Source organism: Trichosurus vulpecula, chromosome 2 (genome assembly GCF_011100635.1).
Source record: "Trichosurus vulpecula isolate mTriVul1 chromosome 2, mTriVul1.pri, whole genome shotgun sequence".
NCBI classification, from domain to species: Eukaryota; Metazoa; Chordata; class Mammalia; order Diprotodontia; family Phalangeridae; genus Trichosurus; species Trichosurus vulpecula.
In genome coordinates, this window is record NC_050574.1 from 416,988,553 (window position 1) to 417,039,765 (window position 51,213).

At 38.7% G+C, this 51,213-nt stretch overlaps 1 protein-coding gene across 1 annotated transcript; it reads left to right on the forward strand.

Moving 5' to 3' along the window:
• The first annotated feature begins 10,982 nt into the window (after positions 1 to 10,982).
• On the forward strand, positions 10,983 to 31,728 carry TLR7 (toll like receptor 7). The gene is made up of 2 exons (XM_036742764.1): positions 10,983 to 11,077; positions 28,355 to 31,728. The coding sequence occupies exons 1-2, from the start codon at positions 11,075 to 11,077 to the stop codon at positions 31,499 to 31,501; spliced, it is 3,150 nt and encodes a 1,049-aa protein (XP_036598659.1). The 5' UTR covers positions 10,983 to 11,074; the 3' UTR covers positions 31,502 to 31,728.
• Positions 31,729 to 51,213: the final 19,485 nt, after the last annotated feature.

Consider the following 51,213-nt stretch of genomic DNA (forward strand, 5'->3'; position numbering starts at 1 on the left):
ATACAATTTAGTGCTACAAAAGAGATCATTCTAGACTCATTTTGCAAAGGAAAATTGAAATCTAAAGAAGTGCAATTTGCCCAGTTCCTCTTGGTGCTAAGATCAGAATGAAAGTCTTTTGATTCTCAGGTTATTATCCTTTCCACTGTCTCACACTGCAGAATGACTGAGGGCAGAACCACATAGGGGATAAAATGATTGATGGATGTGGAGTCAGGAAACTGATTTGAATCTCACCTTAGACACTTCTTAGCTCAGTGACCTTGGTCACTCAGCCTCTGAGTTTTTCCTCATCTGTAAATGGGATAATAGGGGCACCCATACCTCCAAAGGTTTTGTTGTTGTTTATCTATGAAAGGAGCTTTGCAAACTTAAAATGTTCCACAAATGTCATCTGTTCCTGGAAATACCATGAAAATAAGCTAGTTCCATAGTTTGATTGTCGAAGCTTATCTTCAAGGAACTTCATTTCGAAGTGGAACTAAAAGGAGATAACACTCACGCCATTTATAAGTTCCATATAGAATTATCAGGTTCCATTGTTGTTGAATCCCTTGAAATTACCAAATGAAGCAATCAATGAACCAATGATCAATCAATCAACATTTATTAAGTACCTACTATGTGCCGGACACTGTGTGCTAAGCATTAGATTTCAAGGACAACCACTTCTAGGGCTGTATCCCAAAGAGATCACACAAGTGGGAAATGGACCCGTGTGTACAAAAATATTTATAGCCACTCTTTTTGTGGTGGCAAGAAGTGGAATTCGAGGGGATGCCCATCAGTTGGGGAATGGCTAAACAAACTGTGGTATATGAATGTAATGAATACTATTGTGCTATAAGAAATGAGGAGCAGATGGACTTCATTACTACTGGAAAGACACATATGAACTGATGCTGAGTGAGGGGAGGCAGAGACCAGGAGATCATTATACAGGATTACAGACACATGGGTATCTGTAAAGACTAACTTTGACAGCGTTGGCTCCTCTCATCAATGCAAGGTTCAAAGACAGCTCCAAAAGACTCATGATGGAAAGAGCTATGCACATCCAGAGAAAGAATTACAGAGTCTGAATGCAGATTGAGGCAAATGATTTGCTCTCTTTTTTTTCCTTCTTTTTTGGTTCTGTTTCTTCTTTCCCATGATTCATTCCATTGGTTTTAATTCTTCTTTAAAACTGGACTGTTATGTAAATAAGTTCAATGTGATGGTAAGTATATGTAGACCTACATTGGATTACATGCTGTCTTGGGCGGAGGGGGGAGGAAAGGGGAGAGAGAGAAATTTGGAACCCCAAAACTTGTGGAATTGAGTGTTGTAAACTAAAAATAAAAAATAAGTTTATAAGTAAAACAAAGATTTCAAGTACAACTAGGTCCTAATCAGGACAGATAATGCAGTGTAGTGCAGTCACACACATTCTAATCCACACTACTTGAAGTTATAACTATGTAAAAATATGGTCATTAGTTCCAGCCCAATGGAAATGTGCAGTACAATCTGAATGATGCAATCACTTCACATTCATTATTTGTACTAATAGGGACCTAGTTATAATAATAGTAATTGGTTATTATTAGCAATTTAAGGTTTGCAAAGTATAGATTTGAGCCTTCCTACAGTCCCATGAGGTGGGTGCTATGGGATATCGTCAAGCGCATTTACAAACGAAGAAATTAGGGACACAGCTTGCTGAGCATTTAACAGATGTTCTGTGATCATACCTGCAGTGCTCTGAGACATCCTGCTAGGAAGATTAGCACTATATTGGTCAGGGCAGTCATCTCTTTTGTCAAGCATCATGGGATCACGCTGGAAGGAAACTTGGAGACCGCCTCGTCCACTTCCTCATTTTTGCAGCTGAAGAACTTGGGGCTCAGAGTGGTCACGTGACTCACCTAGGGCCCACAAGCTGTCAGCGTCAGAGGGAGGATTTAAACCCTGACTCTAAATCTAGGTGGTACAGTGATAGAGCACTGGGCCTGGAGGCAGAAAGACTCATCTTGTGAGTTCAAATCTGGCGTCAAACACTTAACTGGTTGTGTGACCCTGGGCAAGTCACTTAATCCCTTTTTTCCTCAGTTTTCTGATCTGCAAAATAAACTGGAGAAGGAAATGGCAAACCACTCCAGTATCTTTGCCAAGAAAACCCCAGAAGGGGTCACACAGAGTCCAGACATGATGAAAAAATGACTACATAACAACTTAATCTGGGGTTAGTCATTACTCCAAGTATAGAGATATGAATGTCCCACAGTCAACATACCTACGTAGGACCTGGGAAGTCTTTCATAACAACTATCTGATTAAAGCATAATAGGGAAACTGGAAAAGTTCTATCCTGCTGTCTTTAGTCCATTCTCTTCTTAAGCAGTCACATGCTTGATGCTTCATATCAGTGCCCTTCTTCAAAGCCAATGATCCCTATGGAATCTTCTAATCAATTCTACCCTGTGCTTTGGACCAGCGCTTGACAAAAATAGGCTTTCTTTTTTTTAAATGAGTTTGCATTTCCTGTCAAGGACATCTTAAGAGCTTTCATTTTACAGAGAAGCGAAACTTACAGTGTTAAATAGAGTGTGACTTTTCCCTTGAGTTTCAGAAAGCAGTGAGAAGGGCAGGGGGAAGATGATAAATTTTAATACCAGTGTTTCAAAATATGAACATAATACATAAGGGTGTTTTTTAAATCACATTGAAATGCTGCCTTCACAATCCACATTGTGAAGGCCAGGCCCATTTTTTAAAGAAAATATTTGGCTAGTTCTAAATTTGGTGAGAAAGATGGTTTTTCAGACTTTTTAGGATCAAAGATTTAGGGCTGGAAGGAACATCTATCTAACCCAGTGATTTCAAACTCAAATAGAAATTGCAGGGATGGGCTACTAAATCAGACACAAGTATTTCTGTAGGATTTACTTTATTTACTTAGTTTAAAAATGTAATATTACCTATATTTTATCATATTTTATTTATTTTGTTAAATATTTCCCAATTACATTTTAACCTAGTTCGGTTCTGTGTTTGAAACTTCTGGTCTACAGTATATTCCAATGAAAAAAAAAATTTGTTTTTCCTTTTTGACTTTTACCCAGATTATAATCATGAGCTGCCTCACTTAGCCTATATAGCAATTCTTCACAATACTATGAGTACAGAAAATTCTCTTAACGATGACAATATTGGGATTCAAATAACTGAAGGTCTCACAGCTGACCCTGGATTCAATGATTTATATGACTTTCCAAGGGACTTCTAGAGAATCGTAAGCAGTTGTCTACAACTGCTCGGTTTTATATGAATTATAGTTGCCATTCATAAATAGTGTTTCCTCTATCAAAAAGGGAAAACAAGTCAAAGACTCAGTTGTCATATTAAATAACGAAGAATAAGTAACAAATACCTTCAAGGACTCCAGGATGAAATAAAACTGCCCTAAATTATAGGGATCCGAAGATAGTTAGTGGACGAGTTATTTCAGCTATTCTATCATCTTAATTTTAAAATTTTATGGTTAAATAGTCTTTTAATTCTATTTTACCTATAAATTTGAGACTTAATACTCTGCTTTTTCATATCTTAACTTCAGTTTACGTGTTCATAAATTGAGTTTTATTGTCCTTTCTGAAATCTAGCTTACACTAGATAGTGCATGTAAATTTCTTTGCAAATCATAAAAGGTAATATCAGTGTAAGAACCTATTATTATTATTGTGGAAAGGGCATCAAAAATCCCAAAGAAATCTGATGTACAGCAAAACAAATAAAACCAGAGGAACCTATTTTACATGACCACAGTAATGTAAAGGAAAACAACACCAAAGGCCTTCAGACCTCTAATCAGTGAAGCCACTAAGTGGCAACTAAGTGGCAAAATGGATAAAGAAGTGGACTTGGAATCAGGAGGACTCCTCTTCATGAGTTCAAATCCTGCCTTAGACATTTACTAGCTGTGTAGCTCTGGGCAAGTCACTTAACCCTGTTTGACTCAGTTTTTTCAATCTGTAAAAGGAGCCCGAGAAGGAAATGGCAAAGCACTCCAATACCTTTGTGAAGAAACCCCCCCAAAAGGGTCACTAAGAGTCAGACACAACTGTACAACAATAACAAACCTGACTTCAGAAAACTTGAGGGTGAGGCAGGCCTCCCTCTGACTCGGACATAATCATATTAATTAACAATTCATCAGAAACTGAAAAGGAATCAGCATTGTGGTCAGATTTGAAATACTAATGTGGAAGCCATTTTATGTAGAAAGTCATTTTAGATTAAGAGAAAAAACAATGGCATGTTACCCAAAAGGCATTGCCCCAACATATGCCCTGTTGTCTCCTTATAAGGAAAATGAAGTTAATCTGCCAATCCACTCACTGTTCCATGTTCTGCCACTCTAATTATGTATCTGATTGAGTGATTGATGAGCCTCCTGACATAGGGAAAACTCACCACATCAACAATAAACAAGTTTATTTTATAAATTTCCTCCTTGCAGTGTGATTTTGATACTACTATGCTTGTATATGGCCATCAGATTCCCAAAGTAATGCTCACCTTTACGTCCAGTGGCACCAGAGAATCAACCAACCATACCTGCTACTGTTCCTTTGTGATGCATGGAAAATGGCTAAGAATTCACAGGATCATAGAAAGAACCTTAGAGATTAAGACTATGTTATTTGAAAGAAACTAAAGAGCTCCCAGATGGCTATAGACTAACTCCCCCCCACCTACTCCTTTAGTAACACATACACCTTAGAAGCCACTTATGAAACTCCACTCTGCCCATGTACAGGGTATGAGAGGTAGGGGATTTTCTTGGCTACCCTTCCCCTATATAACTTTTGGAAAGTAACCTTGGGAGTCTCTGTCCACAGATAGATGCCATGGAAAGAGTAGTGGGGTCCAGCCATTTTGGAAAATAATTTGGAACTGTACCCCCAAATTACTAAACTGTGACTCATCTAACCGCCACTAGGTCTATGACCCCAAAGAGATTAAAGAAGGAAGAAAATGACTTATACATAGAAAAATGTTTATAGCATCTCTTTTGTGTTAGCCAAAAATGAGGATGTCTTCTTATTAACGGCTAAACAAAATATGGTGTATGAATATATTGGAATATTATTGTACTGTAAGCAATGATGAAGAGGATGGTTTCAGAAAACCTGGGAAGACTTATATAAAGTCATGCAGAATTAAATGTGCAGGACCAGGAAAACAATTTATATAGTAACAATAAAATTATAAAGAAACACATCTTTGAAAGACTTAAGAACTCTAACTACTACAATCCCAACAATGATTACAGAGGACCCATGATTAGAAATAGACTACTCAATTTCTGACAGAGAGGGGATGAATCAGGGGTCTTCATTGAGAGGTGTGTGTATTAATATATATATGTATATATATATACATATATATGTATACACACATATATATGTGTACATATACCTATACTATGTATTTATCTCTCTGTATGTGTATGCATGTATGCATGGCCCTATGTGGGAATTTGTTTATTTGACTACATATATTTTGTTACAAGGATTTTGTTTTCTTTTTTTCCCCCCAAGGCAGGGCAGAGATAAGGAAATAAAGTAGATTTTTGTTCATTAAAAAACTTAAATTAAATTCATTTTTTAAAAAAAGCTGAGAGTTTGGAGCCATAAGACCTGAATTCAAGTTCCATTTCCCACTAGTTATGTGACTGTATGGAAACAAGTTCCTCTCACCCTTGGTTTCCATATCTGTAAAATGAGGATAACAATCACTGAAATATTTGTCTCACAAGACAATAGTAAAGAAAGTGATATGGAAACATTAGTCATGAATGAATACAGAGAAGTATGGAAAGACTTACATGAACTGATGCAAAGCGAAGTAAGCAGAGCCAGGAAAATAATATACACAGTGATTATAACAACACAGATGGAAATAACAACCACAAAACAAACAAAAAAGAATATTGTTTTAAGAACAACATTGAGCCAAAAAAAATCGTTTTGACTATATAAATACCTGAATTAACCACAAAGGACATATGAAGGAGGGTGCTATCTGCATCCAGAGAAAGAACTGATAAAAAGAAATATGTATAAAATGATTCAACACATACATACATATTTGTGTTGAATGATAGCTATCTTGGGGGCAGGAGGAAGAAGGGAAGAAAAAAAGAAAAAAATTTACATGATAACTTTATTATGTATTTAAAAGGAACAGCAAGTTGTCCATAATAGATTTGCAGTTTCATGTGCAGTCTTTTTTATTATATTGTTATAGAAATGCTTGTTTTCCCATAAATTAAAATAAAATAAATAACAATTTTTAAAATGAATATTTCAAAATTACTAAGACCAAGACCAAGTTTGACTCCAAGGAAGAGTATATATGAAAAGACATCTCCTTTACCCTCCTTTGCTATCCTCCCCTCAGTGGCTGGAGGAGTGGAGATGGGGATCATCCATGGTTATACATCAGATATGTTTCAATGCATTGATTGGTTTTGCTGATTTTTTCCTCTCTTCTTCCTCTTTTTCTTTTGTTAATGGGATGATTCTCTGGGACAGGATGAGATATATGGGGAATCTAGATGATTTAATAAAAGATATCAATAAAATCTTTTTTTTCAAGAAAATGTTATTTATTGTGATTGTTGTTATCATTATCCCTATCAGAAACTCTCTCATCTAGGAGCTGGGCACAGGGAAGTATGTTTTGACCATAAGGGTGAGAAAAGAATGGAACAGACCACCTTCAAACACAGTTCTGCCCTCCACTGTTTAAGCCTTAACCTGAATACCAAGGGCCTGAACCAGATGTGTGCTCTGACTTTTTGTCGGTTGGCTGTTTCTTTTGGTTTTGAGGAGATGATGTTACTTCTTTGTTTTTTAAATTATGCATTTAACAAACACCAAATAAAAAATCATCGGCTCCATGTAGATTATAGAACAGAAGGGGATTATACACAAAACTGTAAATTTCTGTGAGGAATAGTTGCTTTTCTAAGTACAAATTCAACACGTAGCTTTTAAACCTGTCCTTGTCTATGATTCTTTCTGGCCCTCCTGCATTCTCTTCTCATTTTAAAAAATCCTATCCTTAATGCCTCTCTCCCATTTCCCTGACTCCACTCCACTGAAAAGAAAATAAATGTTTATGTGCCAAATATGTATAGTCAGATAAAACAAATGCCCACGATGGCCACGTCCACAAATGTATGTCTAATTCTGTGTCCTGAGTCCTTCACCACTCTGTTAGCAGCATACTCCCTCACAGGTACTTGGGAATCGTGGTTGAATCACTGCATTGATTAAGTCTTTTAAAGTTGTTTTTCTTTACAATGCTGCTGTCATTTCACAAATTATTCTCTGAGCAGATGACCTTGTAAGATCTCTCCCAGTTTTATGATCGTATGATTCCATAAAGGGATGGGAAAGAAGGTGATAAGATAATTTTCAGGAGATTACATTCTTATGTCTTTCATTGCAGGCTAGATATACAAGAGAAGAAAGAATTGAGATTTATTGTCATTGTAAATTATACTGTAAGTGTTCTCTCAGACTGAGTTGACACAGCAAAAGGAGTGGTGAGAACAGATGAGCTCACATGAGCAGAGGATCATTGACTTAGAGCCAGAAGGAACTCAAAGGCCATCGAGTTCAAACTCAACATTTTACAGATGAGGAAACAGTTCCCGAGTTTAGTCACTGCCCAGAGACACACAAGTAATACGTGAAAGAGCCAAGGTTCTGATTTTCAGACCAGAATTGCCTAGATAATCTCTTTGATTGTAGAGACTTGCTTCAGAAGGCTTTGGTTTTTTTGTTTGTTTGCTTTAAATGACCAATTTAAAAAAAATTAGTGTGATGGACCCTCTCCCTGGGCATGCAAACCAAGAACTGCTATTCTTTCTGCTCCTTGGGAGTATAGGGGTCAGAGGTGGGGTCTGGGGAGTGTGGGGAGACATGATGTCAACTGATGCCCCGGTCCCTCAAGATAAATATGGAAATCACATTGTCTGCCCAGCTAGCTTCACTCATTTCAAAGATGCTTTGAGGAACCAAAAAGTTCCTTTATTCCTTAAAGGTTACCAGAAGGAAGTCCATTTGGACAATGTCATGAAATGGGAAACAACAGCAACATATGACTAGAATAGCAGCATTAAATAGTAATTAACATTAAAAAGGAATATTAATATAGGTTCCTTAGCTGCCTAAATATTTGTTGGCACCATGAAAAGTTGGAATACGGAGTTTTAAAATAGAATAGATTTAACCATACTCCTTTTTTCTTTGCACTTTCTAAATAACTTGGCTTTTATGTTAAAAACAGGCCTCTTAATGTCACAATCAGATTTTCAAAAATTGGTATTTTTCTTGACCTGCATTATTGAGGGAAGAAATCGTTGTGAAGAGATAGGAGGGCTGGGAGGGGCTATCTTCCCCATACCGCTAGCTACAACTGCTGACCTGCTACAACCAACAGGCAGATAGTCACAGGAGCCCAGAGGGTAGCAGCACTCCCTAGTCCACCCATCCTGCTTCCCACCTAGCCCTCACGCCCATCATCTGGGAAAGCAATTTCTGTGAAGGAGGGGCTGCTCATCCTCCTCATTGACTGCCACCCACGAGGTAAGAAAGCCAGTCTAAGAATCAAAGTGTGGGGGTAGGGGAGGACGTAGGGTGGGGACGGGGTGTGGTGGAAGGTGAGAGACAAGCCAGGCAAGTGAAACCGCCACCACAGCTTCGACCGCTATCTCCCCTCAATCTCTGACAGGACCTAAGAGCCTTGGGAATAGACATGCTTCTATCCCAGTCCCCAAAGCCATCAGGCTGGGAAGGGGCAGCACCTTGTGTAGTCAGTCATAGACCGGCAGCTGATCCTGTAGATGATACAGCTGCATCTTTTGAAGACTTAAAAGAAAGTTATTACACCAAGGTCCTTGGCACTACCAATGATTCAACATCAGAAGCCAATAGGATTTTATCAGATGTTCTTGTCTGCTTCACTGCTACTCCTAAAGGACCATGGGACTTTTCCATCTGACTTGGAGACGAAATCTTCCATATGTATTGTCTCTCTCATTATAATGTGAGCTTCTTAAAAACTGGAATTGTAAAACAGTCTATTTGCATCACCAGAGCTCAGCAGAGTGCTTCGTATATAGTAAGTGCTTAATAATGGTTTATTCATTCATTCACCTGTAATTAAAGTGAATAATATACACCTCACACATAGGAGAGTGATATGTTACTTCACGATGCTAATGAGTTTGCTGAATTCATCTAAGAAAGAGGAATAATTCTTTTTGAGTCAAAAAAATTTAGAATGATATTTCTCTATCCAATTAAAATCACTTGAGATCAAACAATACGTCAGCTCAATTGACTTGTTTTTTTAAAAAATATCTTCCCCTGCCACCAGTACCTGGATTGATCATATATCTGACTGAATTATCACCACGTAGTATCAGAGCTAGGGATTCTCATTAGTCTGGGGATTCTTAACCTTTTTCTGTCACAGACAGCTTTGGCAGTTTGGTGAAGCCTATGGACTCCTTCTCAGAATAATGGTTTGTTTTGTTTTAAGCATCAAATAAAATGCATTATATTGAAATAGTTACCAAATTATGAAAAAAAAAGTTCAAGACTCCAGGTTTAGATCCTCTGGTCCTGTAGTTGTTTATTGACAGTTGAAGCGACTGAGGCCCCCAGACAAATAAAGTGACTTACCCATAGTCACATAGTCACTGGTGTGACTGGGACTGGAATCCTGTTCTCCTGATAGTGCTTCTCCAGTACTAGTTACTAGTTATAGTACTTATCCATTACTAGTACTGATAACCATCACCACCATTTACTGAGCACCTTTTCTCCTCTGGTGTCTCAAAATATGTCAGCATAGTCAGAATTTAATTTTTTTTTTCAAATGGATAAGGGATTGGGATGCTGGGCTATAGCCTGAGATACAAAGAAGTAGAAAACTTGGAAGGATTTGCAATCTCTAGAGGGAGTCAGGATGGAGACTTGAAATCATAACCAACACTACAGTGCTAAGTGACAAGTGAAAGGTATTGACCATTCGACATGACCTCCTTTTTCAAAAAGTTCTAAGGGACTGTGATTCTTCACTGAATTGACTGAACTAACTGGTTCTTTCTTTTGGGGCTTGGTGTGTTTTTTTGTTGTTGGTCCAGACCAGCAGTACCTACATTATCTATTAGAAAGCAAGACAACAGAAGGAGACAGAGTAGGAACGTATAAATAAATAATCTCAGGAAAGACGAACCACATTTCAATGGACATTCTTTAGAATGGTATTTGTCAGTTAAGCGGTGGGTTGCTTTTTTTTTTTCTGAACCACAATTAAATTAGCAGAAAACAAAGGAAACTTGGACTTCTGCAAAACTTTATATCAGACGTCTGCTCTTTGTTAAGTGTACACTTCCTCCTATTTGATCTTTCTTTCACTTCCTTCCCACGTAGTACTGATTTTCTTTTATTTCATGGAGACTCATCGTTTTTGGATCCTGCAGAAGCAGAGAGAGAACCCAAAAGGTATTTTCAGCATTGATATGGATGAATATTACCTCTCACTTGAATTAAGTCAGTCTGTAAACTAGAAATATGTATGTATATATATATATATATGTATATATATATATATATGTATATACACACGAAAAATGATACTAAGAGTAGAATGAAAACTAATGAGGAAAAAATATCTCCAATGAAAATCTCTGGAAAGAACAGCAGAGGAGAAGTGAGAATTTCAATAATTTCTTTGAATGATGTTCTGAAAGAAAATAAGTTTCTAGTCTTTAATGATTGTGAGGAAGTTCATACTATTAATAGCTACTCTCAGTAGCACTTTTTGAAAAATTTAGTGAAGACAGCAAAGTTTTTCCCCCCCAGGGACAGTGCAACCTAATGCTTTTCATTTTCTTTACCTTAACCTAAAGCTACTGGACTGACGTCAGGCTGATCTCTGTTTCTTTGATGTCCAGCTTTCCTCCAGTAAGAACGTTACATCCCACTTCGAAAAAAAAGATCAAAAAATGGTAGGATAAAACTCTTGGCTTCCTAAGAAAAAAGAAAATGTTTTGGTAAATGTCTTGTTGAATACTTTGTAATTTAGTGGAATGTTATGTTAAAGGCTTGTCTGTGATTTGCTCTTTTTTTATCTAAGATCAATCAAGAGGCAGAAAATAGTGCTTATTCTAAATTTTGCTAGAATGCATGTGAATTCAGCTTAAGAATAGTTTGAAGTAGGAGAAATAACCTTTATATTGAATGACCATGTTACCTCCCTCTTGTGTTTAACCCTCCAGCTCTTAAAATAATGTTGTGCTTGGTGCATCTGAGAATTTAGTCTGATACCTGGTAAAAACGTTTGTGGCATCTCTAAATGTTTTCTGTATGTGTGTGTATGTGGGACAAGGGATGTCCCAAAAGTCTCAGTGCAGTTGCTAGCTTAATTTATATACATATATTCAGTTTTAATATACTTACATATAGTTTTAGTATCTCAAAATGGCACACTTTTGCAATATCATGTGTGTGACAAACCAAACACACACACAAACATACATACATATATATATATACACATATTTCTGTGAATATTTATAGATAGGTGTATCTACATGTGTGGGTGGATATCTATGTGAGTGTATATACATATATCATATGTGCATGTGTGTGTGGAAGTATGGATACTATTAGCAAGCATTTGAGACACAGGTGGATGGAATCAGCATTTTACTCTTTGTGTGCTTAGTACCTAACACAGTACTCATGCCCTAGGAAATATTGATAAAAGTTTACAGCTAATGATGATCTTAAAGGTAGCTTGAAATTAAGTAAACATCACTTATTTTAAATAAAGTAATTTAATTTTTAAAAATTTTATAAAGCTTAGAAACATTTATTACAAAGGCTATTCAGTTTTAGTCTGGATGCCCCCCCCATGTGTATGTTATTATTAGCACATGCTCTTACTATTTTAAATCAGAATACTAAGTTTGGACTTTGACTTATTAAATCGCCTTCTTCAAAAACCCTTTTGTGTGTCTCTACCTGAAGACCAGACTAGCCAGAGGGTGCTGTTCAATATTTAACCACCAGCTCTCCGGAAGAAAAAAAAGTATAGGCATGGTACACTTTTAAGTTTAATCCACAAGTTAAGTGACTTACCCAGAGACATACAGATAATAGGCATTTTGAGACAAGATTTGAACTAGTCTTCCTGATTCCAAATCTGGATCTCTATCCATGGCATTAGCTAGTGGCCTTTCTGAGGGAAGAGAGGCTATTTAGTTTAGGGAAAAATTATTTTAAAAAATGTGATACTAATTTTCAAATGCTTTAAGGGTTGTCGTGTTGAAGTAAATTTATGTTATGTGGCTCCAAAGTGAAAAAATTCAACAGCTAGAAGCTACAGAAAGGCAGATTCCAACCAAAAATGAGTAAGAATAAGACTTTTTTAACCAATTGTCACTGTGCAAAAATTAAACACATTTACTTATGAGATGGTAAGATACCTGTCACTGAAGTGTTCAAGCAGACACTAGAAAACTTTGTTAATGTTAGAGGTTGGGACAAATGACCTCTAAGGTCTTAATCCATTCTGAGATTTAGTGATTCTATAAATATCACACAAATTTATGCCGCAAGACTTAGAGTTTTGTGGTTTTTCTTGTCATAGAACTTAACATGCAATTAGATATATTTCAACATTTATGAAAAGGGAAAAGGTTTGGGTTCTGTTTTCTTTTTTCCCTCCATCAGAGAAAGAACAGCAGCTGCTTTTCTCCTTTAGGGAAATCTGAACAGTTAGAGAAGTATAAAAATATTGCAAAATAGCCTCTTCTTATTCAAAGTGCTTACTTAGCAATGAAATGAATGTACATTTATGTAATCCAGGGGTGGGGAACCTGGGGCCTAAAGGCCACATGTGGCCTTCTAAATCCTTAAGTGCAGCCGAATCAGTCAAAAGGCCGCACTTGAAGATTTAGAAGGCCACATGTAGGCTTCAGGTCTCAGCTTCCCCACCCCTGAATCCTAACCATTCTGCATAAAATGTTTAAATGGCAGAACATTCACAGTTTTCTATCCATCGTCCACCTGGTACTTTTACTACCTCATCTTTTATTTTCTACTTCATATCTTCTAAGAATATCATATTTTAGAAGACTTTAAGGTTTACAAACGTTTTCCTCAGCACAGCTGTATGAGGTAGGTATCATTATCTTCATTATAGATGAAGAAACAGAGGATCCAAGCAGAGAAAAATGACTTATCGACAGTCATACAACTAGCGAGTGGAGCCAGAATTCAACTACAGTGCTTTTGATTTTCAAATCCATCCCTTCTATTTCTCACATAGTCACTAATCCTATGACTGTCCTCTACCATCAGTCCAACCTGGAATACTTTCCATTCTCCAGTAATAAGAATTGCTCAGATTTATTCAGTGTTTTATGGTTTCCAGGTGCTTTCTGTAATATTTCACTTAATTCTTATGGTAGCACTGTGAGGAAGATAATGCAAGTATAATATTCTGAGGTGCTCAGAAGTTAGGTGACTTCTCTAAAGCCACATAGCAAAAGAATGAGACTTGAACCCCCTTCTGTATATAAACCAGTGCTCTTTCCACTTCAGCAACCTTCCTCCTGAAAGCCCTATCATCTTTTCAAAATTCTGGACCCTTAAATGGCCTGAGAAATAAAGGGTACATGTGTCAAGGAGCAGTACTACCGTATACTGGGCTCTTGTGCCCATGAGTGGGAAGGGAGATTCTTACTTTAACCCTCCAGCATAAATAGATGCTCCCTATACTGGGATGCTATCCTTTTTGTTTGACTCTTCCTTCCTTCCTTGCTTCCTTCCTTCTTTCCTTCCTTCCTTTCTATCCTTCCTTTCCTTCCTTCTTTCTATCCCTTTCCTTCCTTCCTTCCTTCCTTCCTTCTTCCTTCCCCTCCTCCCTCCCTCTGCCTTCTTTCCTCCCTCCCTTCCTTCCTCTCTCCCTCTCTCTCTCCCTCCCTTCCTCCCTTCCTCCCTCCCTCTTCCCTCTTCCCCCCTCCTTTCCCCCTCCCTTCCTTCTTCCTCCTTTCCCTCCTCCTTCCTTCCTTCTAGGTCAGGAAGACCTAAGTTCACATCTGGCCCCTAGACACTAACTGTGTGACCCTGGTCAAGTCATTCTGCCTCAGTTTCCTTAACTTTAAAATAGGACTAATAATATTTCTATTCTATTTCTTAGAGTTGTTGTGAGGCCCAAAAAAATAATATTGCAAAGTGTTTTGCACGATACTGGCACAAGTATTAGTAAATACTTGCTTCTACCCTCCCTTCTCCTTTACTTTCTTCCTTCCTTGCCATCCCCTCCTTTCCTCCCTCCTTTCCTCTCATCCTTTCCTTAATTTTACTGATAATTTTTCCAACACATCGAAAGACCCCAGTATACTTCCGATGACTCCCAAAATAGTTAAGCAAAACAGGATAAAAGGAAGATTGTGACAGTTAATTTTGCATCCTTATCCTTTGCACATCTTCATTTGTTAAAATTAAGGACATGTGGATGACTGAGTTAATACTAGTGTCATTTAATATTTTAATCCAAGTCTTATTGCCATTAAAAGTTACGAAATTGTAATCGATCACCAACCACGTTAACACCTAGTTATAATAATGTATGTTAATCACGAGATTCTACTTTGTTCACTCTGTATTACTTCATACAAATCTCCCAACGTCACTCTGAAGTCTTTGTTTTCCTTGTTCCGTATGTAATATCCCACTGCATTCATGAGTTGACTGCAATTTTTTCAGCCGTTAGCCAGTATTGCGCCTGTGTAGCTTCTTGGCACAGGAAGTCATCCACGTTCTTGAACCATTTGGTTTCTTTATTAAAGAGCCTGCTTTGTGCCAGGCTAAAAGCAGGAAGATAACAACAGAAGAGTCCTGGCCCTTGAGGAGATTATGTTCACTAATACAAAACTGATAAATAAATTCAAAAATATCTAATAATACAAAATAATTTCAAAAGGGAGAGAGCATTTTGGTTTTCAAGAGAATATATTATAGAGAAGATAGCTATATACTGAGTTCATTTTGCTTATTAAATGGAACCCTTAGCAACCTCCTTCTGAACCATGCTTGGCAAACCAGATGCTTAAGGGATCATCAGTGTGCAGACCTTGGGCCAGATAGCAGGTGGCCTTGGGGCGGGTCCAAGTCAGGGTCAAGGATTTCAGCTTACAGGCAAGTACTTAATGATGGGCTTTCTAGGTCCTGATCTGGGCCAGACATGGATGTTTATCAGTCATAACCTGACTTTCGTCAGTTATCGATAGAAGTTGAACTTTTTACATAGTTTTATATATCACACTGCATGTGATTTGGGAGCTGGTGTTTCGAAATTACTGGTGAACAAACTTCATGCATGTGAATGGCACATTTTAAAATATAAAAACTAATTTGTTATATGAGGAGAATTACAGCTAAATAGAATTCATTTTGAAGAATCAAAGAAATGCGCTAACCTTTGCTAACTAAGGAAGCCAAGAAATTGGATTCAAATACTACTTTTGATGCTTACCTGGGAAAATTATTTAACTATGCTGGGCCTCAACTTCTTCATCTAAAAAACAAGAAGGTTGGACCAGATGACCACTGAGGCCCCTTCCAGCTCTAGAGCTATGAGCCCATAAATACAAGGAACAAATAAGACAAATCAGACTAACCCTTGTTCTGCCTCTAACTTAGTTCATGATCCAGACCACTTAACCTCATTGCACTTTTGCCATCTGTTGACTAGGTTATAGCTCAGAACATTCTTCAAATTACATGCCCTGCCTCTATAGACCTGAGGGGACCTACACTTGGGAAACTTTGTTGATAAACAATATAACAATTATTGAGGTCAAGAGCTTGATGATGTCCCTGTGAATTGGCAAACAAAATTAATTAGTGGGGCATATAGATGACAGCATTAATTTCCTTCCTTCCTTCCTCCCCCTTTCTTTCCTTTCTTCTTTTCCTTCTTTCTTTCTTCCCTTCTGTCCTTTTTCTCTTCCTTCCTTCTTTCTTTCCTTCCTTCCTTTCCTTCTTTTTTCTTTCTTTCTCCATTTCTTTCCTTCTTTTTTCCTTCCTTCCTTCCTTCTTCCTTCCTTTTCTTCTTCTTTCCTTCTTCTCTTTTTCCTTCCTTTCTTTTTTCTTTCTTCTTCCTTTCCTTCTTTTTTCTTCTCTCCTTCTTTTCCTTTTTTCTTCCCTTCCTTCTTTCCTTCCTTCATCCCTCCCTCCTTTTCCCTTCCTTCCTTCTTCCTTCTTCTTTCCTTTCTTCTTTCTTTCTTTCTTTCTTTCTTTCTCTCTTTCTCTTTCCTTCTTCTCTTCTTTCTTTCTTTCTTCTTTCTTCTTTCTTTCTTTCTTTCTTCTTTCTCTTTCTTCTTTCTTTCTTCTTTCTTTCTATCTATCTTTTTTCTTTCTCTTTCTCTTTCCTTCATCTTCCTATCACCTGGGCTAGAAATGCAGCACTCGTGGGCCCAATCCCAGTAATGATCAGCACAAAAGCTTTAATTTGCTCCATTTTTTTGGAACTGGGCTGGTTCACTCATCCTTAGGCATTGACAGCTCTCTGCTCCTGGGGAGCTCATATATTGGTGCCACACCTAGTGCAGACACCTAATTGGTTTTAGCCTTACTGCTGCTCAGAACTCTTGAACTCAAGGGATCCAACCAGCCTCAGCCTCCCCAGCAGTCAGGATTCTAGACATGCACTTTCATGTCCAACAAAAGCATTAATTTCTAAGAACAAAACAACCTAGTGAAAAGCACCAGAGTTGGAGTCAGAAGATGTGGGTTTCAATCTTGGCTCTGTACTAAATCTGTGATACGGGGCAAATCACTTACCCCTCTCTAGGTTTCTCCATCCTAATGTTTGTATTGCTGCTGTTTGGAAACAGAATAATAAAGCCACTCCGTGCAGAAATTTCCTGCTTGCCCGCCTAGTTCCCTTCCTTTCATGATGGGAGGCGTAGAGCCACTTTAGCTCCCACGGTTTAGTTTCAAAGTCCTTTCCTGCTGGGCATAAGACAGCTGGCCTCAAAAATAAATGATGACAGTAATAATGGGGAAAAAGGCACTTAATTAAGGAGAGCGGATGATTAGTGCTTGAAAGAAAGATTTGCTTAGAAAAGCCAGCGTAGAAAAATCCCCTAATACTGATCTTCAGTTAATGCTGGAAATATATTAATCTATGTTTAGAGAATAGTCTAAAAATCTCTCAGAAAAATAAGCAATTAATAAATTGAAATATCACAATATTAATGAAATTCAATAAATATTTATTAAGCGCTTCCTATGTGTCAGTGCTAGGGACACAGACAAAAACCAAATAGCCCTTGCCCTTAAGGGGCTTATATTCTATTGGAGGAAAAACATGTACATAGAATATTGAGGGTAAAATACAAATTGCCAGAGAAAAGGTATCAAAAACTAGGGGTATTAGGATGGGATTCCTGTAGGATGTGGCACTTGGGCTGAGCTTTGAAGGAAATTAGGGTTTATGAATATGATAAGAGCTAGCATTTATATAGCCCTACTATGTTCTGGATACTGTGCTAAATACCTTAACAAATGTCACCTCATTTAATCTTCACACAAGCCCTAGGAGGTAAACTGACCTCATTTTTGAAATAATTTCATTTTATCATTGGGGTAAACAAAGGTTAAGTGAATTGCCCAAGGTCACACAGTGCACATTTGAGGCTAGATTCAAATTCAGGTCTTTCCTGAGCACTACTAGGTCAGATGCTCTAACCACTCTACCACCAGGGTGCTATGAGATAAAAAGGTAAAAAAGGAAGAATATTCCTTTGCCAGCGCAAAGAGATGGAGAAAGGAGTTGGGTTGTAGTATCTAGGGTACAGCAAACAGGTCATTTTGGCTAGAATGTAGACAGTGTGAAGGAGAGCAATATGTAATAAATATGGAAAGGGAGCCAGAACTAGATTGTGAAGGACTTTAAAAGAGATATAGGACTTGCATCAAATAAGTAATTTCATATTAATATCAGAATTTGTGGGAAGATGCGCACCATCTTCACAAGTACGTATTCTGGACACTCAGGAGCACTGAATGCCAGAGATAGGAGGGACGTCAGTGGTCTTCTAATCCAACCCATACCCAGATAAGAATAACAGTCAGGGTAGGGAAAGGACAGTATGGTGCAGAGAGCAGGAAGTTGGAGAGTAACCAGAGAGACCTGGGTTTGAATCCCAGATTCGCCAGCTGCTATTTGTATGACCTTGGTCAGGTCATTTCACTTTGAGGAACGGAATTTTTTGTTCTGTAAAATGAGGAGGTTAGAAAAATATAGCCTATGGAGGTACTTTCCAACACCAGATCTATGATCCTATGACCAAGCCTTTGCTTAAAAACCTCTAACAGGAGGGAATCCACCTTCCACTGCTTCCCCAAGTAGTCCATCATTTTTTCAGTTTGGTTTCCTTTTCTGTTTTTTGGGAGACAATTGGGTTAAGTGACTTGCCCAGGGTCACATAGCTAGAAAATGTCTGAAGCCAGATTTGAACTCAGGTCCTCCTGACTCCACTCTATCCACTGTACCACCTAGGTGACCCTTAGTTGGTTTCTTTTTGCTTTGCAACAATCCCAAGTCTGCTTCTGAATTCTCCCCTGAATGCTCCTTATTCTACCCCTGTAAACCAATGCCTTATCGACAGAGCAGCCTTTTTAAAAACCTGAAGACATTATCATCCTCCTCCACCTCCAACCTTCCACACACAGCCTTATCTTTCTGAGGCTAAATGCCCCCCCACTTCTTCCACTGATCCTCTTGGCACAGTCTCAGTGCCCCACCATGTCCTCATTACCTTCTTCTGCATATATCCCAGTTTCTCAATATCTTTCCTGAGACAGTATGACCAATAACCATATGAAAAATGGCTCCACATCACTAATAAAACATACGCCAATTAAAATAGCTTGAAGTGTTTACCTCCGAAACACCAAATTGGCAAAGAGGATTAAAAAAATGGAAAATAGTCAATGAAGGGGTTGTGGGAAGACAGACATATTAATATACTGTTTGAGAAGCTTCAAAGTGGTACAATCATCCTGGAAAAACAACTTGGAATTATATAAATGATGTCACTAAATTATTCATTACCCTTTGACCTATTGATCCTGCTTCTGGGCATATGCCCTAAGGAGGTGGGTGACAGAAAGTTCTCCTGTGTTGCCAAATAAACATAGAAGTACTTTTCATGCTAGTTAAACACACACACACACACACACACACACACACACACACACACAAATTGATTCACTCATCAAATAAAGAATGGCTAAACAAATTGTGGTATAAAAAGGTAAGAGAATAATATTATACCAAAAGAGATATTAGTATAAAGAATTCAAAGAAACATGAAAAGCGGAGAGTTAAGAGCAAAGGAAAGCAAAACCTAGGCAGTAATATACAACAATGACTATAATTACAATGAAAACAACATTGAATGGCAGCTGATCTCTGATTAAATACAAAGAACAATCTTCGTTTCAGAGAACAGAGAATGAAACACATTTCCTTCCTCTCAGAAGAGAGGTAGGTGGCAACGGGTATTGAACATCCACACTTATTACACTGTCAAACACACTTGCTTTATCAGTCAGTTGTGCATAATTGGTTTTGTGTGGTGTTATGTGTGTATGTGTGTGTGTGTGTGTGTGTGTGTGTGTGTGTGTGTGTGAAGGGAGGGTTTAATGTGTGTGCCTAGCGGGGAAGGATGCCAGGAAATGACTGTGATGTACAGAAAAGGGTTTGGGGGGAGCCATATGTGTGTCTATCAATTAGTCAGAAAGCATCCAATAAAGCCCTTAGCAACTCCTCAAAATGGGTCAAGTAGAATTGAATACATTACCCTAGATGTGATCTGATCACTTCACAGTGCTTTAGACACTGTGCCTATATTGATGCAGCCTGAGACAGCAAGCGTTCATTAATGCCTACTATATGCCGAGCACTGCTTGAGGTATTAGGACACAAAGCGTGAGCTGCCAGCCACATCAGTGTTGACACACTGAGCTTACCCACCCGCATCTTTGTCACAAGAATCGTTTGATAAACACACTCACTTCCTCCATCCTGTTCACAGTTGATTTATTTAACTGAAACATAGGGACTTTATATTTATCTCTATTCATTTTCTTCTTATTGTGTTTAGCTCCAAGTTCTAGGCCATTGAGACCCCTTTGAGTCCTGAGCAGAGACACTCTGGGACAGATTCTGCTCTCTTCCTGCCTTCTCACATTCAGAAAGTCTGTCCATGGAGTAGCCACTGATGTCAGTGAGAGATCTGCACTCAAATCTGGCCAATGAGATAGAAATGAAAATCAGACTCCGAGTATTTTTAAGGGAAGATAACAATTAATAAAATTTTAATTTCATAGGCTGTTCTTGGAAATTATTTAAAGAATCATAGATTTTGACCTAGAAGTGTCCTTTAGAAACTCCTCTCAAATATCTTAGTCTCAAGCAGGACAGCTCGGAAAGGAAGATGTTGAATTTATTATATAATTTTTGGCGAGGTAATTGGGGTTAAGTGACTTGTTCAGGGTCACACAGCTAGAAAGTGTCTGAGACTGGATTTGAACTGAGGCCTCCTGACTCCAGGGCTGAGTGTTCTATCTACTCTGCCAGATAGCCACCCCTCTTGCTCCTTTTTTTTTTTTTAAAGCAAGCTGTACTTACAGACATTTACAGTTTTGCATATAATCATCTTTTTCCATTGTTTCATATGTGGAAATATTCATTTTTTCTGTGTTTAAGTATTAAATTAAAAATGCATAAAATATCTCAGTCTTTCAAATTACCTTTGTACCAAGCATACTTCTCCTACTCTTTTTAATATTTGTGAGTCTATTGATATAAACAATAGCAAAAAAACCCAGAAAAAACCCCTAAACATTAAAATAAGAGAGTTCCAGGAAAACATCACCTTGCAAGGAGAAGCAGGCCTTTCTCTGCTATAAATGCTTATCTTGTAGATAGACATATAAGACAACATAGAAATGACTGGGCTAAATGGCTTTACAACAGGCACTTTCATTTTCTGCCTTCCCAGAATGAAAGGATCCAGGGCTCAAGTGTGAGGACAGAAACACCTGTGCATTCAAAGGGAGCAATCCCATTTTCAACATAATTAACTCCCTAATTGAGCATCCAAATTTAGTCAGTGTATTTGCATGTGGAATTAGCTATGATTCATTACCAAAGCCTTCCCCTACATAATGCTGTGTTCTTTTCTTACGAATCAAATTACTACAAGATAAATGTCATTTGGCAATTATTGAGAAAACAGGCATCATTTGTATTAAAGGAAAAAGAAGACATAAAGAAAAGAAAAAAAAGAAATGTCTCAAAGTTGATTTACCCCCCAAAAGTGAATTAAAGCTAAGAGTTTGGGTCTAATCTGAAATAGGTGAACAACCAGATAGTTGAAATGGAAAAGGAAAAGGACAGAATATCTGGAGATAGAAATTCCCAGTGGAACAAAGGAAAAAATTTACATTCTTAAGCTTATTCCAAAAACATCTCCTTAGAGACAAAAGCTAAATCCTCAGATATGTTCTTCTTTAAAGTAAACAGATTTGAGAAGGGATCTTTAAATCTAAAGAATCTTTTTTTAATTTTGTTTTTCTCATCTTATTGTTGGTCGTCAATTGAATTGAGTTCCTCGTGTGCCTCTTTCCTCCTTTTTAGAGAGACTTCTTTCTGATCTTAGCCCTGTGTAACAACAATGTTGCTTGCAGCTACTGTGGCTGGGTAAGGCCAATGACACCAGCACACAGAAGGGCTGCCAGCACACATTCTTTGATCTGCTTTTCTAAGGAAAGCAACTTTAAGGGGTTTACAATTTCACTTTAATCAAACATATATGTCATTCGCTTAGTTCAGGGGGAAAAGTCAGCACCCTGAACTTCAGACAAAACACAAGCAGAAATTATATAAACAGAGCAAAATAACACAAACCAGCAGAAAGGCTTCTAGCTGTCTGTCCTAGACATTATATACATAGTTACCAGAGAGAGAAACACAAATAGTGCTTTTCAAAGCAGTGGGTTAGGGTTAGAGTTAGGGCCCTCCAATGACTACCCAAAGTCATGTCTGGCCAAATCACATGACATTCTTCCAGTGAATGAGCCCCCAAAGCAAAACCTCTTCTCCCGCAGTTCTGAGAGTCCTCAGTCCTCAATTCTCGATTCTGGGTGTATATAACCTCCTCAGGGCCCGAGGGCTTCATACCTCTCCTTACCTAATTAACAAAAGGGTGTGGGCCTTCCTACAAACAAAGGCAAGACTCAATCAAAGGCACTTGGTTGCCTTAGTTGTGAGAAACACTCCAAAAGAAAAAACAGTAAAAAAGTCCCACTTTGCTTGCCCTTAAACCTTGGAACACTAATTTTGTCAGTGTGGCTTCTGATACAGTACCATCCATCAAGCTACTGTTTGGCTTATCCTATTCCTAAGGCCATTTTGGTTTGGGCTAAGACATTTGGGCACAGGCCAGGACCAGTGAATTCAATTAAATCAACAAAAATTTGTTATACCTCAGCAAGGAAATTCCATTAAAACCAATAAAAATTTATTAAACACCAACCACATATAAGGCACTGTGCAGGACGCTGGGGATTCAAAGATAGATATGATGCTGTTACCTTCTTCTGAGTTTACATCTTCCCTGCCACCAGAGTAGCTTTTTATGGTCAAGTTCTTTTTTGTAATTGTTGTTTGCGCATTGTTCCAGCCTATTTCTAGACTTTAAACTTTATGTCAGAGTTGGGCTCTGCTCAACTAGGAATGGGGAAGCACCATCCTAAGAGTCAGGCTTTTTCCTTCTGCTTTTTCAGAGCTAGTTCTGGGGGGTTTGCAATGTTTTGGTGTTTCCATGGTAGTGTGTCATGGAGAGGTATGGTCTTTTCCCAGGAAGGGTCCCTGGTCCCTTGCAGTCACAAGCTCTAGCACTTCTTTTGGCCCAGGAAGTACAACACAGAATATGGACAATAGAGTTGCCAATAAGCTCCAGCTGTATCCAGTGCCAGCAAAGGGTGCCCTGTAACTCCTTTTTGAGCAGTTGTCCAACCCCCTTACCACTTCTGAGCTGAGAGCTCCCAGAGCTATTACTACTGCCACTGGCACATACACTCTGGAAAGGCCTCCATCCTGGTGTCAAAGACCTCTCCTACCAGCTCCCTAAATTTTCTTATGCTGGAAAAATGCCTCACCCTCACCTTTTGTTGTTTCTGCCACTTCAAAATTTTATTTGAGGCATTAAAGTTGTTTGGAAGGGAATGTTGGTAGAGTTCATCTGGGTGGCTGCCCCCAATCCACCATCTTGGTTCTGCCTCCCAGATTGGATGATTTTTAAGATCCATTCTAGTTCTCACATTTTGGATCATAAAGCTAGAAACAAGATTGGAAAACATCTTACTTCTTTCCTCATTATTTTAAACCTCTTCTGCTAATCTCTGATCTCCCTTATGGCATAGAGGTGAAGCAGCACAGAGGTGAATGCTGGGTTCCTTGAGGAATATAGTTCCTCCCAGGCCTATCAAACTGTACAGGATTCCAATGCAGAGCCAGAGAAAAATTGCTACTAACTAATCCTACAATACCTTCCTTGTTGTTGTCATTGTTCACTCCTGTCTGACTCTTTGGGACCTCATTCAGGCTTTTCTTAGCAAAGATGCTGGAGTGGTTTTCCATTTCTTCCTCCAGCTCATTTTACAGATGAGGAAACTGAGGCAAACACGGTTAAGTGACTTGCCCAGGGTCACACAGCTAGTAAGTGTTTGAGGCCACATTTGAACTCATGAAGATGAGTCTTCCTGACTTCAGGTCTGGAACTCTATCCACTGTACTACCCAGCTACCCTGGAATCTTTCTAGAAACTCTTTAACAAGTTTCCTTTCTGAACCTTTATGTTTACTTGCCTGGGAAAATGTCCCTTTCTCCCAGGGATTAAAATCTTCTTTTTGAGTGACTTCCCCAGACCAGTGATGTCATCCCTGTTTCTCACAGTATCACACCCAGCCTGGATTAAATCATCCTTTCTAATTCTTGTTTTCGTAATTCAATTTTGTTGTAGTTTACTTACCACCTCCTACTTCTACCAGTCTGAATTATCACATTCAGTCGGTTGTCAATGAATACTCAGTCATTACAAAAAATTGCAACCCTAAAGCACATTTCTAAATTCATATTTGTAAGATACCTTTTTGTCTGTGGCAAAATAAGGGTAACAGAATAGACATATAATTGGGGTAGGAAACACCATCATAATTACTAATCTCATCAGGGAAGAAGAAGGGTGTTGGCGGTGACTGGTTTATCTAAATCTTAATCCTGTTAAGTAGGTAGATTTGGAAGGTAATGGTGAGTTTTCTTTGGATACTCAAACAAGCAAAAGACTTCAGTGGTTCCTTCTTACTTTCAGAACAAAATTCAGATACCTCAACATGACATTCAAAGCCCTCCACAAAATGGCTCTCACTACCTTGCCTGTCGGGGGCAGCTAGGTGTCACAACAGAGGGAGAGCACTTGGGCCTGGAGTCATGAAGATCTGAGTTCAAACCAAGGCTGATACTTACTTGCTGTGTGACCCTAGGCAAGTAATTTACCCCTATTTGCCTCAGTTCCTCATCTGTAAGATGGGGACACACTGGAGAAGGAAATGGCGAACCACTCCAGTATCTTTGCCCAGAAAACCCCATGGACATAGTTCATGGAATCATGAAGAGTCAGTTGACCAAACAACAACCACCTTGCCAGTCACATTTCATATTACTCCCATTTCCATACTCTCCATTCCATCTCCTACTTCTGACTTTCCCCTAATTTTAGAACACACTCCCTCTCCACTCTGCCCCATAGAATCCCTAGCTTTGTCTAACTTGCTAATTTCAGTCATTTAGATTGAGCAAGGGAAATCAATCAAACCAACTTTTCCCTTTCCAGGTACTATTTGGAAGGATTTCATATCCATGAAGTCACGAAATTAAATGACAAAATAGAACTTTGAACCAATCTCAAGTCAGGGAGAGCCCTGGGAAAAGTCATGAAGGAGGCAGTTTTGTTTTCATCATGTTTCCCTTCTTAGCTTCTTCTTGCCTGATCTCTATTCCTTCCCCAGACGGTACACAACACTCTTGGACTGTCTTTGTCTACTTAGACGTTCCCTCCTCCTTAGGCACTTCCTTGGCCCCCCCTCCTATCTCATTCCTTATCAATAATGATCTACTATTGCCTCTCTCATTTTCTGCTCTATATACTTACTTCTTGGAAAAGATCTGCTAAACTAATACAAGCCACTTGTTAACCACTGAAAATTGTTTAATGTGCCCTGGCCCTTTCAAAGGTAACATTAAGCTTACTTGACTCAAAGATATCAAGGCATCAGACTTGGCACTCACATAGAATAAATAGTAGAAAGACCATTGGTTTTATATGTCAGAAGTCTGGAACAGCGAGTGTACATCATAGATTTCAGTGTCATGTGCAGTCACCTTTTTTATTATACTATGTCATGGAAATTCTAGTTTTATTTCATAAAGTAAAAAAATAAAAATTAAATTACAAAAGAAGTCTGGGTTTCAATCCCATCTTTGCTCATTAGAGGCAATTGTGTTACAGTGAAAGGGGACTCGCTCTGAAGTGACAAGACCTTGGTTCAAGTCCTCCCTCTGAAATTTCCTACTTGTATGACCTAATTGAAAGGCTTTTGCCTCCCAAGGTCTTGATTTCCTGATCTGTAAAATGGAGGATTTTGCTAAGACAGCCTCTGAGGTCCCCTTCTGCCCTGGACCAATGATCATATTATTGCCAAAAATAGTAATAACTGATATGTATATAGAGGTTACTATGTGCCAGGCACTATGCTAACACATTTTACCATTATCATCTCATTTGGTCCTCACAACCCTGGGAGGGAAGTGCTATTTTCATCCTCATTTACAGATGAGGAAATGAAGGTAGGTAGAAGTGAAGTGGCTTGCCCAGGGTTACACAGCTAGTAAACATCTGAGGTTGGATTTGAACTCAGGTCTTCCTGACTCCAGGCCAGGTGCTCTATCCACTGCACCACCTAGATGCCCATTTTACTGCCCTTTACATCTATTGGGAATAAAGGCATAAGGACATATGGTAAAGACTGTTTCATTTTTCTCTAGATTTATGATCCTACAGTGAGAAGCGATAGAGCACAGTAGAGGGAAGGCCACCTTTGGGTAAAGTAGACCAGAGTTGACACACTGCCTCTAAGACATACTAAATATACGATCTTTGGCAATCATTTTAACCTCTCAGTGCTCCAGGCAACTAAGACTAAATTCCAAAAGAATTGTCAATTTACATTGATGAAAGGCATTTCCACACTGGAAGAACTCTATATATCTTAGGATCATAGAATTGGTAAAGGACATTTCCACACCAGGAGATTCTTGCACTAATATGTCCCTCTTCCCCTCCTCTCCATCCAAAATAAAACAAAGAAATTAAATGCTAATGATAGAATTATAGGTATAGCTGGGTTCCAATTAATTAGAGTAATCAATGCCATGAAGAGGTTGTGTTATTTGAATTTACACTTTTTGCACATATACATACATACATATAGATATAGATAAATAATATGATAATTGGTTCCAGCCCAATGGAAATATGAAGCGAAAATTCGAATCTTTCTATCACTTCACCCCATTCATTAACTACACTAATAGGGACCTAGCTATATAGATAACAGACCAGTGATGTACCTAAAATCACACCATGGAATTATCTGATACTATCCACTTCTAATGCCTGACACAAGCAACAATATACATTTATTAAGTGCCTACTATATGCCAGACACTGTGCCTTAGCACACTCTGAAGATACAAAAAGAGACAAAAAATAGTACCTGCCCTCAAGGAGCTTACAATCTAATGGAGGAGGCAACATGCAAAAATACTCGTATACAAAGGAAGCCATATACAGTATAAATAGGAGAAATGAACAGAGCGAAGGCACTGGAATTAAGAGGAGTTGGGAAAGGCTTCTTGCATAAAGTGGGATTTTAGTTCATATTTAGGAAATCAGGAAAGCCAGAAAGCCAAGATGAGGAGGGAAAGCAGAGGGAGAGTGTTCCAAGGATGGGGGACAGTCAGAGAAAATGCCTGGAACTGAGAGATGGAGTGTCTTGATCATGGAACAGCTAAAAAGCCAGTGTCACTGGATTGAAGAGTACATAGTAGGGAGAAAGGTGTGAGAAGGCTGGAAAGGTAGGAGGGGCTAAGTCATGAAGGGCTTTTGATGACAAACAGAAGATTTTGTATTTGATCCTGGAAATGAAAGGGGGCCGTTGGGGGGAGGTGACATGGTCAGATCTGTGTTTTAGGAAAATCCCTTTAGTGGCTAAATGAAAGATGAATTAGGATGGGGGGTGGGGTGGAACTTGGGGCAAGTAGACCTGCCAGTTATTGCAATAGTCCAGGTATGAGGTGATGAAGGACTGCACTGGAGTGGTGGTAGAGTCAGAAGAGAGAAGGGGGCATATACGAGAGATGCTGGAAAGGTGAAATCAACAGATCTTGGTAAAAGATTAGAAATGGGTGGGGTGAGACATGGTGAGGAACCCAGGATGACTCCTAGTTTGAGAGTCTAAGGGACTAGGCAGATGGTGTTGCCCTTTACAGTAATGTGGAAGGTAGAAGGTGAGGATAGCTTAGGGGGAAAGATAATGAGTTCCATTTTGTACATGTGGAGTTTAAATGTTAACGGACATCCATTTCAAGAGGTCTGAAAGGCAGTTGGAGTTGTGAGACTGTAGGTCAGCAGAGCATCTAGACTAGGGTAGGTAGATTTGAGAGTCAACAGCACAGAGATGGTAATTAAATCCATTAAAGATGAGATCTCCAAGTGAAGTAGTATAGAAGGAGAAGAGAAGAGGGCCCAGAACAGAACCCTGAGGAACATGACCTGGAAGAGAATCCAGCAAAGGAGACAGAGAAGGAACGGTCAGATAGGTAAGAGGACACCAGGAGAGGGTGGTGTCCCAAAAACCTAGGGAGAAGTAAGTATCAAGGATGACAGAATGATCAAGAATCTTTAAATCTGAATGTGCTATCACCATGAAGGCTTAGAGGGTTTGAAGATGGAAACTGTTTGGTTAAAATCTTTATTGTTAAAATGAATGTAATAAATAGAAATTAATTTCACATCTATCTAGGATCTGCACAGAATCCATTCTTTGTTAGCACTCTCCTGTTGTTATTCTTTCAGATATTCCTCATGCGAAAATTATACAGACCATTCCTTCTTCTCTTCCACCTGTCCCTATGGTACAAACTTCCTGGCGCTAGATGGTTTCCTAAAACATTGCCTTGTAACGTCACTCAGAATACTATGGAAGCCAGTGTGATGGTCAACTGCACTAATAAACATCTCACAGAAATCCCAAAAGGAATTCCTTACAATACAACTAACTTGACCCTCACCATCAATCACATACCAAAAATTTTCCCAAACTCCTTTGATGGCCTGAAAAATCTGGTGGAAATAGATTTCCGATGCAACTGTGTTCCTGTCCGACTAGGACCAAAAGACCACGTATGCACCAAGCGTCCAAATATCCATGTTGGCAGCTTTAGAAATCTCACTAATTTGAAGTCATTGTACTTGGATGCAAATCAACTCTCTGAAATACCTTTGGGCCTTCCTTCCAGCTTACGGCTGCTGAGTCTGGAAGCAAACAACATCTTTTCCATCACCAAAGAGAACCTGACCGAGTTGGACAATCTAGAAATGCTCTATCTTGGTCAAAATTGTTATTTCCGTAATCCTTGCAATGTTTCTTTTTTCATAGAAAAAGATGCCTTCCAGAATCTGAGGAATTTAACAGTATTATCCCTAAAGGCCGACAATTTAACTACCGTCCCCACTATTTTACCATCCACTTTAAAGGAGCTCTATCTTTATAACAATATTATCGAAAGCATTGAAAAGGATGATTTTCAAAACCTCAACCAATTACAAATTCTTGACTTGAGTGGAAATTGCCCTCGCTGTTTCAATGTCCCATTTCCTTGTAAGCCTTGTCCAAATAACGGCCATTTAAGGATCCATCTACATGCTTTTGATGCCTTAACTGAATTAAGATTTTTGCGTCTCCATAGTAATTCACTCCGAAGCATACCTGAGAGGTGGTTTAAGAACACTAACAAACTTGAAGAACTTGACCTTTCCCAAAACTTCCTGGCCAAAGAAATTGGAGATGCCAAGTTTTTGTATTCTCTCAATAGTCTCATACAGCTGGATTTGTCTTTTAATTACGAGCCACAGATGTACCTTGCTTATTTGAACTTGTCAGAAGCATTTGCTTCACTGAAAAACCTGAAAATCTTGAGGCTCAAAGGGTATGTCTTTAGGGAATTGAAAAGTATCAACCTCTTGTCCTTACAGAGTCTCTCACAGCTTGAAGTGTTAGATCTTGGCACTAACTTTATCAAAATTGCTGACCTGGGTGTGTTCAAAGAATTCCACTCTTTGAAAAGTATTGATCTTTCTGTTAATAAAATATCTCCTGGAGAGTCAAGTCAAAATGGATTTTGTTCAATGGCCAGGACTTCTACAGAGTTCCACGTTTCCCAGGTATTTGACTCCATGCATTATTTCAGATATGATGAGTTTGCCCGAAGTTGCATGTTTAAAAGCAAAGAGAAGCCTTCCCTTTCACTGACCAACAATGACTGTGAGTCATATGGAAAAACCCTGGATTTAAGCAGAAATAATATCTTTTTTGTCAAGTCCAGTGACTTCCAGGATCTTTCTTTCCTGAAATGCCTGAATTTATCAGGAAACAGCATTAGCCAGGCTCTCAATGGCAGTGAATTCCAACCTTTAGCGAAATTGAAATACCTGGATTTCTCTAACAACAGACTTGATTTGCTTAACCCAACGGCCTTTCAGGAGCTTCAGGAACTAGAAGTTCTAGATATTAGTGGCAATAACCACTACTTTCAAGCAGAAGGGATTACTCACATGCTTAATTTCACCAAGAACCTACCCGTGTTGAAAAAATTGATGATGAATGGGAATGATATCTCCACCTCGACCAGCATGGAAATGGAAAGTGAATCTTTAAGGATTCTGGAATTCCGAGGAAACCACTTAGATGTTTTATGGAGAGACGGTGATAACCGATATTTGCGGTTCTTCAGAAATCTGATCAAGCTGGAGGAGTTGGATATTTCTGAAAATTCTCTCAGTTTTCTGCCTCCTGGAGTTTTTGAGGGCATGCCTCCGAACCTCAAGACTCTCTTCTTGTCCAAAAATAATCTTAAGTCTTTCAACTGGGGCAAGCTCATCTGTCTGAAGAATCTAGAAACACTGGATCTCAGTTATAACCATCTGACCACTGTTCCTGAAGTATTATCCAATTGTTCCAAAAGTCTCAAGAAACTGATACTAAGTCATAACTACATCCATCGCCTGTCAAAGAACTTTCTCCAGGATGCTTTTCAGTTGAGATATCTGGACCTTAGTTCAAATAATCTTCGTGTCATTCAGAAGTCGAGCTTCCCAGAAAATGTCCTTAACCAGCTTGATATGCTGCTTTTACACGGCAATCACTTTTTGTGTAATTGTGATGCTGTGTGGTTGGTGTGGTGGATTAACCAAACAGAGGTCACTATTCCTTATTTGGCCACTGAAGTGATCTGTGCAGGACCGGGAGCACACAAAGGCCAGAGCTTGATTTCACTCAATTTATATACGTGTGAGTTAGATTTGACTAATTTGATTCTGTACTCTACCTCAGTATTCATTATTCTTTGTCTGATGGTTGTCCCGGTCACAAACCACCTGTATTTCTGGGATGTGTGGTATAGCTATCATTTCTGTAAAGCCAAACTAAAGGGATATCGACGCCTGGTTTCACAAGATTTTTGCTATGATGCTTTTATTATTTATGACACCAGCGATACAAAGGTGGAGGAATGGGTTATCAAAGAGCTGGTGGTAAACATTGAAAGCCAAGGAGATAAGCAATTCAATTTGTGTCTTGAAGAGCGAGATTGGTTGCCAGGAAAACCAGTTTTGGAAAATCTTTCCCAGAGCATACAACTAAGCAAAAAAACAGTATTTGTGATGACAAATGCCTATATCAAGTCAGGGAATTTTAAGACAGCTTTTTACTTGTCACATCAAAGGCTCATGGATGAAAAACTAGATGTGATTATTTTGATATTTCTTGAAAAAGCTCTTCAGAGATCTAAGTACCTCCAACTCAGAAAAAGGTTGTGCAAGAGCTCTGTCCTCGAATGGCCCACCAACCCACAGGCTCATCCTTATTTCTGGCAGTGTCTGAAAAATGCCATAGCCACAGACAATGACACAGTCTACAGTAAGGTATTTAAAGAGACTCTCTAGCTTCCCTCTTCACAAACCTCTCTGTGGGAAAATTTTCAGAGTTTCGTATGGGACACGAAGAGGCCCCACTGCCAAATTCTTATGAAGAAAGTTGTACCCAGACAGTGTTGAGGAATCTCCTAAGAACATATGCACTTAAGATTATATGAACATATTATCTCAGCTACTGGGGAGCTACCAGGAAGGCACATGGGATTAAGTGGATAAATACTATTCCCTGTCACTTTCAAATCTTCCACCTCCAATTTCTTTTGTTTTCTTTTACTTCTTGATCTTTTGTCACAATTTTTGTCCTGAACTTTTGGCTCTTCCATTATACTTCATCTCAAAATAGTCTCCATTCCTGAAGGCCAATGAGGAAGAGATTTTGGTCAAAGATTGGGAGTTTAAAATCCCACCTCTGATGGTTATCTATGTGACTTTGGGCAAATCTCTTAACATTCCTGGTCCTTGGTTTCCTCATCTGTAAATTGAAGGGGTTGGACTAGATCAGGGGTGGGGAACCTGCGGCCTCGAGGTCACATGTAGCCCTCTAGGTCCTCAAGTGTGGCCCTTTGATTGAATCCAAACTTCACAGAACAAATCCCCTTAATAAAAATAATGAAAAGTCATTAGGTGGTTCCTCAGTCTCTTTCCAGCTCTGCTTCTATGACCCTAGGATCCAGTGACCGTGTGCAAAATATTATAAGGAAAGAAGACTCAGAAATCCAGAGTTCTATTCCTTCCACAACTATGTTAATTCTCATTGTGAATTAAATTGCATTGCCAAATCCGGAAGACTCTTACTCTCTACTCATTAATTACTCGAGTCCACAGAATTTAGATTATAGCTAGCACTAATATTGCAAAGAGCTTTATAAATCATAGCTCATTTTATCCTTACAACAACTCTGTGAGGTGGATGTTACTATTATCCCCATCGTACAGATGGGAAACTATGACAAATAAAGGTTAAGTGACTTGCCCAGGGTCATAAAGGCAATGAATCAATCAGTAAACATTTAATAAATGTCTACTACATGTCAGGCACTATGCAATACACTGAAAGTGTCTGAAGCTGGATTTGAACTCTGGTCTTTCTGACTTTAGGTCCAGTGCTCTAACTACTATGGCTGTGTCTACATGATACCAAAATCATGAAACTCCAGAAATTCATTTTTAAAAGAGAAGTCGACCAAATAGCCATTTAGCCCTGGGTAGCCACTTGGTTCAATGGTTTCTTGACCAGTTAATTCTGCATTCTATATACACCCAGTCCATTTCCTGTAGACATGGCCTCTGGTCCCAAGGGCCTGAGTGGCTGCTATTTTTCTGTTTTCTTTTCCCTCATGACCTGATACAGAATTTTATAGGAATATAATGAGCAAAACTCCTATGCTTAATGGAGGCAGCCTGAGCTAAAATGGAAAATTTTCTGACACTGTTCAGCTGTTTCTCAAAGTAATGTACTTCATCTTTGATTAATCTGCCTGTCAATTATTTTTATCTGGGCTGCCACATACTGTACACATAGTAAAAATCGCTCTCTCCAAAGGCCTATTATCAATACTGTTTAGATAACTAATGTGGTGCATCTGTGAGTACCAAGGATTCTGGCAAATAGAAACAGACTCTTTTAGTCTGCCAACCCTGAGTGGGAGGCCAAGGACATGGTTATAGGTAGAATACCAAGATGGCCAAGCACCTGGATTTTTTAAAATTCAGTTCAAAACAGGAGAAATATAGTAACCTTGTTAATGAGAAAATAAAATAGTATTTTAAACTCTGGTTTTAGTTCTTTCTATAACAACAAAATTCTTCATTGTACACTCCTAGATAGGTCCAATGCTTTGGATACAGAAGTTAAGTAAAAATGGAAAAACTCAATCTTGATCAGGCTCTGAAGACGAAAGAATGTTAAAGACCCAGGTTCTAGTCTCAAGCCAATCATGTATAATTTAAAAAATTTTTCTAAGAAATTATAAAAATAAACAAAATTAGCTTGCAAGGGTGTTCCACACCAAACTAACCAACACTTATTTAAGCGCTACTATGTACAAGGCACTAAGCTAGACACTGGGATGACAAAGACAAAATGAAAAATAGTCCCTGTCCTCCAGAAGCTTATATTCTATGGCCGATTAATCAAACACTCATGATCTGATGCAGACTGATTATTAAGGAAGAAAACTGAAAAATGTCATCTGAGAAGTGTGGGAAGGCAGTATGGTAGAGCAGAATGAATCTTTGGACCTGGGTTCCTAGGAATTCTGGGTTAAAATTTTGCCTATTGTACCAGCAAGTTTTGTAACCATGGGCACATGACTTAATCATTTGGAATCTATTTCTTTATCTGTAAAATAGGGATTGCAACAAGGAGCTTACTGTTCTGTATGATTCTTATCTAATTTTCCTATGTTGTACTTTTCCCACAGGGTAATTGTAAATATGAAATAAAAATAAATGTATGCAACAAAATAATATATATAAAGTGCTTCATAAACTTTAGAACACCATTTAAATTCCAGTCATTATCAAGTTAATACAAAGGGAAAAATTTGGATGTATCTGATACATTGATCCAATAAAATTGACAGGATACTTTAATATAGTCAGACAAATTCAAATAATCTGAAGAGTATAAATTTTATGTCAGAAGCCAGAACCTTTAAAACAAAAATCTTCACTTCTTTGGAAGAATTAGCATGGTAACCAAAATAGGAAGGGCATATTCAAGTAGCATCAAATCCATTTCTCAGAGCAACACCAAGTATATGAGACAGATGGAGAAACAAATTAATTTCAAAAGCAAATTGACATCTATACACCTTGCTTTTAACATTCTGGGGAGAAAAATACTTCCAAACACATACAAATCAATAAGATTTCAGTTTTTGGAAGCCTAATTCACTTTATTGCCACTGTCAAATGGCTGTAAATTGCATAATATTTATGAACTAATAGAAAGAGAAAAAAAAGAATACTGTTTGAAATTTTACAAAGTGGACCCTTGGTTGAACCATTAGAATTCTTGCTATGCCAACAAAAGCTCTTTTGACAGTTGAGAAATTGAACATCATTGGGACTAAACACCCCAAATAAGTCCTAAGTTCAATAAATACCTATAGATGGTGGCATTCAAGAAAATGTATATGTGGGTATACATACATACACATATGTGTCTATGTGTGTTTGTGTGTCCATATATATGTGCATATATATATATATACACACATATACATATGTAATAACCAAATGAGAGTTATTGGTAAAACACTAGATGTCAACATTTGATCCACTATCTTATTTCTTCTTTGAACATTAAAGAGTAATCCTGATGGCACAAAATACCAGCAAGGGAAAGACCACATAAAATCCTCCCTCGGAAATTGCTAGAGAGGCTGTAGACAAGAAAGTTCATTTTATTATAAATTATTGTCATTCAATTGTTCAGATACGCCTGACATTTCATGACCTCATGGACCCCAGCACACCAATGCTGTCCATGGAGTTTTCTTGGCAAAGATACTGGAGTGGTTTACCATTTCCTTTTCCATTGGATTAAGACAAACAGAGGTTAAGTGACTTGCCCAGAGTTGCACAGCGAGTGAGTGTCTAAGGCCACATTTGAACTCAGGTCTTCCTGACTAAAGCCTAGAGCTCTGTCCTCTGAGTCACCTAGTTACCTCCTTCTATAAATGGCAGTGATACTTACATTTGGAAGCAGAACTTATAAAGATGAAAATACTTTATCTTGACACCAGTTAGAAATATATTGAGCCAACCACAATATGAGAAAATCTTCAGCTTTGGAGACAGACTTAGGTCCATGCACTTATTTGAAGCAATGTCCTGTGATAGTTAAATGAAGGAATCAAAAGTATATATATACAGTCAAAAGCTGGTTCATTAAGATAATGGGATATTTTGAGATAATGTAGATTATTAGCATGGATTAACATATCTTTGTACCTCATATACAATAGTCATTTTAGTGATGATGGATGCCCTTTTAAAATTTTGCTCACACACACACGTACGCACGCGCACGCCACAAAAGACTTGAATTTCTAAAGACACAAGGAGGGTGATGTTTTGGCTAATTTGTGGCTTCGTCTGTGTGGGTACAACCTGTACTGGTGCAGGACCTCTTCACACCTTCTTATCCTGTGTAATTCTTTCCCAAGTTTTCTCATAAATCTTCCATAGAGGATCTGCTCAAAGTCCTAGAAACTTCTGACTATCTTTTGGTATGTCAGGAGTACTAAAATATCACTCAAGTTGTCCATTTGCTCTCTCTCTCATTCTACAACGTGGCCCAGAATTGCACTAAGACTTTTGGGACACTTTTCTGGTCATATATATATATATCCTCATTAATTTTCATGATAATGCTTTCTTCATGCAAGTCACAACTGTGTCACCCCACCTATAGCAGTGGCATACTTGCCATTGCCCTTTGTGTTTGTAATTTTAATTCTTCTGGAAGCATCATGCTCCACAACTCACAACCAATATTGATAACAAAGAGACAGCTTTTGTAGCAGAAGGCCGTCTGCCATCGTTGAAAAAGAATCGTGTAGTCTCCCAAATGTGATGCAGACTGATCTCCTCCTCCTTCCCAATTTTGCATTCAGCTCACCATCCAGCAACAGCCCTTGTCCAAGAGGTGTATAGTTAGTAATGGACTAATTTGACAGGCAAGAAAATCAGAAGCATAAGATAGTTGGGGTAAAAGACAAAGTAGGACAGTGTGAAATGGAATTAGACATGTGGAACATGGCCTTACAATTGTCTTCAAGCTACTTATTCTTGGTCAATTGTGTCCAGCTCTTCATGACCTCATTTGGGGTTTTCTTGGCAAAGATACTGGAGTGGCTTGCCATTTCCTTCTCCAGCTCATTTTACAAATGAGAAAACTGAGGCAATAGGGTTAAGTGACTTGCCCAAGATTACACACCTACTAAGTGTCTGAGGCTGCATTCGAACTCCAGGGAACAGCTGTTTATCCACTGCATCTCCTAGCTGCCCAGACCTTATTAAGATGCATTAAGATGATACAAAGGAGTGAAATAAAAAAAATCACCCTCTCTTATACACTTTATTTTTGCTACTAGTAGTATTAAGTAAAATCATTTTCAAATGTTGATTTGAAAATACAAATAAAATACGAAAATACATTTAAAAATACAAATGCAATTAATTTTTAAAATACCTATCTATTGGGCTAAAGAGCAAAACCTGTGGCGTTTTTGTTAATGTATTAGCTTTGGTCAGAAGTCCCTGTAGCTCAGAGGAATCCTGAGATCCTATGATGTTTCTTTAAAGAAACTTGTATAAAGAAAAGTCATCCTACTCGTTTCTCAGACCACTGACTTCAAGGGAGAATGTAAGCATGGAGGGCATTATGACATTTGAAAAATTGTATATATTTCTTTCTGTTTTCCTAGGATATGAGCTTTAATGACACATTGCTCCTCTTGTCCCTCCTGAGAATACGATATAGTCTTAATATTCAGGTAGAATAGCAAATGTCCATTGCATGAGTTAGCTCCAAAGAATGCCTTCTTTAAACAGTTGGCCACAATACCTTTCTTACGAGATCACTGTGTTATATTAAGTGTTTACCGGCACTTTTCTCAGCAGGTATGCAGATGGACAAACTTTTAAAAAGTAACACATCTGTCAGTACATTGCATATTTTGACCTCAGGACTAAAACCAAGGGTGAAACAAAATGGAAACCATATCTTAAGTTCAGACAGACCTTTTCTTTCCTTCACCTTTTTACAAAATCTCTTTTATATGATCGCCTTTCGGCAGTAAATGGGTACAAATTCATAGCTTTAAATTCTGTGAACTGATGAATATACCTTTGAAGTTATTTAGTTTCATATTTTCCTTGGTATTGTATATTTAACCATTGTGAACCATAAAATAACACATTTTATCTGCTCTTCCTTGAGTCCTAAGGATGATTTAAAATAAATTTTTTCAGAATATTTGGTACTGTCTGATTTCTTTTCTTCATTTTTTTTTTCATATCAGGGTTTTGTTTGGGGGGCAAAGCTGGCTTTAATTGTATACAACCCTTATTTTGAAGGAAGCACATGGACTTTTAAAATTCAATTCAGAACAATAAAAATTTAGGAATTTTGTTAATTAGAAAATAAAGAAAATTTTAAACTCTGAGGTTAGTTCTCCATACAACACAGAATAACTTATTGAACGGGGTTGTGTGAGGCTCAGATGAGAGAATGAATATAAATCACTTTTCAACCTTAAGACGGCATAGTAAACACCATCTATTATTATTTTATTGTTTTTCTTATATTCGAATCTGTGTAGTGGCAAAGCCATGTTACAGCAGGATTCTGGCAAATGGAAATGGACTTTTTTCACTCTGGCAACCCTAGGTAGGAGACAGAGACATTGATTGTTATAGGTAGAACACTAAAGTGTCCGAGCACAAGGATTTTAAAAATTTCAGTTCAAAACAACAGAAATCTAGGAACTTTATTAGAAAATAAGGAAAATTTTAAACTCTGGGTTTAATTCTTCAATAATAAAGTTCCCCATTGGACGGTCCTAGATAGGTCCAATGCTTTGGATACAGAAGCTCAGTAACAGTGGAAAAACTCTTAGTCTTAATCAGGCTCTGAAGATAAAAGAATGGTATCATAAAGACCTGGGTTCTAGTCCCAAGCTAACTATGGATAATTTTTAAATCAATTTTTTTTCCTGAGAAATTATATGAATAAACAAAAGTTAATTGCAACAACAAACCAATCCAATCCAACCAATATTTATTTAAATGCCTGCTATTGTTAAGGGCTATTAAGGAGTCCCCTGAACTTGGCTTTTTGAGTTGCCATATTTTCCAGACACAACTGGATCCAGAGCAGCAGGACTCCCTGAATGTGTCAATGATGCAGCACCACCACCGCCCCCCACCCCAAGTGGCATAATTTATTATTTGCATCCCAAGCTGGATTCCCTGTGTGTTCTAGGGAGACAAGATAGGCACCAACCAGTCTGTTTGTGCAGGTGGGGTCCTCTGCAGATAAGCAGACCCTCCTGTCTTCCTGGTCTAGCAGTTCCCTAGGGAAAATAAGGTGGCTTCTGCCATGGCTTTGCTCCTCCCCTTTGGGAAAGGTTTGGCTTTTTACCACCTCTACTGAACCTTTCCCCTCCCATGCCACAACCCTTCCTGTTTTCTCCTCCTCCTTTTGTTGCACTGTCATAAATAATACAAACTTCTGTAAGGATGGTGAACTCTTTGAGTCCCACATGCATGTTTATTTCTCTTGTAATAAATTTGGTTTTCACATAAATCTCATGATATTGTGATTATCTGTTGACACTATGTACAAGGCAGGGGCAGTTAGGTGGTGCAGTGGAAAGAGCACTGGGCTTAGAATCAGGAAAATTCATCTTCATGAGTTCAAGTCCAGCCTCAGATACTAACTAGCTGTATGACCCTGGGCAAGTCATTTAACCCTGTTTGCCTCAGTTTCCTCATCTGAAAAATGAGCTGAAGAAGGAAATAGCAAATCCCTCTAGTATCTGCCAAGAAAACCCCAAAATGGGGTCACGAAGATGTACAAGACACTAAGCTAGTCACTGGGACCACAAAGACAAAATGAAAAACAGCAAAGCAAAGAGGAATGAAGGGACAAATCTGACCCATCTGGGGGCCTTTCCTTAGAATAGAAGTTCTGGAAGGAAATACCACATCAAAGAAAAGGTTATCAAGGGTGGAGCAATAGTAAGAAAGATCTCATTAAGATATATGTGATTCCAGCTCTAATTGGCCACTTTACTACTTTCAGTTAATTCTTTTCTCATTTTTGTACATTATCTATTGCCCTAAAAGTCCAATATCTTCATGCAAATTACTCATTCCTGTTTTACATTTTTTATTGAAAAGTGACCCATGCTATTTCGGATGGAGGTAGAATTTAAACATGATGGCGACTGTGCCATTTGGAAGATGATACATATCTGTCAATGTTTTCCTCAATTATTACTTTTTAGAGCATTTTTAAAACAAATCTCCTTGTGCAGATCTGTCATAAAAAGTCCCCAGAGTTTTAACTAAAGTAGACCTGTATATGTACACTGAGTGAATGATTTCCAAAAAAATGCTTGAATATACCCTGTGCAACACAACCCCTCAAATTAGTCTATACCATAAGTAGAAAAAGAATGAATTTGCCGTTTGTCAACTCTTTGATAAGTTCTGTAACATTTGTGATGATAAAAGAATTCTAAGAAACATAGTTTCTGGGTAATTTAATAATTTTATTAATAATGCCAGCATCTTAATAAAAGGATATTCATTTGGCTCTTAGACCAAAGAGCCCTCATGGCGGTGGGCTTACAGTTTATATGCCCTTCAAAGAGTAGGCATTCCTGAGGGGTAGGGTAGCAATCAACTCTGATAGGTTAATACAATGGGAGGTGGGCTATATTAAAAGGAGGGTCTTTGGGTAACCTGTCTCACCTAAACCTTGGTCAAAGAGATCAATTTCCATATCACCTATCTGACAAAAGGGAGGATCCACATTTTCCCAGACCTGTCTGAGCAAACACAATGAGTAGGAATGTACCCATTGCTAAATAGCCTAAAATTAAAATTTCTTTTACTGTCTGATTAAATCTTGGCCTAGGTAAATCTAAGAGAGATTTCCCACACTGGTTGGTTTCTGGATGAGGAAGCAGAAAAGGGGAAAAACCTTGATCCTAACACAATAACTAGTTTCTAAATACAAGAGAGAAATAGTCATTTCTCACACATGCAAAAGTTTTTGGAGGCCTATAAATGCCTTCTGATTCAATGAAGATTAAGATAACTTCTTTAAAAATAGAACGAAATCCCCCATAAATTTCTACTATTAAATTATATAAAATACATAAAATTTTAGTCATTTCAGAAGGAAGTATAATTTATGATCATGAAACATGTGAAGGCAAAGTTCAACGTCTGTCAAAATGGTTCAAGGGGAAGAGAAACCAAAGATTGCATAACACAGAAACCAAAGCACATTTCAACAGTACAGCGGTTTGTGGTAAGGTAACAAAATATAAAAATATATCAGCAACTGGTCCTAAAATTTTTTTTTATACCTTTCTAATTTCTATAAGCCATTTGTTAGTTAATTTTCCTGGGAGTTCTGTGTGGCTGTAGGTATCTCAGAGCCATAACTGGGGTGGGACAATGTTCCTTTCCACTGGGCACTAAGAATGGCAGCATTCCCAGTCCTTCAGTAGTGAGCCCATGATGTCCCAGGTCATGATTCCTTTCTCTTCCCATAAGCTATACTTTAAGTGACTCCTCCTCCTACTTCCTCTGTGATTAGCCACAGAAAAAATAGTTGTTATCTACAGCTTTGAGCTATCCCATGTTTAGCACAGTAAACTGAATAAAATTTTTAATAGTTATCAAACTTTTCAAAAATAACCTAACACATGTGAACATCTACATTTCCAATGATTTTGTGTAACCTTTATCTGTCCTATTCCACTCCTGGATTCACTCTCAGTCTCCCATTAAGATCCATTGGCCTTTCTACAGTACTGGTCCATGAACTTACTTATGACTTTCTCAGTACCACTCACTAACATACGTCCCCTAGCACTCGGACATAAAAAGGGTACTAGGACCTTTTAGGGACCAGGGCATTTGCAGAGTCCAGGTAGACTAAGGATTTGGAATGGCAGGGTTTGGGAGAGGGAATAACTAATACAAGAAAACTCCAGTTTTCTAGAAAAGAAAAACCGTTAGTCCGCTCATATTTCAGCTACTGGTCTCAGCCTAATTTTTCGTCCCAATGTTTCCTGTACACTCAAACTCATGTCTTAAAATCACAAGCAAAAAAATATAAGAAAACCGCCTCAGCCATTGGTTGAATGTTTTTTTTTTAAAAAGGCAGTAATTCATAGTTTTATATGCTGTGCTCTTTCATGCTCTACTTTGCACACTGAAATATTCTTTTTTGTGTTTGTAAAGTTCAGCATAAAAAATGTCATGTTTTGGCTTGAACTCATCCCCCAAACCCCTCCAAATACCTGCAAAAAATGACTCTAAACAAATTCTAGTGCAGCAGAACTCACAAAATAAGAGAGGAAAACAAATTTCCAGCCCAAGACAAGGTCAACAGGAAAGGTCTTTTGCACCAGCCTGAGAGAGGGGTGCAGTCCAGTGCAAAATGTGCTGGCACGGACTGGCACCCAGCAAACCTAGAGCAAGCCTCAGGGGACTGGATCACAGGCAGCTGTGGCGGTTTCCACAAACACCAAAGACAACTTGGAAGGTCAGTAGGAAAGGTCTGTCATACCCAGTGAGAGAGCAGGGCAGTCAGGCCCCAGCCCTGGGGCAGTAGCCAGGACACAGCTGCTTCTGGACCTCTTGGTCCATAGACAGTGGGGGAATCAAGCAGCTGATAAGAGGGAGATTGCAGGGATCTCTTTGCTGGCCCTGAGGCAAGATTCTCTTGCTTTGCCCTTGATTAGATCTGGGTCCCAGTCCTGTGTGGCTGTCCTGGGGTGAGGAGGAACCCCAGTGTGGCAGAGCTTGTGGTGGCAATGGAGAGGGAATCCTCCTCACAGTTCCAAGGCAGAAAAGAGTACTTGAGGTCACTCACAGACCAGAGCACAATCCAGGAAAGGAGTAAACATCTCTCCTTTGATCATACCACCTTGGAAGAACTGAAAATTTCCAGGTACCTAGAAATATCTCTGAAAACAGCTTCAGAAAACCCTTGGAGCTTGAGACAGAACACTCTCCACTCTGGAAGCAGAGTCCTATCTTAGAAGAATTAAAAAGTCAAGTAATTGGCTGGGAAAATGAGCAAATAGCAGGAAAAAACTCAGACTATAGAATCTTACTTTGGTGACAAAGAAGATGAAAACATACAACCAAAAGGAGACAACAAAGTCAAAGCTCCTACATTCAAAGCCTCCAAGAAAAATATGAATTGGTCACAGACCATGGAAGAGTCCGAAAGGATTTGGAAAAGCAAGTAAGAGAAGTAGAGGAAAATTGGGAAGAGAAATGAGAATGATGCAAGAAAATCATGAAAAAACAGTCAACTTTGCTAAAGGAGACCCAAAAAAATTGCTGAAGAAAATAACATCTCAAAAATAGATTAACCCAAATGGCAAAAGAGGTCCAAAAAGTCAATGAGGAGAAGAATGCCTTAAAAAGCAAAATTGGCCAAGTGGAAAAGGAGGTCCAAAAGCTTACTGAGTAAAATAATGCCTTAAAAATTAGAATGGAGCAAATGGAAACTAATGACTTTATGAGAAATCAAGAAGTTATAAAACAGAACCAAAAGAATGAAAAAAATAGAAGACAATGTGAAATATCTCATTGGAAAAACCACTAACCTGGAAAATAGATCCAGGAGAGATAATTTTTAAATTATTGGGCTACCTGAAAGCCATGATCAAAAAAAAGAGCCTAGACATGATCTCTCAAAAAATTATCAAGGAAAACTGCCCTGATATTCTAGAACTAAAGGGAGAGAAATTGAAAGAATCCCCCAATCACTTCCTGAAAGAGATCCGAAAAGGAAAACACCTAGGAATATTGTAGCCAAATTGCAAAGTTCCCAAGCCAAGGAGAAAATATTGCAAACAGCCAGAAAGAAATAATTCAAGTATTAGGGAAACACAATCAGGATAACACAAGATTTAGCAGCTTCTATATTAAGTGACTGGAGAGCTTGGAATATGATATTTTGGAGGTCAAAGGAGCTAGGATTAAAATCAAGAATCACCTACCCAGCAAAACTGAGTATAATTCTTCAGGGGAAGAAGTGGATATTCAATGAAATAGAGGACTTTCAAGCAGTCTTGATGAAAAGACCACAACTGAATAGAAAATTTGACTTTCAAATACAACACTCAAGAGAAGAATGAAAAAGCAAACAGGAAAGAGAAATCATAAAGCACTTACTAAAGTTGAACTGTTTACATTCCTAATGGAAAGATGATATTTGTAACTCATGAGACCTTTCTGAGTATTAGGGTAGTTAGAGGGATGCTCTCTCTCTCTCTCTCTCTCTCTCTGTGTGTGTGTGTGTGTGTGTGTGTGTGTGTGTGTACACATAGAGGTCACAGGGTGAGTTGAATATGAAGGGATGATATTTAAAAAATAAAATTAAGAAGTGAGAGAGGCATGTACTGGGAGAATGAGAAAGGAAGAGGTAGAATGGGGTAAATTATCTCACATAAAAGAGGCAAGAAAAACCTTGTATAGTGGAGGGGAAAAAGGGGGAGGTGAGAGGGCATGAGTGAACCTTACTCTCATCGGATTTGGCTTAACAAGGGAATAACATATACACTCAATTGCTTAGGAAATCTATTTTACCCTACAAGAAAGTAGTAGGATAAGAGATAGGGGAATGATAGAAGGAAGGGCAGATTGGGGGAGGGAGTAATCAGAAGCAAATACTTTTGAGGATGGACAGGGTCAAAAGAGAGAATAGAAAAAATGGGGAGCAGGATAGTATGGAAGGAAATATAGTTATCTTTCACAACATGACTATTATGGAAGTGTTTTGCATGACTACACATGTATAACCTATATTGAATTGCTTGCTTTTTCAATGAGGGTGGGTGGGGAGGGAGGAAGGGTGAGAATTTGGAACTCAAAGCTTTAAAAACGAATGTTAAAAATTGTTTTTACATGCAAATGGGAAATAAGATATACAGGCAATGGGGTATAGAAATCTATCTTGCCCTACAGGGAAATAGAAGGGAAGAGGGGGTGGGGTGATAGAAGGGAGGGCAGATTTGGGGAATGGATAATCAGAATGCACACTGTCTTGGGATGGGGAGAGGCGACAGATGGGGAGAAAATTTGGAACTCAAAATCTTGTGGAAATGAATGTCGAAAACTAAAAAAAAAAATTGATTAATAAAAAGATTACAACTTCCCAAGAAATGTCATGTTTTAAATGGAAGGGGCGGGGGGGCCTGCAGCATCGAGGCCACATGTGGTCTTCCAGGTCCTCAAGTGCAATCCTTTGATTGAATCAGGGCTGCACTTGAGGACCTAGAGGGCCACATGTGGCCTCAAGGCTGCAGGTTCCCCACCCCTGTAACCACATGCCTTCCACTCAAAAATAATGCCTTATATTTGTACAGGCATACCTCGGATAGATTTGGTTGCATACTACCTCAATAAAAAGAATATTGCAATAAAGTGAATCACATGAATTTTTTTGTTTCCCAGTCCATATGATAGCTACGTTTACACTATACTGTATTCTATTAAGTGTGCAATAGTATTATTTTTTCTTCAATGTACATACCTTAAATAAAAAAAAAATTAATGCTAGTCATCATCTGAGCCTTCATCAAGTCATGATCTTTTTGCCGGTGGAGAGTCTTGCCTTGATGTTGATGGCTGCTGACCAATCAGGGTGATCCCTGAAGGTTGGGGGGGCTGTGGCAATTTCTTAAAACAGGGCAACAATGAAGTGTGCCCCGTGGATTGACTCCTCCTTTCACTGGAACACTTGTAGGGTTGTTAATTGGCCTAATTTCAATATCGTTGTGTCTCAGGGAACAGGGAAGCCAAAAGAGAAGGGAGAGAGGCTGGGGAACACCCAATCAGTGGAGTGGTTAGAATACACACATTTATCATTTAAGTTCGTCATCTTATATGGGCATAGATCATGATGCCCCCAAATAATTACAATAGCAACATTACAGATCACCGTAACAGATACAATAATAATAAAAAACATTTAAAATGGGAGAATTAACAAAATATGACACAGAGACAGGATATGAGTCCATGCTGCTGGAAAAATGGCACCAATAGACTTGCTGGACACAGGGTTGCCACATAGCTTCAATTTGTAAAAATCACAATATCTGTGAGTTGCAATAATGCAAAGTGCAACAAAACGAAGTATGCCTGTATAGCACTTTTCCTTTTACAAACTGCTCTTATAATGATTATTTCAAATGACACATTTAACAGCTCTGAGAGGTAGGCAGAAGAGGGAGCTGAGGCTGATTTGTTGTAAGTCACATAACTAGTTAGTGGCAGAACAGAACCTCAGAAACGAGTCTTTGGATTCATGGTTCTGTGCTCTTTCCAGAATGCCACTTTGCTAGCTCAGGGATCTGAACCTATATGGGGAACCAGTTGGACAGAGGTGTACAGAGCTGTGGGTCACTGAACAGGCACAGCTTTTCCTCTTGTCCTCTCCCAGCCCTGCCCCACCAATCCCAGAGCTTTGAAAGGGGTGCAGCCAAGGCTACCCAATTTCCTAGTTATGTATATTCCAATTGATCTCCACACCTGAGATGTGTTTAACTCACTGAAAGTTACCCAGAGAGGTGGACAGACAAGTAACCCATATGGATTGCTATGTCTCCTGGATCATTTCGATCGCATTTGTTAACTTCTGTTTTCCCTTTGCCACTACTGAAGGTGTTAAACTGAATGGGGATCATGGGTCACAGGTAGATTTATGGCCAGTACAATAGGTAACTTGCCCCTCGTTTGGAGGCTGAAATAGCGGACCTCAACAGCAGTTAATTATCTGACTTAGCTGACAGCTGAGCCTATTTAGAGATTGAACCCTCTAACCCAGGGAAAGTTTCAGAGTCCTTCATGCTTTGAGAATTTCTGTAACGTAGCTACATATATAGAACACAGAAGCACACTGGAGAAATCTCAAATAAAATAAATATAAATATATGAGAAAATGATCACGTACATGTTGGTAGTATTGCAGATGGATGTTAATTTTTTTGGAGAGTAACTTGGCAATATAAAATAATAATAACAGAACTGACCATACCCCTCAATGCAAGGCGTCCATTGTTCAAGCTCTTCCCCTAAAATTAACACAAAGGTAATAAGATCCTATCTGCACAAAAATATTCACTGTCGCTTTCTTTACTGATAAAGGCAGAAAAATTCTATGTGTCCAAAGAATTAAGTGGCCAAAACAAGGTATGGTTTGGTGAAAAATGAAAAAAAAAATGAAAAATATGAAGACATAAAGATCTACTGTACATGAAGTGATACGAAGTAAAACTGGCAGAACCAGAACGGTATACACATTGACTACGACTAGATGTTACTAGTAATCATAATAATAAATAGCATATTTATAAATGTCAATAACTGCCATAAGTACATAAATAACTGTACATGTGTGTGGTCTAATGACTCTGGAGGGAACCACAAAGTGCTACACATCTATTACCACACTGGATCCTCAGAACAACCCTGGGAAGTGATATCACAGGTATTATTATCTCCACTTTACATATGAAGAAACTGAGGCTAAGAAAGGTTAAGCAACCTAAAAATGACTACCCAGCTGGTAAGTATAAGAGCTGGGATTGTACTATATACAGCACTAAGTGAAAATCTTTTTTTTGGTTATTGTTTGTTTGGTTCTATTTTACTAAAGGGGCAGCTAGGTGGTACAGTGGATAGAATGCCTGGCTTGGAGTCAGGTAGACCTGAGTTCAAATGTGACCTCAGACATAGACTAGCTGTGTGACCCTGACCAAGTCACTTAACCCTATTTACCTCAGTTTTCTTATCTATAAAATGAGCTGAAGAAGTAAATGGAAAACCATTCCAGTAAATTTGCCAAGAAATCCCCAAATGGGGCCACGAAGGGTCAGACATGACTGAGCAACAAGTTTTACTAAAATGGTCAGATTTACAGGTTAGGAGTTTTATGTATGATTTCATTCCTTGTTTTGCAGGTTTATGTGGGAGTTCTTGTTGATGGACATTGTTTATAATTTTAAAAAATTAAAAAGGAAAAATATAGCCCCATTTCACTGAGAAGAGCTCTAACATAAGTTTAGTATTAACAAAGGGAAGTGAGATGAAGAGAAGGAAACCCTGAGATCCATTGGGGGAGGTGGAGGGACCCAGACTGAGTGAAATGGAAGGATGATGCTACAGGCAGATTATTTCATGTTATCGTTTGGATTTTTTTAAAGGGTTTTTTCCTTCCTACATTTTTCCCTCTTCCACCCTTCCCCCCATCAAAGAATTTTAGTTTCTTGCCTGCTGTACGTGCCTAAGACTAATTTTCTGTGATCTACAAAGACAAAAAGAAAAGAAAGTAACTGTTATTGCCTGTGGTATCATACGAAGGAAGGGTAACCTTGTGATTTTTACTTTCATTTCCACCTCTCATGTTGCAAACCCCATCCATTCTGACCAGTAATTTTGGGGGGTTAGTGAATCAGGTGAAGGCCTTTTTGAATTTGTCTGTGGGTGACATTGGCCTGACTTTTAGCCTCATTTGAATTTGTCTTCTTTCTCCTTATCTCAAATATGCAGGGTTGTTATGAAAGAAACTGGCTCTGACTTGCTGCTTGGCATTTGAGGGGGCCTTAATCTGGATCTGTAAATCATTTGTAACACATGAGGACTTCACTTGTACGCTGTTTTCCCTCAGGGATTTTTCTTTCCTCTCCTTATTTTGTAACTGATGCTTGTCCAACTCCCTTCCCATGCCCACTGCCTCCTCACCCAACAACAATTATTCTAGCTCGAATGCAGGGGTTTTAATGTAGGATTGTTGAGCTTGGTTTTTAAAAATTATTTTGATAATTGTTTTCAATATAATTATCTTCCTTTGTAATTCTATGTATTTTATGCATTTAAAACCATTATTCTGAGAAGGATTCGATGGTCTTCACCAGATTTCCAAAGGGAGTCAGTTCGCGATGCACTAACACTGCTCCCACTAACACTAAGTTAGGACTGTGTGAGTGCCGTGAGCTCCAACCATCACCCTTTTGATTAACAGCCTGAGTCACCAAATGATTATATCATTATCTTTTCTAGGGTAAGGTCATGGGGCTATAGCTGTAAGGTACCACTGTCTAGAGGTGGACATGAGGCCAGGTCGTCTGACTGACTATGGACAGCAAGGTGACTCAATGGATAGAACGTCAGGCCTGGAGTCGGGAAGACCTGAGTTCAAATGTGACCTCCATCACTTACTAGCTGTGTGATCCTGAGCAAGTGACTTAACCTCTGCCTCAGTTTTTTCAACTGTAAAATGAGCTGGAGAAGGCAATAGCAAACTACTCTAGTATCTTTGCCAAGAAAACCCCAAATGGGGTTACAAAGAGTTGGACATGACTGAAACCACCAAACAACCACAACCACTGTCTATAGACAAAGGGTTCTCAAGCTTGATAACTGTGTTTTGATGTCATTGGTTTCTTTTGTATTACTATGTATGTTATTTTATGCATTTAAAACCATTATTCTGAGAAGGGGTACATAGGCTTCATCAAATTGTCAAAAGGGTCCGCAGCCAAAAAACAAATAAAAAAAACCCATTCTAGTGGGATTAGGTAAGTTCTTAGATTCAATAAATAACTGACCTCAAATGGCATCTCTGACATTTACTAAGCATGTCATCTAAGTAAGCAGCCTATCATCCATGAGCCTCAGTTTCCACGTCTGTAAAAGGGGGTGTGGTAGCTGAAACAGGGTGATAATACAGGGTGTCCTTGTATAACTCACCTCACAGAACTGTTGTGGGACAAAGTACTTTGTAAGCCCTATCCTATGTAGATGCAAATTATGATTAACAAGTCATTCAAAGCAGGGACCTTGCTTGAATGAATGAAATCTTTACTAGAGCATTAATGTTAAACTCAAGTAGGAACAGGAGCCATTAAACTATACATAAGGATCCCTAGGGGAAGCATACTGACTTAGAAAACTATCTATTAGCATCATCTATGTTCTATTGTATTTTGTTCATTTTGTTAAATATTTCCCAATAACATTTTAATCTGCATTTTATTTATTTTGTATTTTATTTTATTTAGTTAGTTAAATATTTCACAATTACATTTTAATCTGGTTGAGGGTGCACTAGGGAGTGATGCAGGCAGGGTTGTGAATAGCTCTGGACTAAGAGTACAATGGACAGAGCAGGGACTCCAAGGTCAGAAAACCTGGTTTTAAATCCTGTATCTGAGGCGCCGATAAGATCTTGGAAAAAATATATAATCACTCTGGGCCTCATTTCTTAATCTGTGACAACAACAATGATACTAGTTAGCATTTACGTGGCCCTTTAAGCTTTGCGAAGCTCTTAAAATATCATCTTATTCGGTCTTCAGAACGACTCTGGGAGGCAGCTGCTATTATCATCCTCATTTTCACAGTTGAGGAAACTGAGGCAAATAGAGGTTTAGTGAATTGCCCAGGACCATACAACTGGTAAAGGGCTGAGGTCAGATCTGAACTGGGTTTTTCCTGACTCTAGCTAGGTCTAGTATGCCGTACGAGGCTCCCCACAAGCTCCCGCTATAAAAGGAGGGGTATGGGAATAGAGGCCCTCTGATGTTCCTCTAGCTCACGTCAAGACATCACCCTCCTGGCAAACAGACCAACAGGCTCAAGCCCCAAGATCACCAATGACTCCAGCTAGGATATGTTTTGCCTCCAGAGAAAATTCCTGGTCTTCTTCCCTCCTTTGTAGGAGCCTCAGTGTTATGCTCCTTCACCTGACGGGTATTAATATTGCATTTCTGAACGGATTTAAGCCGACTCAAGCAAAATGATTTATCTGAAGGATTGAATTTAGTTGTGGCTGCACTACTGTCCTCAGGGCAGGGAGTTCAGCAGCAGGCTAGGGGGTGAAGGAAATATGGACAAGAACTCTGCAGATGATTTAGAGCAGAGACAAGAGAAAGACTAATTGAATTTCAGTCCTGTAAATCCTGAAAAATGGGGCTGTTTTCTTCTGTTAAATTTGCAATTAAAGTACTGTGTCTTCCAAGTTGTGCACTTTGTAGGACATCTTAAAAAAAATTACAGTACTTTTTCCCTAGGAGCTAAAATCCTGACTGCGCTGAAGATGACAATACTGCCATCTAGTGGAGAGTGAAGTCAGTCATACTAATGGCCAACCACAGGACTTGGTTCACTCATTTCTATTACTTAGAATTACAAATTTAAGGCTGGAAGGATCATAGGATCATTCATCTAGAGATGGAAGAGGTCTTAGAGGCCATTTAGTCTAACTCATTCATTTTGCAGATAAAGGGGACTGAGTCACCAAAGAGTTAAGTGACTTGATTAAAGTAAGATATCTGGAATTCAAATGGAGGTCACCATGCCTCCAACTAGCTGCTCCCTAAATTAGACATACTGTCTCCTGACTCCTTATCTTTACATGGGCTATCTCCCATTTCTGAAACGTTCTTCCTCTTACTTACAGCTCTTAGAATTTCTAGCTTTCTCTGAGACCCAGCTGAGATGCTGCCTCTAAAGTCTTGACTTATGCCCCAATTGTTTGTGCTTTCTCATGCCTAAAATTACTTTGATTTTACTTGTCTGAGCACGTTTTCCCCCAGTGAGACACAAGCTCCCTGAAGGCAGTTTGGAGAACAGCTACCAGTTTATCTGGTACATAGAGTTTGTGAAGGGGAATACCTGGAATAATGTGAATTATGTCTCAAATGTGAAATAGGTCTCAAAAGGTTGTTTGCGGTCAGATTGTTACAGGGCCATAAATGCCAAACAGAGGAGGAGATTGTATTTTATCTTACAGGCAATAGGAAGTCACTGAAGACATTTTAATCAGAGAAGGGGCATTGGCAGACCTGAGGAGCCTTAGGAAGATTATTATGGCAGCTAAGTAGTGGATTGACTGAAAAAGGAGGAGACTGGAAGCAGAGAGACCAAAGCAGAGAAATCAG